Raw genomic sequence first — 57442 nt, 5'->3', positions numbered from 1 at the left:
TTCTTTTAAATAGGAGTGTGAATTATATTAGCCCACTTTACTTTTTATCTTTGTCCTTGAGTTGGTCAGACATAATAATCTGCACGTGAAAGCATAAAGCCATAACATAAGGTGGTTTTGGTTAACTTCCAAGTCCAACTCTTCCTAGATTTTCATATTCACATGTCCAACACTATCAACTAAAACATTTCATATAAAAACACCTTGGGATAGCATGTATGTGCTGCTCTCTTGCCGCTTTAAATAAATATTAAAAGTTTAAATTTTATTTTGTGCATATAAAATTTATTAATTAGCAGCAAATTACTCTTAAATAAAATTCACATCTATAATAAATTAATTCTAAACTTATCGAATTGAAGAATATGTAAAAAAAATGCATCTAGTCCCAATTTTAAATGCCCACTATATTATAAATTTTAAGATAAATTACACTCACTTCTTGATTTTATCAAAAATATATAATAATTTTCTTGAAGATTAATATATAATATTAAAAGTATTCCATAAACTCCAAAAACCATTCACTAAATTAGTCGACATATGTTATTTTACATTTTTTTAACAAAATAATAAATCAGTAAAATCAAATTTAAAACTATATATAATATTTTCTATAAGAAAAATATACAATATTAAAAATACTCCATAAATACTAAAAATTACTATTATGTATTTATTTATATACATGTCATTTTACAGATTTTTAACAAAATAATTAACAAATAAAATTAAATTTATCATAATAGAATAATTACTTTTTTATAATAATACAATCAAGCTTTTTCATGAATACCAAATATATATTTCTATATAATCACCAATTAGTAGCTAATTTTGTCTTTATGTACCATTAAATTGAAATAACCAAAAAATAAGTTGTGAAAATTAAAATTATTTTCAACCCCGTCAATATATAATTCTCTATGCATAGAGAATTAACAGTCAGAGGATAATTACAATCTTCTTTTCTTCTAGTTTTGTTACGAAAAACATTTTTGTTATTTCAATTGAATTAAACAATTTTTTTTTAAAGATATGCAAGAGGTGAGAAGAAATGTATAAAAATTTGTTAATTACATTAACACAAAATAAAGTTCTTTAAGTGTAATATTTGGAAAAGGTAAATCTTGGGAATGTCAAGTGTAATTTACGGTAGATTTTATTTTTAAAATATTAAAGTTTAATTTGGATAAAAAATTTAATTAATTTTTTTTTAAAAAAAGAGTTTAAACAATAAATTTTTATATTAAAAATAATTTATAAAAAAATTAATTTTATATTTGATTTTTTTGTTTTAAAAATATTTATTTTTAAAAAAATATGATAAAATTTTTTTTATTATTAAAAAATATTTTTTATTTTTTTATAAACACTACTTAATCACTTCTTAAAAAATTATAATTTAATTTTAAAAGTTATACCAAATAATACTATTATTTTTTATAAATCAAAATCTCAAAAAAATAACTTTTAAAATTTCTCAAATAAACCGTATATATACCTTCTTCTAGAATCTAGAGGTTACCAAGATCCAAATATACATGTAGAGGTTCACAATCAATCATTTTCTCAGTATGTATCAAGTGGCAATAATTCCTTATGAGGCTTTTATTTTAAGGTATCATTTAAAATTATTTTCCAGAGAGAAAAAAAAAATTATTGTAACGCACACTATTATTGTAAAAATGTTCTCTCTTTTTTTCTCCCCTCTATTTATGATATTATTTAATTAATTTTCAATTAGAATGAACATATAATGAACAACTACAACAATTATATTATATGGTTGTTCGGTTGTCGGATACCGGACAAGTCGGGTGATCAATGATGGGTGCAGCAGCGCGTCGACCTAGGAAGTGTTGGGCTAGGATTCACCGGGTTGCCGAGCTCTCGTCACGGGAGTAGTTGGGAAAACAAGGGGGGTACCACCTGCAAAGACACTCAGACGCTCAAGTCAGTTGGTGTGCAGGTGGGAGATGTGACAGGTGTGAAGGTGACATACCTCGGGGAAGGATAGGTCCTTCCCTATTTATACCGTGTCAGAGGTGGGCCCCGCAAGGACAGGCCCAGCTTCCTCGAAACTTCCTCATAGCTGTAGCGAGGAGTTGGCAGGGACGCGTGTCCGGGTCACGCGGTAAGGCGCACGTGCCCGACCGCTCGGGTCGGTTACTCATCGGGTCGGCCCAACCCGGGGCAGGTTGGGCCAGGCCGTTACAGTGCCCCACGCGCCGCTAATCGACCGTTCAGGTCGTTGGAGGCGAGTTATTTCTCCTCTTGTCGTCGTGAATTCGCTCGTCCGTGTGGGGGACGCGCTACCTGTATCCGTTCGCGATTCGGGGGGTTCTTTTGTCGCCTCGTTTCTCGCGAGGGGCATTAAATGCTCATTAAGGGTTGAAAAAACCCACGCGTGCAAAGACTGTTCTGCCCCCAGCCTTTCGCGCTTCCACTAAAGCGGTTTTAAACAGTTTACGTTTTGTTTTCCTTCTTCTTGCTTTTCTGATCACACTGCCCACTCCTTCTTCCTGCATTTTCACTATCAGAAGTTGTTTCCATCGTTGCGCTTTCGCCCTTATCCGAACTTCCTCGATCACCCAGGTAACCATCCTTTTTGCTTCAATGGTAGCTTGCATGTCTGTTTATGCTTGTTGTGGGCATCTTTTCTGTGCTTGTTTTTTCTTTGTTGTTCATGGATGCATTTTCTTTGCGTTTTATTTTTACCATCTGTGGTGTGTCATGGGGTTTTGCGCCATTGTTCTGGCCTTGGTTTTGTTTAGTCCCCCTTGTGGTCATGGCACGTGGGGTTTCTTTAGGTTTTCCTTGGCTTCCGACCTCACGGACTAACCGCACGGTGCCCCCACTGTAGGTATGCCTCGTGTTGTTAGCCGAGCATCTAGCTCCGCCGCGGGTTACGACCCGTATGGGTGGGTGGTTTCCGACCTCAAGAACTCTCCCAATCAGATGGGTGAGGAGGAGCTCACGGAATTTCGCCAGGCCGAGTACCTCTGTGGGGGTACCGACGAGGAGGCGAACTATGACGTATATGTCCCTGCCCCTCACGAGCGGCTTTATGAGATTAACTTTAATGCCCCCCGGGTTCCCGATTGGATCTGGTTCTACAAGGCCATGTTCACTCAGGTAGGGGTTCGCATTCCCCTTTCCTCCTTCCAGATGGACCTCCTGAACCGAATTTCAGTGGCTCCGTCTCAATTACATCCGAACAGCTGGGCTTCCGTTCGCTGCTTAGAGATGGTGTGCGAGTTCTTGGAGCTGCCGACCTCTGTCGACGTCTTCCTCTTTTTCTTTAGTCTAACAAACCCTTCGAAGGAGGGGAAACACAAGAAAGGTTTCATGTCCTTTCGGTCCGCCCAAGGCCGGAGGATCTTTGGTTTGTTCGAGGACTCCTACCACGGATTCAAGGACAAGTATTTTAAGGTCCGCCCGGTCAAGGGTCGTCACCCCTTTTGGTTGTCTCTAGAAAAGCAGCGCCTCATCCCGACGTATTGGAGTTTCGGGGCGGGGTCTAATCCCTTTATTAAAGTTTCTTACAACAAGATGTCGGCCGTGGACCGGCGGGTGGCCGACATCTTGTGGGCGGTTCTTGGGAGGAACAATGTGAATCCACACCTCCTTATGGGTAATCGGGAGGCCGCTCGAGATTATATTCGTGAGTTTCTTTTGTCGTGTCGACGTTTGCTTAAATGTTCCATTGTTGCTTTTACTAATTTGTTTCTTAATTTGTCTGCAGTGGGACTTTCTACCGAGGTGACCGGCATGGACAACCTGTTCGAAACTTTCCTTAAGGATGACGCGGGTGAGGAGACCGGAGGACAGGAGGCGACGGCTCCTCCAGAAGCTCCTCCAGAAGTGCATCCTCCCGAGGTTGAAGCGTCTGCGAAGGTCGCCACTCCAACTTCCGAACCCCCGATTCCTCCCGAGGTTCCCATTACCGGGCACTCGTCTTCATCACGTCGCGAGGAGGAGGAGGAGTTGTCCATCATCCCTACTCCCAAGAGGCAGAGGTCGCAATCTAGTCCCGAGGGGGTTTTGACTGTCATGGAGAGGAATTTCGACGCTGGGACGTTCATAGATACCCAGCTGCTTCCGGGTACGGAGGATCACTTCCACGGCACCGACCTCTCGGGGCAGGCTCGTTGGATGTATCGTACTCTCCTTCGCGGCGCGGCCATAGCCCGAAAGGCCGAATCTGAGCTTTCTGGTATGGCCTCGCTTCGTCGGAAACTTGAATCTGCTGTTGATGCCAACAACAAGTACAAAACCCAAGTTAAAACACTTCAGGATCGGTTAGTTGAAGCGGGGAGTAAGCTCGACGCCGCCCAGAAAAAGGCTACTTCGGCAGAGGAGAAATTGAAGACTGCCGACGCTTCCGTGTCCCGTTTGATGGAGCAGGAGATGACTTTGAAAAACCAATTAAGTGCCGCGCAAGGTCGGGTGTCCGCTCTGGAGAAAGAGCGGGACGACGCGATGGCGACCGCTAAGGCTGCTCGGGAGGAGGCCGAGTTGTTCAAGCGGAAGCACAAGGAGGTCCGGGAGCAGGGGAAGAACGCGATTTTCACGACTGAAGATGCCCTCAAAGCCCAAGTGAAAGTTATTGCTCCGGACTTCGATGTGTCGGCAATTGGTGTTTTCAAGACCATCAAGGATGGGAAGGTCGTTGATATGTCGAAGAAATAATGTTTGTACCATTGAACTCTTCTTTTGTTGAACCTTGTACTTACGACTTTTAACGCCCGTTATGGGTTTATGGGATCGTTTACCCGTTTGTTTAATTTCTTGTTTTACTTGCCGTCGTTTCGTTTCCGTTTACTCGCGTTCGCCGTTTGTGGCGTTCTTTTTGTTAAGGTCGTTTATCGCGTTTTTGACCTGAGGGGCTCCCGGGGTGATCAGTCCCGGGGCCGTGTACCCTTGTTTTCAAAGTGGTCGCTTGAAAGGTTAGTAATAACATAGGCACGAATTCGCTCAAGAGGTTAGCAATAACATAGGCAAAAATGGCATGTGAAAATCGAGCAAGTTTAATCATTATAATCAAGGACGTCGGAGCACTATTACAGAAATGGCTTAGGAATAAAACCTTCTCAAGTTATCTGCATTCCATGTCCTCGGGACCTCTTTACCGCTGAGTTTTTCTAGCTTGTATGCTCCTCTTCCGATTACCTCCTTCACTCGGTATGGTCCTTCCCAGTTTGCCGCCAGCTTGCCTTCCCCAGGGGTGGGCGGGCCGATGTCGTTACGCCTCAAAACGAGGTCGTTCTCTTCGAACTTCCTTTTGAGCGCTTTGGCATTGTAACGTAAGGCCATTCTCTATTTTAGTGGCGCTTCGGCCAGGTGGGCCATTTCCCTGGTCTCCTCTATCAGGTCCTTTTCGACAGTTTCCTCTACTCCCTTCAGGAGTAGTCGTGGGCTCGGTTCCCCGATCTCTACTGGTATTACTGCATCTGTCCCGTACGTTAGTCGGAAGGGTGTTTCTTTAGTGGAGGACTGCTCTGTTGTTCGGTAGGACCACAGGACTGAGGCGAGCTCGTCGGCCCAAGCGCCCTTTTTGCTATCCAACCGTTTCTTGAGCCCTAACAGGATGATTTTATTTGCGGATTCGACCTGGCCGTTTGTCTGTGGATGTTCCACCGAGGAGAATCTCTGCTTTATGCCCAGGCCGGCGAGGAATTCTGTGAATTTCTTGTCGGTGAACTGTGTCCCATTGTCCGAGATGATGACTTCCGGAATACCAAACCGTGTTATGACTTGCCTCCACACGAATTTCCTGCAATTGGACGAGGATATACTGGCCAGCGGTTCGGCTTCTATCCATTTCGTCTAGTAATCGATGGCGACTATAAGGTATTTGACTTGCCCCGGGCCTACGGGAAAAGGTCCTAAAAGGTCGACTCCCCACTGGGAGAACGGTCGGGAGGATGTTAGAAAGCTGAGTTCGGAGGCCGGCGCACGATGGAAGTTGGCATTTTCTTGACACTTGACGCACTTCCTGACAAATTCCACGGAGTCGGCCATCATTGACGGCCAGTAGTATCCGGCTCGGATTAGCTTCCTTGCTAGTGCTTTGCCTCCTATGTGGTGGCCGCAACACCCCTCATGGACTTCCCTGAGAACGTAATCCGTCTGGTCGGGGTGCAAACACTTCAGCAGGGGATGGTTGAACCCTTTTCTGAACAGGTGACCCTGGATGATGGCATATCTGGCGGCTTCCCTTCTTAGCTTCTTGGCGTCGTTTTCGTTGTCGGGGAGCTTGCCGTTTTCTAAGAAATCGGTGATAGGGTCCAGCCAGGAGGGGTTTAGCTTTGAGAGGTGTAATGTGACCGCCGGCTCTTTCATCTTCCCTTGGATGAGAGATCGGTTGCCCGATCTCCCGGTTTAGTGCTGGCCAATTTCGATAAGAGATCTGCCCGTGTGTTCCTTTCTCTTGGAACGTGTTGGATCGTGACTTCCTCAAACTTTCGGCTCAAGTCCCTGACTTTTTCCAAGTATTTCTGCAGCAGGGGGTCCCTGGCTTGGTAGCTCCCGTTTACTTGGGAGGTGACGATCTGTGAGTCACTGCATATCTCTAGCCTCGTTGCTCCAACTTCAGTTGCTAAGGCCAATCCTCCTATAAGGGCTTCATATTCTACTTGGTTATTTGAGACAGGGAACTCGAACTTAATTGACTGTTCGTACACGACCCCGGCTGGGCTCTCCAAGATGATCCCGGCGCCCCCGAACGCTTGGTTGGAGGCTCCGTCAACATGGAGCTTCCACCGTGTGTTCGTGTCTTCGGCCGGATCCCCCGCTACTTCTACCAAAAAGTCCGCCATCGCCTGCGCCTTGATGGCTTTCCGGGGTTCGTATCGTATGTCGTATTGGGAAAGTTCGATGGACCAAGTCATCATTCTTCCCGCCAGGTCGGGTTTTTGTAGCACTTGTCGGATCCCTTGGTCCGTTCTTACGACGATCTGGTGACTTTGGAAGTATTGCTTTAACCTTCGTGAGGAGGTCAGGAGCGCTAGAGCTAGCTTTTCCAATTTGTTGTACCTTAATTCCGCCCCTTGTAGGGCCCTACTGACAAAGTAGACTGGTTGCTGCCTCCTTCCTTCTTCTAATACCAAAACCGCGGCCAAAGCTTCTCCTGTTATAGCGAGATAAAGGTATAACGGTTCCCCATCTTTTGGTTTCCCGAGGACCGGGGGTGCCGCCAGAATTTCATTAAAGTGCTGAAAGGCTTCTTCGCATGCGGGTGTCCACTCGAACGCTATTCCTTTCCTCATGAGGTTGAAGAACGGCAGGGCCTTTGTTGCCGATGCTCCGAGAAACCGTGACAGCGAGGCCAGCCGTCCTGCTAACCTTTGGACGTCCTTTATATCTCCCGGGCTCTTCATCTGAAGTATCGCCTGACACTTCTCCGGGTTGGCTTCCACCCCTCTCTGAGTTATCATGAATCCGAGGAATTTCCCTGCTTCCATGGCGAAAGCACACTTGAGGGGGTTCAGCCTCATGCCATGTCGTCAGAGGGACGCAAAGACACTTGCCAGATCGTTTAAAAGATCATTAGGCTGTGTCGTCTTCGCAAGGATGTCGTCCACGTAGACTTCGACTGTCTTCCCTATGAGTTCGTGGAATATCCTATTCATCAGCCTTTGGTACGTTGCCCCTGCATTCTTCAGGCCGAATGGCATCACCTTATAGCAGAAAGTTCCTCCCGGCGTTATGAACGCCGTCTTGTCTTCGTGAGGACGGTGCATCGGTATCTGGTTGTAGCCGGAGTAGGCGTCCATGAAGCTTAGATACCGGTATCCCGCCGCGGCATCGACTAGTGCGTCTATGTTAGGGAGGGGGAAGCAATCCTTCGGGCAGGCTTTATTGAGGTCGGAGTAGTCTACGCACATTCTCCACTTGCCGTTGTGCTTTTTTACCAGGACTACATTCGAGAGCCATGTCGAGTACTCTACTTCTCGTATAAAGCCTGCCTCGAGGAGGCTGGTCGTTTGCTTGGCCACCTCCTCTGCCCTCTCCGCTGACATCTTTCTCCTGCGCTGGGCTACTGGTCGTGCTTCCGCCTTAACGGCTAAATGATGCGACATAACTTTCGGGTCTATGCCCGGCATGTCGGCCGGTGTCCAGGCAAACAAGTCTTTGTTGGCTCTTATCATTTCCACCAGGGGCTCCTTTAGCTCGCGCGGGAGGTTCTTGTTGACGAACGTGAACCTTTCCTCTTAGTCGCCGAACATGAACTTCTCCAGATCTCCTTTTGATTCCGGTCTGGGTTTATCGTCTACCCTGGCATCCAGGTCGGCCAGGAACACGCCGGACGCCTCCTTGGACTTCTTTCTTAAGGAGAGGCTGGCATTGTCGCAAGCGACCGCCGTCTCAAGGTCTCCTCTTACGGACCCTATAGATCCGTCATCGGTAACGAACTTCATGACCAGTAGCTTTGTGTTAATTATGGCCTCGAAGTCGTTGATCGTCTTCCTCCCCAAGATGATGTTATAGGCGGTCGAGTCTCGAAGGATCACGAACTCGGCCATTGCCGACCTCCGACCCTGGGGTTGCCCCAATGAGATTGGCAGGGATATCACTCCGTCTGGCTTAATGAAATGATCCCCTAGTCCAATGACCTCGTGTTGGTGAGTCGTCAGATCGGCGTCCTTCAGACCCAGCGCGTCGAATACATTCCGGAACATGATGTTCGAGTCCGCCCCTGTATCCACAAGGATGCGCTTAACGAGGCCGGTTCCCACTCGGGCCGTAATGACCATGGGAGGGTTTTCCGGGGCGTCATCGAACCATTGGTCTTCTGGGCCGAAGGAGACGAGCGGAGGCTTTTTAGAGTTTCGCACCGATGAGGAGGAGATCGACAGTATCTTTACATCCTTCTTGTATGCGGACCTGGATCTAGGTGCAGCGTTTTTGGCCGTCACTACGTTTATCACAGTGAGGCCGTGATCTCCACCTTCTGGCTCCGGTCGCCATTTTGCCGAACGGGTTTTGCCTTCTTCCTCTTCGTCGCGATAACGTCTCCTCGGCTCCCTGATAAGGTGGGAGAACACGGCTAGTTTGCCTTCCCTTATCGCTTGCTCTAGCGCATCCTTTAGGTCAAAACAGTCCTGCGTTAGGTGACCGTATCCTTTGTGGTAGTTGCAATAGAGGTTCTTGTTCCCCCCAGTGCGGTCCTTGAGTGGTCGGGCCTTCGGCAGGATTCCTTTCTCTGCTATTTGTTGGTATACCTCTACTATGGGAAGCGTGAGTGGGGTGTAGTTGGTGAATTTCCCGACCCGGGGAAACGTCCTCGGCGTTTTGCTTGGCGCCTCGTCCCTGGTCCGCTCCTTCGGCCTATCCCCGTTCTCGGACTGCCGTTTGTTGGCAGCCACAACTCGGCTAACTTCCTCATCATTTATGTACTCCTTGGCTACCGTCTGGATCTCGTGCATCGTCCAGACCGGTTTCGTGGTAAGGTGTTTCCGGAAGTTCTCGTTGAGGAGGCCGTTCGTCAGGCAAAGACTGGCCACCGAATCGGTCAAACCGTCAATTTCGAGGCATTCGTCGTTGAACCGATCCAGGTACCTTCTGGTCGGCTCTCCTTGTCTCTGAGTTACCCCCAGAAGGTACCTGGATCGGGTGTTTGGCCTTCGCTATTCGTGTTGTAAACTGGGCCAGGAACGCGCGGCTGATGTCTGAGAAGCTGTAGATGGACCCCTGCGGGAGGCCGTTAAACCACCTGATCGCGGGTCCCGCTAAGGTTACTGGGAAGGCGCGGCATCTTACCTCGTCCCCCACCCCCTCCATATTCATCCTGGCCTCGAAGGCCGTGAGGTGTTCTAGAGGGTCTTGGGTTCCGTCGTACCTCATGTCCGTTGGTTTGTCGAAGTGTTTCGGCAACCGGACTTCGAGGATAGATCGGTGGAATGGGGTAGCGCCCATTATCACGGGTTGTCGCGTTCTCCCGTCCCCGTCTTCGCGATCACGCGCGGTTCGGCGAGCTGATCTTCCCCTGGAATAGATGACCGTGTCATTTCGCCTTCTCGGGATGGGTTATTCCTCGCGCGTGCTCTCTGCTTCCATTCGGGATGCGGGGGTACGCCGCGGGCGGCTTCGGTGAGAGTCTTCCTCTTCTCTTTCGGGGGACGGGGTGTAGCTGGGGTCTGTGGTTCGTCCGTCCTGCTCCCGATCGGCCAACTGTCGTTCTAGGTTCTGGACTCTATGGCGTAGCTCCTGCATTATTATGGCGCTGTCGCCGCCAGTTCCCCCAAAAGGTCGTGTCCTCGTTTGTTGTTCTGTGTGTTGTCGGGGGGACCTCCGCCGCCCCCTTAGCGAGGCGACGGAGGCTGCCCCCTCCGCTCCAGCTCCCCGAGCATGGTCTCCGTGACCCAGCGCGACTTCCATTCGAGCACTGTCCCCACAGACGGTGCCAATGTTCGGTTGTCGGATGCCGGACAAGTCGGGTGATCAATGATGGGTGCAACAGCGCGTCGACCTGGGAAGTGTCGGGCTAGGATTCACCGGGTTGTCGACCTGGGCGGTGGGGGCACTGTAACGGCCTGGCCCAACCTGCCCCGGGTTGGGCCGACCCGATGAGTAACCGACCCGAGCGGTCGGGCACGTGCGCCTTACCGCGTGACCCGGACACGCGTCCCTGCCAACTCCTCGCTACAGCTATGAGGAAGTTTCGAGGAAGCTGGGCCTGTCCTTGCGGGGCCCACCTCTGACACGGTATAAATAGGGAAGGACCTATCCTTCCCCGAGGTATGTCACCTTCACACCTGTCACATCTCCCACCTGCACACCAACTGACTTGAGCGTCTGAGTGTCTTTGCAGGTGGCACCCCCCTTGTTTTCCCAACTACTCCCGTGACGAGAGCTCGGCAACCCGGTGAATCCTAGCCCGACACTTCCCAGGTCGACGCGCTGCTGCACCCATCATTGATCACCCGACTTGTCCGGCATCCGACAACAGAACAATGGTGAATGCTACCCAACCCTCTCTAAAATAATATGTAAGTTACTTTTCATGATGTGTCAAATTTTAATTAGTTATTATCTTAACCATAGTTAGGTTATTTTGTAATTTATTATTTGAGATGGGTAATGGTATAATTTCTTAAAATATCAAAATCTCACTTCCTTTAATTGAAGCATCTTTCCACTCCTCAATTCTTTATTCATCGCATAGCTTCGGTCCTTCCGAGCATCGCCGTCGCTGTCATGACAAGAAGCGCCAAGCGCCGAACGTCGTCCTCATCTACTGCCTTCTCACGCAATCTCTCATTCTTCAGTGCATCATTCCTTAACTACGTCGTTGAATTTCCGTCCTTTCTAGTATAGCCAGCGCCCATGTCATCTCACTAGATCTCTCTTTCTGCTGTGAATCACTCCTTACTAACATAATTAATGGTTAGTTTAGTTATTAAATTTTTTATTAAAAAAATATATCTTTATTTAATTACATAATAGAATATATATTCATATGTAAAATATAATATAATAAAATAAATCTATTTAGAGTACTTAAAATATAATTAAAATTACGAACATATAAATTTAATAGTAAAATTTGTCCTCTAAACAAGTAAATATATTCTTTATCATACATAAATTATTTAAAAAATTTTGAATAAATTTTTAAAATTAATAACAAAAATTTAAAATGATAAAATTTAACTTTCTTACTGTATTTTTTATAATATTTTGTTCTTTTAATTTTTAATTTATTAGTAATTTATTATTTAATTAACGATTAAATAAATGATTTGTATGAGAAATTATTTTTTGTGTTAGCTTAAAAAGAGACCAATATAACAAATTAAAAAATAACGTAAAAATAATATTTTAAATAAAAAATATTTAATATTAAAATTTTTAAATATAAAAATAAATTATATAAATATTTAAGAGATAAATATGAAATACATGTCTAAAATAAATAAAACATATAAATAGAAGTACTCTTGAAAAATATTTTTGTCTGTTTTATTTAATTTAGGCATGTGTTTTATATTTATTTCTTAAATATTTATACAATTTATTTTTGTATTTAAAAATTTTAATATTAACTATTTTTTATTTAAAATATTATTTTTACGTTATTTTTTAAACTGTTATATTGGTCTATTTTTAAAATAATACAAAAAATAATTTCTCATAAAAATAATTTATTTAATCATTAATTAAATAATAAAGTACTACGAAATTAAAAATTAAAAGAACAAAAATACTATAAAAAAATACTTGTAAGAAAGTTGGATTTTATCATTTTAAACTTGCGTTTTATTCATTTTTTAAATAATTTATGTATGATTAAAGATTGGTTTACTTGTTTAAAATATAAATTTATTATTATATTTGTATGTTTCTGATTTTAATTATACTTTTAAGTACTTTAAGTAGATTTATTTTATTATATTATATTTTACATACAAGTATATATTCCATCATGTAATTAAATAAAGATATATTTTTTTAATAAAAAAATTTAATAACCAAACTAATCATTAATTATGTTGATAAGGAGTGATCCACTGCACAAAGAGAAATCGAATGAGAATGCAGGAGATAACGATAAAGTCAGTATTGGCTATATTAGGAAGGACAACAAAGTTACGGACGACGAGAATTTAACGACGTCGTTAAGAAATGATGACGACGACGTTGGCGACGACGATAGCTATGCTTGGAAGGATGGAAGCTACGCCATGAAGAAAGAACGGAGGAGTGAAAAGATAATTCAATTAACTGAAATGGGGTTTTGATATTTTAAGAAATTATATTATTACCCATTTTAAATAATAAATTACAAAATAATCTAACTATAGTTAAGATGATGACCAATTTAAATTTGACACATCATAACTTACATGTTATTTTAGAGAGGATTAAGTAAAATTCACCTATATATTGTATTTCAGAACATTTTATTACATGTTGTTGCAATATCTATTTTTACTATTTTATAAAAGCATTACAATAATTAAGTTGTTGAAACTCAAATATAACTAAAGTACAGGACAAGATAAACAAAAATTCAGAATATTAAATTAAAAAAGCATTAAAACAATTAAAATCAAGCATGTGAATCACTTCTTAAAATGTTCTTCATCTATATGCAACGGAGGATTCTCATAAGCTTCATCTGATATCCCAAAAATAATAATTAAAAAAAAAGAAAATTTTAAAAAGGTAAGTGTAGAACACAACAAATATTTAGTTTAATTACTCTAACTGTTTCTATAATTTTTTTTAATTAGGTAATTATATAAAATATTTAATTAGATATTTATACAATATCAAATTTGTAATTTAATTCCTACCGTGATAAAAATATTAGAATTAATAAAATATTCTGTTAAATTATATAAAATATTTAGTCAAGGTATATTCGTTTTGTTTAATAGAATATTCCATTAATTTAAAATATTTTTATTACGATAGAGATTTAATTACAAAATTTGATAGGATATAAAAATTATAAAAAATATAAAAATATAATTAAAAATTCAGTAAAACGATAAAAACTGACAGAATAATTAAACCTAAATATTCATATGTAATAGTAAAATATTTAAAATAAATTATTAGCACTTACCAATATTAATTTACTCTATAATGATCATAGCATCTAGAAATGCAAAACGTCCTTATGGTGTGTTCTGGAAAATTTTTTCGGCATCGATCGATACACTTTTCTAATTCAGATGCAATATAATAATTAGAAGAAGTGGTATAATATGGTTGAGAAATTATGTGATGAAACTCAACAATGGCAAAACAAATAATCACTCCTATCATCATTAAAATTGGAATTATTGCATGTGATGCACAGTTTCTAGCCATAGATGGTAGATCTCTCTCTTTTGTTCTTTCTTATTTGTTGTATTGAAGTCATAAGTTTGTGATAAATTTTTATTTATAGTGTTAATTAAGACTTTGTTTAATATTATTACATGTAACATTATTCTAGAATTAAGATATATATTATATATTCACTTAGATTGTGTCCCATTCATGTTACTAATAGATATAGATCAATAAATAAAACAAATTCTCATTAACTATTAAATTAGTTATTATATATTTATATATGTTATATATTTTATAACATCAATTATGAGAATAATTAATTTTTTTATAATAGTTTTTTATGAATATCAAATATATATTTTTTTATATGATGACTAATTAGTAACAATTTTGTGTTTATGTACCATTAAATTGAAATAACCTCAAAATAAGTTGTGAAAAAATATTTTTAACTCCGTCAATATTCTATGCATAGAGTATTAAGTATTAACAGTGAGAGACAGACGATAATTATCTATTATATATAAACACCGACACGGATATAGACATGGTGAATACAATACGATACGAGATATATGAACGCATAAATTTAAAATTTTTATAAAATATGAGAACACGGTATTTATAAAAAATATAAAGTATTTTTTAGATAAATTATAATGATATTTTGAAATTTTATTAATATTAAAATATAAATTAATTTTTTAATTATTTTTAGTATTTTTTTAATTATATTTAAAATATTTTTTGTTTTAATAATTAATAATATATACTTTTTCTAAACTCATTTTAAGAATATATATTAAAAATAAAGATAGACACGCTGATACGTGATGATATTTAGGTGTGTTCAAACGTATTTGAAGAAGAAATTTTTATTTTTTATTAAGTGCAGTTGGCCACAAATAAAAAAATCCGCGTGTTGAACGAATATCAATAAATGTCATATCCAAAATATGTTCCATACATAAATACTACAAATAAAAAAGTATCGATATTTCATAGACAATTACAATGTTACTTCTAGTTTTGTTACTAAAAACATTTTTGTTAATTAAGCAATTTTCTTTAAAGATAAGCAGGAGGTGACAAGAAATGTATAAAAATTTGTTAATTACATTAACACAAAAGTTTTTTTAAGTATATTATTTAAATTATACTGTTACCTAGTGTAATATATGGGAAAGGTAAATTTTAGGAATGTCAAGTGTAATTTAAGGTAGTTTTTTATTTTTGAGGAAGAATAGGGAGTCAATATATATGCCGTATAATGTATATAATGGGGTTAATTTTAAATTAAAATTAAAGTATTGAATATTTATTTAAAGTTGTTCATCACATATACTTATTTTAGAATAATAAAAGTGTATTTGTATGATCAGTTTTAAGTATTTTAAATTGGATATTCAATTTAATAGGATATCAAATATTTATTATCTTTAGTATTCGAATGGTTATTTTGGATAATATGAATGTATTGTATTTAATAAATTAGTAGTATTTTACTTGGATGTTCGAACCTATACAATAACAAATAATTACTTCTTCTTATTGGACCAAAAAATCAGTTTATTGTACACATTATATACTTTCCTAACGAGATTCTTTATTTTTAGAATACTATATACCTTCTTCTAGAATCTAGAGGTTACCAAGATCCAAATATACATTTAGATATACGGTATGTATTATTGTTCACAATCAATCATTTTCTCAGTATCAAGTGGCAATAATTCTATGCTTTCATTTTAAGGTATTATTTAAAATTATTTTTCAGAGAGAAAAAATAATTATTGTAAAAATGTTCTCTCTTTTTTCCTCCCCGGTCCTCTATTTATTGCATTATTTAATTAAATTTCAATTAGGATGAACATATAATAAGCAACTACAACAATTATATATTATATATATTGTATTTCAGAACATTTTATTACATTATGTTGCTATAGCTATTATTGCTATTTTATAAAAATTACAATACTTAAAGTTGTTGAAACTCAAATATAACTAAAGTACATGATAAGGAAAAAAAAAGTAATAATATTAAATAAAAAAGCATTAAAACCATTAAACTCAAGCACATGAATCACTTCTTAAAATGTTCTTCATCTATGCATCGGAGGATTTTCAATTTTTCATCATAAGCTTCATCTGGTAACCCAAAAAAAAAAAAAAAATAGAAAATCTTGAAAAGGTAAGTCTTAGAACACAACAAATATTCATGTGTAATAAATAGTATAAACTAAAAAATATTTAAAATAAATTATAAGCACCTACCACTATTAATTTACTCCATAACGATCATAGCATCTACTAATGCAATACCTCCTAGTTATTGTGTGTTCTGGAATAGTTTCTCGGCATCGCTGGATACATTTTTCTAATTCTAATTCAGATGCAATATAATAATTAGAAGAAATAGTATAATATCGTTGAGGAATTATGTAATGAAACTCAATAATGGCAAAACAAATAATCACTCCTATCATTAAAATTGGAATTGCATGTGATGCACAGTTTCTAGCCATAGATCTCTCTCTTTTATTCTTTTCTAGTTGTTGTCTTGAAATCATAAATTTGCGATAAAATTTTATTTATATAGTGTTAATTAAGACTTTGTTTAATATTATTTATTACACGTAACATGGTTCTAGAATTAATATTATATGATCACTTAGATTGTGTTCTATTTTTGTACTAAGAGATGCAGATTAATAAATAAAATAAATTCTCATTATGATAAAGTGTTGTTTTCAGAATATGTAGTTTATTATTTTAATTAACTTTAAATTGGCTTTTGAATCCAATGAACTTTATATATGCTTTATTGGTGGCCGTCAAACGGTGTTTTATATATATATATATATATATATATATATATATATATATATATATATATATATATATATATATATATATAGATAAATGCCTTATATAAATATTAAGGTAAAATATATTTTTTTGTCTTTGAAATTTGACAAAAATTGTAAAAATATTCTTGAGTTTTATTTCGTTTTAATTTTGTTTCAAAAATTTTTAATTTGTATCAAATATACTTTTTATGGCTAAATTTTTAAAAAATTTAAGACCAATCTAATAATAATGCATGAAAATTATATTTGATTTATTTGTGTTAAAGATTATTCTTATGAAATTATTGTTGAATTGGTCTTAAAATTTTTGAAAAATTAGTCATTAAGAGTATATTTAATGTAAATCGAAAATTTTTGAGACAAAATTAAAACAAAATAAAATTTAAAAATATTTTTAAAATTTTTATCCAATTTTAAAGACAAAAATAATACTTTAACCCTAAATATTATTAAGACTAATATTCTAAGGTATATAATCAATAAAAAAATGATAATTAAGTTGCCATCTATACTTGTCATGTCATGCATGCATGAGTTTTTACATATTTGCCCCATATTTACTTTATATTTATCCTAAATTTAGTGCAATTTCTCCCTCAACATTTACCCTTACAATTCCATTAATATTGTATACTTATATAAAAAATAAGAAAAATATTATGTGATCAATATTTTTTTTTTAACAAATGAATCAATACTAATTAATTCTCTACTTTTTTATTTCTTACTAAAAACGTTAGACTCCTATCATTCTCCTAAGATGATGTCATACACTCACATAATTAACTAATTAATTTATGAGGGTAACTATATAATTTGACTATTATTTTAGGATGAAAAATAACATTTGCAACCATGTGTTGAGAATTATGGGTTAAAGTATATTGGGTTTGGTGTGGCAGCAACTTTGGAGTATAGTGTTGGAATATATTATATACTATTATTATAAAGAATTATAGACTTATAGTTATAATGATTAATGGGACCTATCCTTCCTTAGCTCTTTATTGGAGTTGTGAGGTCTCATAACTTTATGTCTCAATTGGTTTTGATTAGTGTTCTTCTCTTCCCCTTCAAGGGCACGCCACCCTCCACCATTGCCGTCCCACTTCATGGCCGCAGCACAAATTTAGATATATTTTTTAATTTCATTCATAAAGTTGAAGACAAAGTAGATATATCATATATTGTGACTCAAATTTTCAACATGTTTATCATTCATCATATCACTTAGACTAGATCTACATATAGACAATTTATTCATTGTTTAGTGAGTGATTAAGGTACATACTAAATAAATCTAAATCTAAATCTAAATCAAATCAACTCTCTTAGAATAAACTAAAAGGTCTTATGTAATAAAAAAAGTACTATATGCAAATCTAATACATTTTAGTTATTAAATTAGTAATACGTAACGAAATATTATGGGTGAATACGAGTAGCAGGAACTCGATTATCCGTTTGAATCCGAACCGAATCAATTAAATTGGTTTTGGAACCAACAGATAATTGGATCCGAATCCAAACCAAACTAATGGCTCTTTCTAATGATTGGTCCGAGTAACGATTTTGAGAGTGCAGAATCCAAACCAACTCATAAACCCGACCATATATTAATTAAATAAAAATTTAAAATATATATATGCCTTTTAATGATTTTGAGTTTCTCTCTATTGCACTTTTGTATTTAGCTTTTAATGTGTTTGGTGTTTAACATGTTTGGATTTTAATGTGTTTAGTTTTTAATATATTTGATGTTTAACATGTTTGAATTATTTCTATTGATTTTACATATTTATTGTACTTACAGAATTTTAAAAATAAAATTTCGTTTTTTTTTTATGAATTTCTGTTTCATCGGGTATCCAATTATCCGAACCGAACCAATCCGTTTTTAATCGGTTTGGTTTAATTCGAATACATATACAAAAAAACGTAAATTCGAACCAAATTGAACCAATTACAATTCAATTAGTTCAGTTCTAATTTCACCATAAACTCGAACCAACCCAACCCGTACTCATCCCTAAGAAAAATGATTGGTGGAAAGGGACAAATTTTTGGTTAGGCATTAAAGCACTCTTTGCTGGCTTTGGGAGTGAAGGTAGTTTTGTTTTTTATTCTTTTTCTATTTTAGGTTAAGCAAGGGTAGAGCTTGCGGGGCTACCATTTTTTCTGGGCTAAAGATGAAGTTGATGCTTTACCTTTTGGTTGAAAACCCAAAATGGATATCTTAGCCATTGATTATATGTTATTTGACACGTATCTTCAATATATTTTATGTGAATGACTACTTTGATGATTCATTTTTTGTGTATATCTAGCATAATTAAAGATTGAAGTAAACATAAGAATTCCTCAAAAGGAAAGAATTTTCTTTCAAGTTATTGGCAGACTGATATGATGCCTAAACATAATGTAATGACTAATGAACATGAACATTCAAGTACACAGCTAAAATGAGACTTCTACAACATTTCCTCATCACTAACCACTCGCTTTTCTAATTTACATAAGTACACTACAGATATTTAACCAAATTAGCCGTTTCTTCTCAAGAAAAACCTTGCCACTCTTTAACCTTTTTTTTTTTTTCAAAAGAGAAAAGCAATGTGAGAAGAACACAAGTCAACACTTACAACTACAAAAGGTCAAAATGCTGTTTTGATGTGTTCCATTCAGATTTATCAAGAAAAAAGCTCTACTAATCATGAGTGACTCAGTGGAAATTTATCAGGCAACGTCGACATCTATTGCCATTGCCTTCTCTTCTGAGGCATAGGAAGTGTCTGGAGCTGCAGTGGACTTTGGTTCTGTGAATGGACTCTGTGTATGAGTTGAGTCAACTTCCATAGCCGAAGGTCTGGGAGGTGATGGCGGCTGCACCTCCACATCAGGATACGCAGCCTTAAACCTTGCCCGCAGTCCCTCATCAACCAACCTCACACCACTTAACTGATTACCAAGTGACATCCACCTAAGGGAACAATGGAGACATGATCAATTACAAGAAAGTAAAGAACTACCACAAACAGAAAAAAAATCTTCTCTATAAAGATGAAGTTTTGAACCTAAATCCACAACTATGACAAGGTTAGACTCTTTGGTCTGACAAATCAAAATCAGATTATAGATAACAAAGTACTTAATCTATACAACAATATCATGGAACTGTAGTAACATTGGATCAAATGATCATTTCAAATCAAGACTAGCCAATGGGTTCAATCTCAGTCAAAGAAATATATTTCAGTCAAGAAAACCAACCCTGCATGAGTATTGTGCATGCGAGCAAATAACTCCAGCTTTCTTGTTCTTGGACTTATCCTCTCCAGCATCGGATACATCTGCAGGAAAAAATTACTATAATTCTCTATCTCATCTTCAAAAGGAAAATGAGATTAATGCAAAATTCAATGACATAATAATTATCTATCAGGAAGTAGTTGAATGCTATAGAAACCTCATCTGGCTTGCGGCTTGTTTCCCTGACTTCAGCAACAATAACATCGGTGTCAATATTTCGGTTCACTTCAGGGTTCCCCTTTATCCCAACAAGACAATGTTCCTTACTATGATTGAGCCAATGGCCTGTACGGCCAGTTCTGATTATTCTCTGAAGTTGATTTGTTTTCACCCAAATTATCTCCTCAACACGTTTATATCCCCAAAGTTCTAAGCTGCAGAAAGTATTATGCAATATAAGCAAGCCAACTTCATTTGTTATCAGGAAAAAAAATAGTATGTGACCAGTAACATGTGCACATACCATTCACGCCCAAGCTCCATCGCACGTCCGGTGACCCACAGAAAAATAAGTCCATCGGTTTGCAGTGCAGGGACATTAAGACTGCGCATCTCATCATCAGCCATTGTTCCATAAGGCAGTTCCATGTGAATATCCCATGGTGGATCTGCCATGATTACTCCAAATTGACCTAATATGTCCATCCTAAAGTTACGTATATCACAGTTGATCCATTGTGGCTCACCAAGTTCCACCTCAGAACAATATTCAGCTCGCTGAGGTTTTAGTGGCTTTGGAGGCGGAGGTGCACCCATCATTGTTGGAGACACATCAGGTGTAGGGTCATACTCATAATGAACATACTTGCATGTCTATCAAAGGAAAGAAGAACGATAGAGATCAGATTATGTGATACATAAGCAAAATAGGACAATTCACAATAAGATATAATCACAGCAAGAAACATGCCTTCATGTGCCGGCAAGTATCAAGAAAAGAACAGTCCCCTAAATTGATGTCAGTATGAGGAGCAATTATTCGTCTAAAATGAACCTGTGAAGAAAAGGATCAGTAATTGTTATCAACAAAAGCAGATTGATTATTGGAAATCACATCCACAAGTGGCACCAGCCTAAAGCAATAGAGAACAAATAAAAAATGAAATCATACAGGTGGGAAAACAGAAACGAAATCACTAACCTTTTCACATGCTATAAAGGAACCAGACTGACGACGACAATCCTCTTTTGTCAGCAAGTCACAGTATTGCCTCACTTGAGAACCACCTTTTGTTTTGAACTGAAAAATATATTGCAAACCAATCTTAGAAATATTAACCTATACATAATGCTGGCGTGCGGTAAACGATGGCAAAAAGCACAATAGAAACTTCAGCATTAAGCCTTTTGAAGTAGGAAATGAGGTCGAACCTTAGCAGCAACAGCAGTCTCCTTTGCAGTTGGTCGGTGAATTAGGTCCAAAAGCTCCTCACCAGTTTTAGATTTTTGCATCTCCCTAAATGATTTCTTATTCAACAAAGCCTCAAGATCCTTCATATCATCCTCTATGGTTCTTGGTTTCTGTGGCATTGAATTAGGACTATTACCTGGTGCATTTGGCCCCAATGGATGTCTATGCATTGGTGGGATACTCATGCCTCTATGTGCCCCCATCATGCCCATTACTCTTGGTGCTCCCCTCGGTCCTCCCGGAAACATTGGTTGTAAACCAGACATGTGAGGGTCCCCATGGGGCATCCACATATCAGACATTGGCCTAAGACCTGGCCTTCCCATCCCAAGCAAACTGCCATTAGCATTAGTGCCACCTGGAGTGATTTGCCCTTGATTTTGATTTGCATTTCCATCTCCAGAACTTGATTCGAGTTGCTGATACTGTGCAGTTTCCGGCAACTCTCTAAGAAGCCGAGTTCGGTCTATATTTAAAACCATAATTCTTGCCTTGCCACTTACCACGAACTCCTCCAGCTCAACACCACCATTATCTTCTGCCATTGACCTCAAAGCTATCTCCACTGAAAGTGTAGATCCCGAATCTCCTCCAAGCTCCTGAAGTGCTGCCTTCTCTGCAGGTGTAAAGGTCTGATCATTCTCCAATTTTCTCAACACAGTGGAAGAATCAATTGGCGTGAATGGTACTCGCCCTAGCAAACAAACAGCAACCATTGATCGGACCACTGCTAACGGATTTACACTCTCGGATTCAACCTGGTTAACTGTCTTTGAATCCACAGATGTTTTCTGCTTTTGATTCTTGGTATTTGTCAGGTAACCCTCATTAGAGCCATCAGTGGTTTCAGTATTAAAACGAGTTGTTTCAAGAGTCTTCTTGGGATTCAATTTTGGGTCAGGTGGAGGCAAAGCAGGGGTAGGAGCAAACGGCCGATGATTGAAAGAAGAAACAACCTTGAGAGAAAGGTCAAGAGAGGACACAAGATTGGGGATTATGGTCTGTATAGAAGAAAGCATCTCCAGGTGAGCCTTGTGTTGGGTCTCTATTCGAGCTTCGAGCTGCTGCCTTATGTCTTTAACGGCAGCTATGGTATCCTCATTACCATCTGATTGTGTCTCCATTGATTCCTTCCTAAAACCCAACAATGATACATACATCAGATTTCATAAACTCTTGCTACCATTTATGATTGAACATCAAGCAACAGATACAAACACAAGATGAATAGCGGCAACTAAAAGAATTGAAATGAAAAATTAAAGAAATGATTAGGTAAACAAAACAATACCTTAGTTTCACTAACACAAAAAGGAATTCAAAATTTTGAAGTACATTGATATTTTCAATTCAATCAAATAGCAAATAACTACAGCACAAATAAACCCTAAACCAAAATATTAGCAAGCTGAAAACTTCATTAAAAAAAAAAAAAATCAAATTTTCAAACATTGCAACAAACAACGGATTGAGATAAACTAATCATCGAAACCTCAATGACATGTAAATAGCTACCACCAAGGAAACTCCAGAACTATGCCTAATTCTCAAAGCTACGTAAATGACACTGAATCACCCTAAAAACCAGTCTAAATCACAAAATCCAAAACAAGAAAACCAACAAGAAGTATATCAGCATCTCAAATAAAGAAAAGTGCTTAAATTTATATGAAAAATTGAATCTTTTTCTTGTTTCTCGCAGCAAAGCTATAAACACCTTGGAATGAAGAGCAAAAATCCTGATTCTTAGGGTGAATAGAGAGGGGAAGCTGAGAATCGAAATCAAGGATAGACGTGTTGAATGCGAAGTTTTTGACTTGCTGGAGCTTCGAAGATTTTCCGGTGGATTCGGCGGAGCGAAGGGTTGAAGAGCACTGGCGGAGAAGAAGAGAAGCAGCAGATTACATATATGTCTTCGGACTCAGTAGACCAAAATCCTCTCCAAAAGTAATTACAAAATATACCCTGTAATTTCTATTATATTCGAAAGCACCCCTCTTTTTGTAATATTTTCGTTTTGGACCCCTACCAACTTTGAAAAAAAAAAAATTCCCACCGAACTATGAAGGCTTGTGAATGTGATTAATCAGGAAATGCATAAGGATTATAAGTAACTTATCCTGGTCTTCATATCCAGATCAACCAAGTGTAATTACTAATTACTACAGTCTTTCATCTTCATGTAATTATTTTTTAGTTAATGTTAAAATAATATATATTAATATCAGAAAATTAATAATAAAATATAAATTGTTAAGAAAAATTTTAGTAAAATCACAATTTAATAATTAAAAAATTATTAAAAGATATTTTAGAAAAAAATTAATTATTAATTTTTTAAAAAAAGTATTTTAATAAAAATATAATTTAATCAATAAAAAATCATTTATTAAAGAGTATTTTTGTAAATAAAATTTTTGCTAAAGATATTTTTGTAAAAAATAAATTTTTTTTTTTTGAAAAATAGATAAAATTAACATTAGTTAACACAAAATTTAAAATAGATTAAAGAGAAGTTTTTTAAAAATTATAGGGAGGAGAATGTATATTTTATAAATGAAGAGAAGGGGAATATCATTTTAGCATCTCTCAGTAGAGATGAGTGAAATTTTCTCTAGCTAATATAACTGATAAATTTAGTATACATCATTCTTCCTGTGCTGCCATACAAAATTGTCCTCTCCTTCCAACCTTCTAGTTGGAGTGTGCAAAAATTTTAATACCGGATTGAGGATATAAAAGGTTGTTTCATCTTTAGAAATTCTGCAATATGCATATCCTGCTAGTGTTGATCAATTTTAATGAACATATTCAATCGTGGTTTGTTTTTAATTCCTCATCAGACATCACCACCAGGACCAAAATCCAAAATTTATCTTCAATTTGAGAATTTATGTTTGCCCATAACTGAAAGGACAAGATCTTGCAAACTTATTATATGCAAGATTGATAGTTGAGATATTCATGTCTAAATTTTGACTCAAAAAGAATGAATTCATGAAGGTACTTTCAATGATGGAATAGTATTTTGACTCAGAACTAAAAGTTCTGAACAAATTATTAAACTAAGCATAAGACATTAGCAGCACACAAATTATGAAGAAGGTAACCTCGAAGATAACTACCATTATTGTTGTTAATAACCTCATAACATATTACAATCATATACATACAAAAATGTGGAGCCAGCATGCTCCTAGTTTTATATAGTTTCCATTCATCACAAAGACTATACTGCCATGAATTTCCTAGGTTGCCTCGGAGATTACTATGTCTTGTTGCTAAGGAATCATTGACACCTCGTCCTTATACTCTCGATTAAGTAAAACTAGTTCACTATTCTCTAGCCACTGTTCTCTTAACTTTCTTGAAATCCATTCACTATCATGGCTGGTGCACTTGTTGGTGGAGCTTTCCTCTCTAGCTTCATTAATGTTGTCTTTGACAAGTTCCTTACAACAGATGCAGTCAACTTGGTCTTGGGCAAGAAGCTTGGCTCTGACTTGGTTGAAAGGCTGAAGATTTCTCTGCATGCTGCTGAAGTTCTGGTTGGTGATGCTGAGTACAAGCAACTTGACAACCAACCTGTGAGGGACTGGCTCCACAGTCTCAGGGATTCTGTTTACAGGGCCGATGGCTTGCTCGATGCTGTCTTTACCAAAGCCGCGACTCAAAAGGAGGTGCATTCTTTCTGGCCTATTAGCCTCCTCAACAGAGATAAGGAGATGATAGATAAGATGGAAAGGGTGGTTAGAAGAATAGAATTTCTTGAAAAACAAAAAGATTTCCTTGGTCTTGAAAAGACTACCAAGAAGAACTTCTTGTCATGGAGAATTCCATCCACATCTCTTGTAGAAGGTAATATATATGGCAGGGAAAAGGACCAACAGGAAATAATCAAGATGTTAAATGATAATAGAGAACATCAGTTGTCTGTGATTCTCATTGTGGGCATAGGTGGGGTTGGCAAAACAACTTTAGCTCAATGGTTGTACAATAATGAAAACTTGATGGAGGGGTTTCAAGTCAAAGAATGGGTTTGCATATCTGAAGACTTTAATATTGTTGAGGCTACAAAGAATCTTATAGGTCAAACTGCTCGGAATATTGAGGATTTCAATTCACTTCAACTTAAGTTGAAGGAGAAATTGTCAGAAAAGAAGTTCTTTATTGTTTTGGATGATGTTTGGAGTGATGATGGTGATGTTTGGAAGAAATTCAAAACCCCTTTTCAATATGGGGCCAAGGGAAGTACAATTCTTGTAACAACTCGTGTCAAAGAGGTTGCTTCTGTACTCCAAACTTGTCCTCCTTACATTCTTAGTGTTAGTGAGTTGACTGAAGAATGTTGTTGGTCGGTGTTCGCAAACAATGCTTGTTTTCCAGAATCAAATGGGAGTTCAACACTAGAAGAAATTGGTAGAAAGATTGTCAACAAGTGTAACGGATTGCCTTTGGCTGCAGAAACACTTGGACGCATGTTGCGAGCTAAACATGATGTTAAGGAATGGGAAGCTGTATTAAAAAGTGATATTTGGGGATTTTCCATCAAGAATAGCAAAATTATTCCAGCATTGTTAATCAGTTATTTCCAGCTTCCTGCACATTTAAAGCATTGCTTTGTTTATTGCTCATTGTATCCAAAAGATCACCGTTTTCATAAAGATGAACTAATCTTGCTCTGGATGGCTGAAGATCTTTTAAGGCCACCGAAGAGAGGAGAGAGTTTAGAAGAGGTTGGTTGCGAGTGTTTTGAAGAATTAGCTTCCAGATTATTTTTCAAACAATGTGAGTACTTTGATAAGTGTTTTGTGATGCATAACCTTTTACATGATTTATCATTGTTCCTTGCTGGAGACTTCTATTGTAGATTTGAAGAACATGGAAAAGTAGAAAGTGTAACTACTTACACTCGCCATTTGTCTTATGATAGTTTGAGTCATCTGATCTCAGAGCATTTTGATTCCATCAATAAAGTTGAATCTTTGAGGACACTTTTGCCTATCAATTTCTTTTCTCATCCGGACAACATTGATAGTATAACATGTACCCTGATATTGAAGCTCAAATATTTGAGAGTTTTGTCATTTCTCTCATTTGAAGGACTAAATGTATTGCCAGAATCAATAGGTGAATTAGCCTACTTGCGTTACTTAGATCTTTCTGAGACAAGTATTAGAGCACTACCAGAATCATTATGTGACTTGTACAATCTACAAACATTGAAACTGAATGAGTGTTCTAGTTTGACCATGTTACCCAATGGCATGCATAAGCTTGTGAATTTGAGACATCTCAGTATTAGAAGAACTTGTTTGAAAGAAATGCCGGAAGAAATGAGCAAATTGAAACACTTGCACTTTTTAAGCTACTTTATGGTGGGCAAGCATGAAGACAATGGAATCCAAGAGTTAGGAGGGCTTTTAAATCTTCATGGATCATTCGAGATTAAGAAATTGGAGAATGTTGTCGATGCCAAACAAGCAAGGAGTGCAAGGATGTTGGATAAGAAGCACATTGACAACTTATTGTTGGAATGGTGTTCAGGTGATGATATGGTTTCAAACACACAAACCGAAAGAGATATCCTCGACAGCTTGCAACCTCACCATGGCTTGAAAGAGTTGAGAATCAAGGGCTACAAAGGTACAATATTTCCAAATTGGGTGGGACATTGTTCTTACCAAAATATGACTAGTGTATCTCTATATTCTTGTAACAATTGTTGCATGCTGCCTTCACTTGGACAACTACCATCTCTTAAGTCCCTTCTCATTCAAGGCTTTAATCAGCTCAAGAGTATTGGCATGGAGTTTTACAAGAATGAAGGTGATTGTCATTGTTTGCCAATTGCACCGTTTCCCTCACTCGAGACATTGGAATTTTGGGATATGCCATGTTGGGAAGTGTGGTACTTATCTGATTCAGAATCTTTTCCTCATCTCATGAAGCTTCAAATAACAGATTGTCCAATGCTAAAGGGAGATATACTTAATCAGGTATTCTTGAGATTCATTTCTTCTTTGTCTTCAGATGTTCCCAAAATTCGCAAGCTAAGTATACAGAAAGATCATAAAGGAAGGTCTCAAGAGATTTTACTCAAGGGGGATAGTTTGTCAATTAAGGGATGTGAATCTGTGATGGGGTCTGCATTTAAGGCAATGAGCATCAACCTTCTAACTTATCTCCAAGAAATACAAATCTCAGGGTGTTCTTATGCTGTATCCTTTCGAGGCGATTGTTTACCAAAATCTTTGCAAAAGCTAACAATCTTGAATTGCAGCAAACTTGAATTCCCTCAGCAGAAATACTATTTCATGGAGCTATACATAAAAGACAGTTGTGAATCACTGTCTTCATTCTCATTGGATGACTTTCCAAATCTCAATAATCTCAGAATAGAAAAGTGTGAGAATCTAAAATCACTTTCATTGTCACAACCACCACATGTAGCTCTTAAACATCTCTTCATTGATGACTGTTGCAAATTCGTGTCATTTCCGGTCGAAGGACTAGCTGCACCCAACTTGATTCATCTCAGGGTCACATATTGCTACAAGTTGGAGTCATTGCCTGCTAACATGAATACTCTTCTCCCAAATTTACAGTCATTGGAGATACAACGTTGCTCGGAAATTTGTAAGTTGCCAAAGGGTGGTTTCCCTCCAAACTTGAAAGAGCTTAGTGTGGGAGGTTGTGAGGAACAATTGAAGGGTCTATCATCAATGTGTCACTTCAATGCCCTTATTGAGCTTACAATTGAGGGCTATTTTGGTGTGACATCATATCCAAAGGTTGGTTCACTGCCTCAGCTTCCCTTGCTTACCACTCTGCGCCTCTGGGGCTTTCTTGATTTGGAAACATTGGAGTGTGACCAGCTTCTTCACCTCACATCCCTCCAACAATTACACATTCAATGGTGTGTGAAGCTAGAGAATATGGCAGGACAAAAGTTGCCTTCCTCTCTCTTACTACTTCAAATTATAGAGTGTCCTTTGCTTGGAGAACACTGTAAGAAGAAGGATGAACAATACTGGTCCAAAATTTTCCACATCCCCACCATTCAAGTGGATGGTGAACAAATTTTCTGACCAGGTAATTCTCTATTTTTCATTTTTCTCATGGTATTTCATAAATGCATAAATTTCCTTTTCCTTAAAAAAATAAGATAAATTTAAAAGTTCTCTCTTTCTTTAGACAACATTAACTAGCCAGTTGAACTGATATGCCAACAAGAAATCTTGCATTATTTTCTTTCATTTATCAGGGAAGGTCTCAGTTTGTACTTTGTAGTTGTAGCTAAAGAAAAATCCTTTCTTACTCTAGAAGAATTCATTGCTATCTGTGATACTTAACATTCACATTTTTCAATATATCTTTTCTCTTGTGAATCCAACATTTGAGAATTTCTTTAAATGTAATAAACAAATGGATGATTCAATGTTACTGTTTTTACCATTTTCTACAGGTAGCATGTACCAAGGTAACAAGTGCCAAGATGGCTGAGATTTCATGATACATGTGTTTAGAATCTTATACAATGGTAGCCATATTTACCTGAAATAGTTGAAAAGGACACTCTAGTAATTGAAATAGTAGACAGAGGCTAATGTTATGGGGACAACATTGAAAAACATTTCTATCAACTTCTCTTTGTGGTGAGCTTTTTTCTCTGTTCCTATTTCTTTTTGCATTTTAATTCTTTTTAACCTGAATAGACATACTAGAAATTCAATTTATGGTTTTTATCCTAAAACATGCAGCTTGTACATATGGGGACTGCATAAATGTATGAAACATCGTTCTATTTGGGCTTCGAGATGATGAGTACAAGTGTGGTGAGGTTGCTGCCAAATCAAATGTATGTACTGAAAATTATTATTGCAGTTAATTCATCAGTTATTATATATGTTGCTGATGACAAACATTGTTTTTGAGAAAGTATTAATATGTGTGTCAATGTTTCAGCCTTTCAGTACATAGATAAATTGGATACAGAAAGGGAAGAGTGGAGCAGCAAGCAAATCAGAGAAAGATAGCAAAATTATTCATCCTAGGCGAATTGTGTATGTAATTTAGTAACTTGAGTGAGCTCTCATATATCAAAAAATAAAAGATAGGCTTGAGGAAATTTGATTGCTTATTAGTTTTGAGAATGAGTCTTGTTTGGTTGTTTCATATTCAGAATAATTCCTTATCTGAACAAATATAAAGAATTCATGATGAACCTAATCAAATATCGTGAGACATGAGTGTCTAATCCTCTTAAAAAAAAAAAATAATACATGCAAGTTAAAAGCTAGCAGCTTAAAGAGAGTGGTATAGGCATTCAAGTTACAGGAAAACAATAATTAAGATTCAAATAATGCTGCAAGATACACTACAATGCTCTCAAATGAGCATTAACAAACACATTTGAGAGCATCCAAAAGAGAGCTTGTTTAATTTAAGAGTTTGCAGAACCACTTCTCCAGAAGCTTTGAATAGAGTACCTAACTATTTCCTCTGATTTTGACTTAAAAAGTTGACTTATAGTACAAGATTGATGATTGAGTTATTAGTATCTAAAAATCTTACACTAAAAATAAATTCAAGTTGATTTTCTTAAATGAAAAAGGAAAATGATATACTTATATATGTAAATAGATAATTTTAGTGATCGTTTTAATTGTATACATATTTAAACGCGCAAATATCTTTACCGTATAACAGATCGTACAAAACTGTAGTAATACCTTGTTGGTTGGGCAACAGTTGAAACCTTCCTAAGTAGCAATTTTGCTGCATCTCTAAGAATTCAAAACACAGAAGTTATCACTTCTAAACAAATTCAGCATAATATTTTTTAAAGAACCTTGAAGACAGCTAGCTACCATGTAAGACAATGTGTGAACACTACTGTTATTAATAATCTTATAATATAAAATATGCAGAGATATGGTGTCCCTACTTTTATTTAGTTAATTAAAGGTCAAACTTTTATTTAATACACCATGTGCAATTTGGTACACCATGTCCCTACTTTTATTTAATACACCATGTGCAATTTGAATAAGCTGTTTTATTCATCCTTCAAAGAAGAATTAAAAAATGAAGGCATACAGAAAAGCCAGCAAGCAACTCTGCTGCTATGAATTATTTAAAGTTAATTACCACGTGATACCCATGTTCTAGCTGCTAAGGAATAGTTGAAATGGATTTTCAGAGCACCCTGCAACCATTGCTCTAAAAATCTATTCACTTTGCTGCTGTTGTTGTTGAGATCATATCATCATGGCTGGTGCACTTGTTGGTGGAGCTTTCCTCTCTGGCTTCATTAATGTTGTTGTTGAAAGGTTCCTTACAACTGATGCTGTCAACTTGGTCTTGGGCAAGAAGCTTGGCCCTGACTTGGTCGAAAGGCTGAAGATTTCTCTGCATGCTGCTGAAGCTCTGGTTGGTGATGCTGAGTACAAGCAACTGTGCAACCAAGCTGTGAAGGATTGGCTCAACAGTCTCAGGGATGCTGTTTACATGGCTGATGACTTGCTGGATGCTGTCCTCACCAAAGCCGCCACTCAAATGGAGGTACGCTCTTTCTGGCCTAGTTTCCTTCTTAACCGAGAGAGGGAGATGGTGGATAAGATGGAAGAGGTGGTTAGAAGAATAGAATTTCTTGAAAAACAAAAAGATTTCCTTAGTCTTGAGAAGACTACTGAGAAGAACTTCTTGTCATGGAGAATTCCATCTACATCTTTGGTAGATGGTAATAAAATCCTTGGCAGGGAAAAGGACGAACAGGAAATAATCAAGATATTAGATGATAACAGAGAACATCAGTTGTCTGTTATTCCAATTGTGGGCATAGGTGGGGTTGGTAAAACAACTTTAGCACAATGGGTGTACAATAATCAAATGTTGATGGATGAGTTTCAAATCAAAAAATGGGTTTGTGTCTCTGAAAGCTTCAATATTTTTGAGGTTACAAAGAATATTATAGGCCAAGATGTTGGCAATATTCATGATCTTGATTCCCTTCAACTTGCATTGAAGGAAAAACTGTCAAATAAGAAGTTCTTTATTGTGTTAGACGATGTTTGGAGTGACGATCCTCATGTCTGGGAACAATTTAGAATTCCTTTTCAATATGGGGCCAAGGGAAGTACAATTCTTGTAACAACTCGTGTCAAACAAGTTGCCTCCATAGTCCAAACTTGTACCCCTTACATTCTCAGTGAGTTGTCTGATGATTGTTGCTGGTCAGTGTTCGCAAACAATGCTTGTTTTCCAAAATCAAATGGGAGTTCAGCACTAGAAGAAATTGGCAGAAAGATTGCCAACAAGTGTAAGGGGTTACCATTAGCTGCAGAAACACTTGGACGCATGTTGCGAATGAAACATGATGTCAAAGAATGGGAAGCTGTGCTAATAAATGATATTTGGGAATTTTCTGTGAAAAATAGTAAAATTATCCCAGCTTTGTTAATTAGTTACTTTCATCTTCCTGCATATTTAAAACGTTGTTTTATTTATTGTTCATTGTATCCCAAAGATTATTGGTTTAGTAAAGATGAACTAGTTTTGTTGTGGATGGCTGAAGATCTTTTAAGGCCACCAAACAAAAGAGAAGGAGAGAGTTTAGAACAAGTTGGCTACAAATGTTTTGAAGAATTAGCTTCTAGATTATTTTTTAAACCACAAAATGATATTTTTCAGAGTTATGTGATGCATGATCTTATGCATGATTTAGCATTGTTCCTTGCTGGAGACTTTTATTGTAGATTTGAAGAGCTTGGTGATGTAGAGCATATGTGTACTCAAACTCGTCATTTGTCCTATGAAAGCTTGAGTCATCTGAACTCCAAAAATCTTGATTCCATCAGTAAAGCTGAATCTTTAAGAACATTCTTGGCAATCAATTTCTCATCTCATTCTGATAACATTGATGGTGTAACATGTACCCTGATATCCAAACTCAAATATCTGAGAGTGTTGTCATTTTTCTCGTTCGAAGGACTTAATGTATTGCCTAATTCAATAGGTGAATTGACCTATTTGCGTTACTTGAATCTCTCTAGGACAAATATTAGGACACTTCCAGAATCATTGTGTGACTTGTACAATCTACAAACACTGAAACTGGATGAGTGTTCAAGATTGACTGTGTTACCCAACAGCATGCATAAGCTTGTGAATTTGCTCCATCTCTGTATTTGGGGAACTTCTTTGGAAGAAATGCCAAGAAAAATGAGCAAACTGAAACAGTTGCATATTTTAAGCTACTTTATTGTGGGCAAGCATGAAGATAATGGAATCCAAGAATTAGGAGGGCTTCTAAATCTTAATGGATTCATTGAGATTAAGAAATTGGAGAATGTTGTTGACGTGAAAGAAGCAAAGAGTGCAAGGATAATAGATAAGAAGCACATTGACAGCCTATGGTTGGAGTGGTCTTCAGGTGATGACATGGTTTCAAACACACAAACAGAAAGAGAGATACTGGACAGCTTGCAACCGCACAATGGCTTGAAAATGTTGAGAATCAATGGATACAAGGGTACAATATTTCCAAATTGGGTTGGCCATTGTTCATACCAAAACATGACTCATGTGTCCCTGGCATCTTGCAATAACTGCTGCATGCTGCCTTCACTTGGACAGCTGCCATCTCTTAAGTCCCTCGGCATTCAAGGTTTCGGTCAGCTCAAGAGTATTGGCATGGAATTTTACAAGAATGAAGGCAATTATCACTCTTCACCTTTTGCAGCATTTCCCTCACTTGAGACATTGGAAATATGGGATATGGCATGCTTGGAGGAGTGGCACTTACCTGACTCAGAAACTTTTCCTCAACTCAGGGAGCTTCGCATATCATCTTGTCCAATGTTAAATGGAGCTATGCTTAGTCAGGTGTTTTCTTCTTTGTCTGATGTTTCGAAAGTTTGCAGCCTAGATATATCCGGATATTATGAAGAAAGTTTCCAACAGATGTTATTTGATGGAGATACTTTATCAATTAAGGGATGTCAGTCAATGGTGGATTCTATGTTTGGGGCAATGATAATCAACCATCTAACTTGCCTTCAAGAAATAAGCATCTCAGGGTGTTCATCTGCTGTATCCTTTCCTGGAGATTGTCTACCAAAATCTTTGCAAAAGCTGACAATAAGTGCTTACAAAGAACTGGAATTCTCCCAGCATAAACACAATATCATGGATCTTAACATAGATTTTTGTGATTCACTGACCTCATTGTCATTGGATGCCTTTCCCAATCTCAAGAATCTTAGTATAGAAGGGTGTTCAAATCTGGAATCAGTTTCAATGTCAGAGCCACCACATGCTGCTGTTGAAACTCTAGTCCTTCGTTGCTGCCCCAAATTTGCGTCATTTCCAAAAGGAGGACTAGCTGCACCTAACTTGACTCATCTTACAATCATAGATTGCAAAAAACTGGAAGCATTGCCAAGTGACATGAACACTCTTCTCCCCAATTTACAGTCTCTCCACATGCAACTTTGCTCGGAAATTTGTGAGGTGCCAGAGGGTGGTTTGCCTCCTAAGTTGAAAGAGCTTAGTGTGGGATGTTCTGAGAAACAATTCAGGGCTCTATCATCCATGGGCAACTTGGACTCTCTCACTCGTCTTAACATTCATGGTTATGACAGTTATAGCTTAAGGTCATACCCAAAGGTGGCTTCGCTGCCTCGGCTTCCCTCCCTTACCACTTTGTGTCTGTATTCCTTTGACTATCTGGAGACTTTGGATTGCAATGAGCTTCTCTGCCTCACCTCCCTTCAACAATTACACATTTCATACTGTGAGAAGCTGGAAAATATGGTAGGAGAAAAGCTGCCTTCCTCTTTGTTACTACTTCAAATTAAAAACTGTGATTTGCTGGGAGAACACTGCAAGAACAAGCATCAACATATTTGGCCCAAACTTTCCCACATCCCCACCATTGAAGTTGATGGTGAACAAATTTTCTGAATAGAGATTTCTGGCAAGGTAATTCTCTAATCTTGATGTTATTCATTGTACTACATTTAATTCATGCATAAACATCCTTTTCCTTAAAATAAAAAAGTTCTCTTCATTGTCCCAAATCTTTGTTTTATGCTTAACCGAATTCACTGGACATAATAAATCAAATAGGACTATTAAACTGGTTTCCAGGATTGAAGAATGTACTTGTTCTAACAAGCAGCATTGCTGCAAATGAATGCCTGGTAGCTTTTTCAGTCAGCAGTGTAATAGGATCAAGTTTTTAGGATTTTTGCCTTCAAATGCTTGCTGGATTTTTAAGACTTTTAAGTTGAACAGATAGAGAGTTATTCATATTATTCTATACTCATCTAATGCCTTGTATAATTTCTTTGGACACATTATTAAACAGTTTTCCCAGGGTGATGAAGATATAAAAAATGTAACTAGAAGGTGAAGTTGTGGTGATGTCATCAGACAAAGAACACAGTGAGTAATTTTTTCATTTTAAAACAAAATAAAAATAGGCATACCATGAATTTAGCCATATAGTTTTTCATCCCGGTACGTGCAGTTTGTACATATATTAGGCTGCAAAGGATCAGAATAAATATACTAATCTTACATGTGAGAGTCAAATTATTCATGAAGAAATATTGTCATAGAATATTTGATTTTTGGGACATAATTAAAGATGATAGCTACAAATATGATAGGGTTATTGCCCTCTAAAGTCAATGTATTCTGTTTTGGAATGTCTTAGATTGAAAAACAAAATCTTTGTAACTTCTAATATTAACTCCTACACCTAGCCAGTCTGAGTTGGCATCAAATTTTGCATGTAATTGCATTACTATTTTTGCTGATCTTGAAATATCTTGAAATAAAAAGAATGACCTACATTGTGTTGATGAGATTTTCATGTAACTGCATTACTATGCATTCTCACAAAAAGGAATAGAAAATTGAAAAAAAAAAACACAGAAAGGATGCAGAATAATAAATGTGTGTTTGTTTTTTATGATGACAAATACTTGGTCCTGAAATGTTTTTAATTTGTGTATTTGTGCATTGATTTCTGAGAGAAAGAGTGAATCCTAGCAACATATACAAATCCTAGCTTTGTTACTAATGACAAGTTGGTGAGCATGTAACTACTTTTGTAAAATATTTGTGTTATTTGACATTATGTCAGCCTCAACTTCCATTGCTGTATTGTTATTTTGATGTCAGTTTTTTCTCAAGCTGAATTTGTACCTTTCAATTATGTTGAATAACTGCTATTTCTCAATTTTTTAAATTGTTCATATCCTTGTATATTTATCATGCAGGTTTTGGTCATTTTATGTGTCACAAGCCAAAACCTTTTGGAGTGTCTCTCTACATTCCCATTAGTGTATGAACCTAATACCTAATCAGATTTGGATTAACAAGATCGGAAATCGGAAATTCTTCACTCATAGTTCTTGAATTTGGAGGTGTGATTGTGATCAAAGCTCTGTAATAGAACTGTCAGAAAGTTCATAAACAGTGACTAGTTTTTTGGTGAAGTTTTGCACTCTTGTTTCATTGATTTCATTTTGTTCATGTGTTTGAGACTCCTTAGTAGATTTGATTCTTATTCTTAGAGTGAAAAAATAGTTTTACATTGTTACTCTAAATATATATTTACTAGCATATCTATATATTTAAAACAATGGATGGTTCATAATCATAGTGTTTTCTCTATCACCTCTATCATGTCACAATCTTTCTCTTTTTTTATTTATAAATAATCATTATAGGACATATTAAAATAATGAATAAAGTAGTACAAATGAACGGAGAGGAATTTCTCATAAAGTACATAGCACATCATAAAGAATGGAATTGTTTTCCAGAGATCATAGGTAGTGCTAATAAATAAACAAGTGGTTTATCCTAATTGGCATTTACATCTTTCCACGTGTGCTTGGATCCATTTGCTCTCTCAATTCTCAGTTCATAATTAACCATCTCTCCCTAATGTTTTGTGTTATTAATAAAATATTTGCATTATTACATGAGAAAACAGACTTTGATTTTGATATATGGTCTGAGAAGAGAGCTTACTTGTGTTTAGAACCGTTAAAATGGTTAAATTTATCGAGCAAGTCCGTTTACTCGTTTAAACGGATAATTTTTGTCTTTAAATTTAAGCTTATTTAAATTTTGGGCTAAATAGGATGAATCTGATTAACTCAAAAAAAAAAAAATAACGGGTTAAACAGGCGGTCCATTTATTTTTTTAAAAAAATAGCACTTTTAGTTGATATATTTTTCGATCCGACTCGAAAATTCGACCAATCAACTAAAAAAATACTGTTTGTTTAAATTTTTTTTTTTATCTAAAAGTGATATTTTTTATCAAAATATTTTTCAAAAAATAAAATAAAAGGGTAAATGGGTCAATTCATTTAATCTATTGGGTTGACCATAAACGATCCGGATTGAAAAATTATGATCTGCGAATGAAGCGGGCTTAAACGGACTACCCCTAACCCACAAGCTTAAACAGGGTAGGCCTAAATAGTCTGGGCTAGCTCGTTTGACATTCCTACTTATGTTGGGCCACTATTAGAAGCTCTTGACAACTAAAAAGATTTTGGAAGAAAATCAAGTGAAAGAACATAAGATACTTAAAATGTCAAATTATAGATCTCTTATCTTATAAATTCCTCACTTCTCTTTATTTTATTTTTTTAATGTATTACACTCTTCACACTTGTTACTTAACCATTTAGAGACTAGTGAAGAGGAGAATATACCGGTAAAATAATAAAAGGTGAAGGACAAAATTGTCAATTGAAATCAAGGAAGGCAATCATGGATAGGAAAATAAATATCAGCCATCAGCAAATACAAACAAAGTACGTATGGGGGTTAAAGAAAATGTTAGAAATTATTGGAATCAGACAGATACCTTTAAATGATTATAAATATATATATACACACACGCTATGAATCTATATTCACACACGACACTACCCGAGAGGTTACTACAAACTTCAAGAGCAAAGGTAATTAAGATAACTAACTTGGTTTAATCTTTAATCATTAAGCATATATGCATTTGCGTTACTCTCTATCACTCTTATTAGTTCAAGATTTTCAATTCACTAATCAACAGATTTTTCCAGGTTAACATACATAACAGTATCTCTAGATATTGCTATTAAAAATGGGAGCCAGAGGAGCCATACTTGTGGCCATTGCAGCTTCCATCGGTAATTTTATTCAAGGATGGGATAATGCTACTATTTCTGGTACTCACTAATCATCCATCACCTTCTCTTCTCTTTCTTTCTTATACTATGATGAGAAAACCATGCTACTTTCTTCTTACAAAATGTTTAAATAATATTTTTCTCCATGATCAATTTACAAAATATAACTTTTTTTTCCGGAAAAGTAAAATAAATTACTTTTTAATTTATTTGACTATAATACTCTTAGTTATATAAATTAGTGATAACTCAAATCATCATATAGAATAATATGAAATATATGTTTGTTATTAACATAATGAATTTTATTTATTTTTAATATTTTAATCACATAATATAAAATATTTTAATTTCTTTTATGTATTTCATGATTAATAATAAGGTTGGTGATTTTAGCAACACACAAATTCAAAGTATATAGTAGCTTAAATTTAGTCATATATACACTCCGATCCTATAGAAAGTAAGAAAGTTGGTAAATAATTATAAAAAGCCTATAGATTTTCCTGAATTTAAAATTTTAAAAGTGAAAAATTAATAAAATAATAAAATAAAAAATTAATTACTATTGATTTTTTAATTTTATTATAAAATATATGTTCTATTAACTTCTTTTTTTTAATTTATAAGATCTTGATCCAATCCTCGTATATATGTATTTATTAGTTATAAAATAATGATTTATCTGAAAAAATATTAGGTACACACTAAAAATTAATTATCAAATAAGTTATCATATATTTATATAAATATATATATAATTTAATTTTTTTTAATGTGTATTTTTTATTTTATAATTTAATATGTATTTTACGTTAATAATTAATTTTAACATACATTTAGCATAATTTTTAATTTATTAAAAATAAATAAAAAATATTATATGTACACAAAAAAATTAGTTATTAAGTCTAAATTATTTTATATTGGATCCCGTTAAGGAGACAATGGATTATTTGTACAATGTGTACAATGGCTTATTGAGTTACAAAATGAATATCTTCCATACTATCTAGAATAATCATCCGAGTACTAGGGATAATAAACATCTTCCCGAAAAATTAAACTAGTGTCTCTAATATCATGTCATGATACCACTTATCCCAAAAACTTCAGCTGATGGAAAAAAGTAACACTAATGATTCTAATACTCCATAAACCTTCATTGTATACATTGGACAAATATTTCATTAGCTCCTCATACTTTTCCATTTATATTTTAAGGTGTATTTTATACTCGAATATAGTTGGAATAAAATCATAAATGACATATGTGATGATATGTTGCTTGTAGGTGCCATTGTTTACATAAAGACAGAGCTAGCATTACAAACAAGTGAGGAAGGACTTGTGGTAGCCATGTCCTTGATCGGAGCAACACTGATAACAACATGCTCCGGCGCAGTTTCAGACTGGCTTGGTCGCCGTCCACTGTTGATAATCTCATCGGTATTTTACTTCCTTAGTGGTTTGGTCATGTTATGGTCCCCTAACGTGTATGTCTTATGCATAGCAAGGCTTCTAGATGGATTCGGAATTGGCCTCGCCGTCACTCTTGCTCCGATCTACATATCAGAGACTGCTCCGCCGGATATAAGGGGTTCCCTGAACACGCTGCCGCAGTTCACAGGCTCTGCAGGAATGTTCTTGTCATACTGTATGATCTTTGGGATGTCATTAGAAGCTTCTCCAAGCTGGAGATTAATGCTTGGGATTCTTTTTGTTCCGTCTTTGTTGTATTTTCTGATTGCAATATTTTTCTTGCCTGAATCTCCTCGGTGGCTTGTCAGTAAAGGAAAGATGCTTCAGGCGAAGAAAGTTCTCCAGAGATTACGGGGCAGAGAGGATGTTTCAGGTGTGTTTTCTTCCATGTTTAATGATACGAGATGTAAGAATATGAGTGTTATATCGTGATCTTAATCAGTCAAAAATTTCATTTTTATATGCACTTTGAACTTTTTTGATTAAATTGTTCTTAACAATTAACATCTTCTGTTTGTAGTTTTTCGGTTTGGACGGGCTTTTAAGAAATTTTTTTAATTTTTTTTAAAAAATAAAAATAATTTTATATTTAAATATTTCATTAATTTTTTTATTTTATTTATTATGTTTTTTTAGAGATTACAGTTCAGGTGTGTTTTTAGGATCATATTTAGTAAGAGTAAATGCCCAAAATAGTCCCTCAAATTTAAATCGGTGTTCAATTCAGTCCTTTAATTTTCTAAATGACCAAATAAATCCCTAAAATTCAGAAACGTGTGTCCCCGTTAGTCCCTCCCAGAATTGCCGTCTTAACGTTGCTGATGTGGAACGTTAACTGCCATGTGGGCGTTCCAGCTGGATGCTGATGTGTGCCAAGGTTGAATTTGTTTCAAATTGGTATCTGGAATTGCCTAATATCACCCAAATGAGTCCATTGCAATTATAAAACCCTAATTTTCTTGTCTTCTTCGATTCTGCTTCTCTTCTCCGACTCTCCTTCTCTTCTGTTCGACATCTCTTCTTCGCCGTAAAACCCAAATTGATTTCTTGTCTGTGTGAGTGATGATGGGTGGTGGCGAGAAAAGCCAAAGTAGCTCAAGTAGGAACAACGCCGCAGGCAGACCTTATGGAAACAAAGGAATGCGAAATAGGGGAGGTAAGAACGGTGTTTTCTGTTATTGCGGGCTTCGAACGGTGATGAAGCACTCAACAACTGCAGAAAATCCTGGTAGACCATTTTATGGTTGTCCGAACTATGAGGTAAGGTTATGGCTGTGAAGAAAATGTTAAGATGGTTTGAGTTTGAGTTTGGATTCACCTGCATTTTTTACTTTGCAGTATGGAATTCACTGTAATTTTTTTCGCTGGGCTGATGGGTGTGAAGATCAAGTTTCTGCAGCACCCATTCCACCAGAAGTTTTGCATGAGTTAAGTTGGAGGATGACAACCTTGGAGAGTGATGTTAGGACCGTGAAGATGATGACAATGATGCTGCTGGCTTTTGTTGTTACTTTTGGTGTGTGTTTAGGTTTTAGTTTGTTGGGGTTTATATTCAACAAATGATGATAATGTTATGAAATTTTAAATTTCTTAAGTGGTATGTAATGTCTTGATGAAGATGGAATGAAATGAATTGAAACACTAATTTGACATGAGTTCAACTCTTGATGCTGCACTTATTCTGTTAAAAATTGTGTTCAACTAAACCAGAAAGAGATAAATCACAACATGAACTAAACCAAAAACTTCATTAATTTAAGATAACTAATACCAAAACAAGTGTTGTTTGTGCTAAAGCACATTGTGCATAACATAGTATCACAATCCAAAACATCATAGGCCATAACAACATTCAAAGGCCATACATACAAGTTTGATAGGTTACATTAAAAAAAGGCAGAATTCTTTAAGCATAACATTCAGCTACAACAACATGAACTCAAAAAGCCACCACACTTTGTGCTGGTTAGACAGTTTTCCTTGGTGGGTTGGATCCTGGATTTGGAACAAATTTCAAGAAGGAGGCAAGTTTTTCAGAGGTTGCTGCACTAGCTCCCTGAATAGTCTCTCTTGAAATCTCAGTTGGATGTGGAGCAGCCGCAGCAGTAGCAGCAGTAGTAGCAGTAGCAGTAGCAACGGGCTGTGTCACACCGGGCTGGGAGGCAGTAGGTTGGGGGGGGAATGGGCTTCGGAGCAACGGGCTGTGTCACAGTGGGATGGGGGGCGGTGGCTTGGGAAGCAGTGGCTTGGGGGGCAGTGGAGATGGGGCAGTGGGTAGTGGACAGTGGACTTGGTGCAGTGGATTTCAGTTCAACTGGGATAAAGGTAACTGGTTCTTCAAGTTGACTTAATATTGTGTTGGTTTTCTTCACAGATTCAACACCTTCTACTATATCTTCTTCCATGCCTTCCATTCCGACCTTCTGGCCTATAGCACCATCCTCCTCAGACAAATTCATTACATCAATTATCTCAGGAATCGAAGTTCCGTGCTCAAAATAGATGTGTATGACGTTGTTATTCTCATGGCAGTGCTTGATCATATCAACAAGGTCCTGGTCCACTTTCAATCTCCTAAGACCAAATTCCAACACATGTTTAGGCTCCAGATACCAACATGCTTCAGCCTTATCATACCCCAACTCTTTATAATAACCTGTTACCGCAAACACGTCAAGATAGTCTTCATCAACTCCAACCCATTCATCATACAAGTCAGAAGTGTAGATAAAATTTCCCCCAGGATCTGTCTCAAACGCTCCACCATGGTGGAAAACAAGTCTCAATCGATCAGGCATCTGAAGTTTACAGCACAATGCACAAAACAGACAGGATTATTCATTTTGTCGCAAAACAGCCATATTGCAAAGAACTAGAAATCAAACTATATTTGTAATAAGGATGCATATATTTACTTCCTACTGACTATAACTTAAACAAGATTATGATTTATGTGGTTACAAGTTTCATATTAGAAACCCTAAACCCTAACATTTGCGCCATCAACAACCACAACATTCTAAACCACTCCCTTACATACACAACAACGCATTCACACATAAGTATCAACAACCCTCAATGAAAACCAAAAAAATGGAAGAGAATGATCAAGTTTCATATTAGAAACCCTAAACCCTAACATTTGCGCCATCAACAACCACAACATTCTGAACCACTCCCTTACATACACAACAACGCATTCACACATAAGTATCAACAACCCTCAATGAAAACCAAAAAAAATGGAAGAGAATGATCAAGTTTCATATTAGAAACCCTAAACCCTAACATTTGCGCATCAACAACCACAACATTCTGAACCACTCCCTTACATACACAACAACGCATTCACACATAAGTATCAACAACCCTCAATGAAAACCAAAAAAATGGAAGAGAATGATCAAGTCGAACTGTTACCTCTTACCGTCGGCACTTAACGAAGGTGATGCTTCGTCGATGACTTCTTCACTGACCGGAGAGAACAGATGCTAAGGATGATCCTCGCCGATGAAATGTTGAGTGGGAAGTATGGGAGAATGAAGGGACGTAGGAGAAGAGAAAGGTTTTCTGAAATTTTGGTGGGAAACGTTGAAGTGGAAGGGGGGACCAACAACAATTGTTTATTCAAAGGGGGAGAATACGTTATTTCAAACGACGTCGTTTTACAGGTTTAGGGCACCCACAACTCAAACGACGTCGTTTAATAGAATGCCCACATGGCAGTTAACGTTCCACATCAGCAACGTTAAGACGGCAATTCTGGGAGGGACTAACGGGGACGCACGTTTCTGAATTTTAGGGATTTATTTGGTCATTTAGAAAATTAAAGGACTGAATTGAACACCGATTTAAATTTGAGGGACTATTTTGGGCATTTATTCTATTTAGTAATAAGTGAAAATTTAAATGCATTTTATTTGAAATTGATAGTTAAGATTGGTTAAAAAATTTGACAGTTATCAACTTCATGAGTACTAGAGATAATAAACATCTTCCAAAAAAATTAAATTAATTTTGGAGTTCATCAAGGATCGAACTCTTGACCTTTAATATCATATCATGATACCACTCATCCCAAAAATTTTAACTGATAAAAAAAGTAACACTAATAATTATATCTCTAATACTCCATAAACTTCTATTGTACACATTGTACATGTCATTGGCTCTTCGTACTTTTCCATAGAAGAATTAGGCCTATGAGTTATGTTGATCTCTTAATCCGTCAAAAGTTCATTTTATATGCACTTTGACCTTTGATCATTAACTTTAATATCTTTGGTTTCTAGCTTTTGGTTTAGATGGTCTTAGAATTTTTGAGATATTTGTTGTTTTCATTGGAAAAATTGAAAAATGCTTTGAGATTTTTTTTTGTCTTATTAGGGAAAAAATGAATAAATCCACTAAATTAAAATTTAAAATTATTTAAAAAATTGTATGCGGTGTTTTGAATTTGATAATAATAATCTTTTAGTAGTAAGGTTGTTTAATTGTATAAAAAATGTAAAATTTAAATTTGCTTTAAAAAAAATAAAACTCTTTTAATTAATTTTAAAAGACTAAACTACTATTTTAAAAAGATTAGAATACTCTTTTAGAAAGAAGTGTGATACGATAATTTAAAAAGACCAACTTAAAGGATAATTTTTCCTTTTATTATTATTTAACCAAAAAAATATTTAGCCTTTTTAGAATAAATCAAATTTAAATATTTTAGTTCTAATATTATTATCCAATATTCCAACCTTAATCTTAAATGAGTATTTTATTTTTATAATATTAATCCTAGAAAGTATTTTAATTTTTTAAAATCAATCAAAAGAGTGTTTTAGTTTTTCTAAAATATAAATAAACAACTTTAATCTTAAAAGATTATTTTACTCTTATGACATTAATTCTAAAAGGTTAATTTAACAGTGGAAACTCATATACAGTCAACTTCACGTGAAGTTAATATCTGAGAGTAGTTAGATGATTTGATTGATCTGACTAAATTTTTATCTACCGATTCTCAGATATCAACTTTACATAAAGTCGACTTCACCTGAGTTTTCACCTAATTTAATCTCAATCTCTCTTATTATATTTTTGCTAGTTACTTAAAACTTTTTTAATTATTTCAATATTACCAACCGAAGTGTTGAAATATTTTGAGACCATCTGAATTGGACCCTCCCTTGTAGTGTATCTTCCATCCCTTTAACTTCTAAATAGTTTGGTAACACTGATTTCAAAGGTTTGTTTGAAACTTCATTATCTCTCACATTTGCAAACTGGAATCTTTTTTCATCATTGAAGATATCTCATGTGACTCTGCAAGAGAGAGTGAGTGACATGTTTGCATATTATATCTTCTCATTTACTTGGTAGTAAATATATGAATAAAATTTGGTGTGATCAATTCTAATGCACAGAGGAGATGGCATTGCTAGTTGAAGGTCTTGGAATTGGTAGTGAAACATCCATAGAAGAGTACTTAATAGGTTCTGCTGCTGATCAAGAACCAAGTGAGAAAGATTACAAAGTCTTATTATATGGATCTGAAGGTGCTGGTCTCTCTTGGGTTGCAAAACCTGTTGTTGCTTCTGGACACAGTTCTATAAAGCCTGCTTCACGGCTTGGAAGCATTATTGGCAATCAAAGCATGCATCTCATGGATCCTCTTGTCACCCTCTTTGATAGTATTCATGAAAAGATTCCTGAGACAGGAAGTATGAGGAGTGTGCTTTTTCCACATTCTGGAAGCATGTTTAGCAGCACAGTTGAGAATCATCATCATGCTAAGAATGAACAATTTGATGAAGAGAATATAGAAAGAGAAGGTGATCAGGACTACTACCCTTCAGATGCTGTTGGTGGAGTTTCAGATGATGATTTGCGTAGTCCTTTGATTTCAGCTCATGGCAGTAGTATGTTCAACAATCTCAGGTCCGGCCGTGATGGCGAGGCTGGGATTGGTGGTGGCTGGCAGTTAGCATGGAAATGGTCTGAAAAAGAAGGAGGATTGAAGAGAGTTTATTTGCATCAGGAGGGATCTAGACGTGGATCTTTTGTCTCGGTTCAAGGCGAAGGCGAAGGTGTCCATGTTGCTGGCTTGGTTAGCCAACCTGCTCTTTATTCCAAGCAAACAATTGGACCTGCAATGGTTCATCCATCTGAGGTTGCTTCAAAGGGATCAATTTGGAAAGATCTTACTGAACCTGGGGTTAAGCATGCATTGATTGTTGGGATTGGAATACAAGTGCTTCAGCAGGTAGTGGATAAATATGTTCATGTTGTTTGAATTCTCTTTCATGACCATCAAATTCTAAATATCTGTGCAGCTTGCAGGGATAAATGGAGTTCTATACTACACTCCTCAAATTCTTCAAGAGGCAGGTGTTGAAATTCTTCTTAAAGATATTGGCATTAGCTCCAAATCTACATCATTCCTACTCAGTGCTATCACAACTTTGTTGATGCTTCCTTGTATAGCTTTAAGCATGAGGCTCATAGATATCTCAGGAAGAAGGTACTCTTTTTTTCTTCTTCTTTTAATATTTATTGTTTTGTTGGTTATACAAGTTTTTCACATGAAAACAAAGTATTTAACCCTTTAAATACTTGCATCACGAAATGGAAGATTCAAATTATGTTTTAGGATCTTTTGAAAACAGTACACTTTCTAAGCAGATTTCTTGATGTGCAGGCAACTACTACTCGCCACGATTCCTGTGTTGATAGTCTCACTTGTGCTTTTGGTTGTTGGAAACGCAATAGAGTTCAACTCCATTGTCCATGCACTAATCTCAACTATATCCGTTGTGGTTTACTTCTGCTGCTTTAAGATGGCCTATGGACCAATTCCAAACATACTCTGCTCTGAGATTTTTCCAACAAGGGTGCGCGGCGTCTGCATAGCTATATGCGCTCTAGTTTTCTGGATTGGAAACATAATTGTCACATACACACTGCCTGTGATGCTCAGCTCAATCGGACTCGCTGGTGTCTTTGGTATATATGCTGTTGGTTGTTTCATCTCCTGGATATTTGTGTTCTTGAAGGTTCCAGAAACCAAAGGAATGCCCCTTGAAGTCATCACTGAATTCTTTGCTGTCGGCGCAAGAGTAAGACGGGCTGCTTCTGCCAAGAATCTGTAACAGAATATTGATCTCATTCTCATGAGTTTGGAGTGTATGCATGCATGTCAGTTAGTTAGTTAGTTAGAAGAAAAATATCTTGCTTGTAGTTCAACTTGAAACATATCCCATGTAAGGTTTTGCAGTGGAAATAATCATGTGGAGGCTGTTGTACTAAAGTTTTTCATACTGTATGTATTGTTCTTACATAAAGGTTTGGAATTTTGATTGGTGCCAAAATTAGATGTACATATTGTGTGTATTGTTCTTACAAAAGAGAACTCCTTTTGAAGAAAAATAATTCATCTTCACAGGAAAAATTTCTGTTTATACTTTTTATTACAAAATTTTTAAACCCAAGAAGGAAAAAAAAGCAGCTATACTTATTTCTTTACTTATTTCTCTTAAGTAAATTCTACCACTATTAATTTTTATTAATTATTGTTTAAAAGCAGCTAATTGAAGTTAACTCAGTTGATATAGTTTCTTACATTATAGCTTCTTCCTTATCCCAATAGACCTTAGCTTGGAGGACATGGACTTTTAAGTCAATGAAGTATTGCTAACACGTTACTAACAAGTAACAACACACATTATTGGAACAACATTTGTTGAAACTTTTTGTTAACATAATTTTTTAATGAAAATCATTATCTTCTTTTTATTTATCTTGGAAAAAAAACTCTCGTAAAATAATACATTAGTTGAAAAAAAGAAAAAAGTAACATCAGTCCCACCAACAAAGTCAACTTTCTGGTTTTGCCAACAGATTATTGAAAACTATTTCTTCATTATAAGCTTTTATACACCAATACTGATTTCGGTTACAAAGTTTTTCACTCTCCTTAATATATGAATTTCTGATCATCACTTGTTTGAGATCATATATATCATGACTGGTGCACTTGTTGGTGGAGCTTTTCTTTCTGGCTTCATCAATGTTGTCTTTGACAGGTTACTTACAGTTGATGCAGTCAACTTGGTGTTGGGCAAGAAGCTTGGCTCTGACTTGGTTGAGAGGCTGAAGATTTCTCTACTTGCTGCTGAAGCTCTGGTTGATGATGCTGAGTACAAGCAACTGGGCGACGAACGTGTGAGGGAGTGGCTCAACTGTCTCAAGGATGCTGTTTACATTGCTGATGACTTGCTAGATGATGTCCTCACCAAAGAAGCTACTCAAAAGAAGGTACTTTCTTTCTTGCCTAGTTTCCTCGACCGGAAAAGGAAGATGTTGATGGTAGATAAGATGGAAGAGGTGGTGACAAGAATAGAATTTCTTCAAAAACAAAAAGATTTGCTTGGTCTTGAAAAGAGTACCAAGAGGAACTTCTTGTCATGGAGAATTCCATCCACATCTCTTGTAGAAGGTAGTATATATGGCAGGGAAAAGGACCAACAGGAAATAATCAAGATATTAAATGAAACCAGAGAACATCAGTTATCTGTGATCTCCATTGTTGGCATAGGTGGGGTTGGTAAAACAACCTTAGCACAATGGCTGTACAATAATGAGGACTTGATGGACAGGTTTCAAGTCAAAAAATGGGTTTGCATCTCAGAGGACTTTAATATTGCTGAGGTTACAAAGAATATTATAGGCCAAGATGGTTGTAATACTGATGATTTTAATTGCCTTCAACATGAATTGAAGAAAACATTGTTTGGAAAGAAATTCTTTATTGTTTTGGATGATGTTTGGAGTAATGATGGTGATGTTTGGAAGAAATTTATAACTCCATTTCAATATGGGGCTAATGGAAGTACAATTCTTGTAACAACTCGTGCCAAAGAAGTTGCTTCCTTAATCCAAACTTGTCCCCCTTACATTCTCAATGAGTTGTCTGAAGACGGTTGCTGGTTAGTGTTTGCAAACAATGCTTGTTTTCCCGAATCAAATGGGAGTTTGCCACTAGAAGAAATCGGCAGAAAGATTGTCAAGAAGTGTAAGGGGTTACCATTAGCTGCAGAAACACTTGGACGTATGTTGCGGATGAACCACAATGTTAAGGAGTGGGAAAGGGTACTAATAAGCAATATCTGGGAATTTTCTGTGGAAAAAAGTAAAATCATTCCAGCATTGTTAATTAGTTACTTTCAACTTCCTGCATATTTAAAGCGTTGCTTTGTTTATTGTTCATTGTATCCCAAAGATTACTGCTTTACCAAAGATGATCTAATTTTGCTGTGGATGGCCGAAGATCTTTTGAGACCACCAAAGAGGGGAGAGAGTTTAGAAGAAGTTGGTCATGAGTGTTTTGATGAACTAGCTTTTAGATTATTCTTTAAACAAGATGGGGATGGGTATGTTTATAAGATGCATGATCTCTTGCATGACTTAGCAATTTTCCTTGCTGGAGACTTTTATTGTAGATTTGAAGAGGTTACTGATGCAGAGTACATGTCTAGTCATATTCGCCATTTGTCCTGTAAAAGCTTGAATCATCTGAATCTTGATTCCTTCAGTAAAGCTAAATCTTTGAGAACACTCTTGCAAATCAATTTCTCTTCCCTTTCAGACAACATTGATGCTGTAACATGCATTCTGATGTTGAAGCTCAAATATTTGAGAGTTTTGTCCTTCAAAATGCTTGATGTATTGCCTGATTCAATAGGTGGATTGATCTATTTGCGTTACTTGGACCTTTCTTGGACAAATATTAGGACACTCCCAGAATCATTATGTGACTTGTGCAATCTACAAACATTGAAGCTGCATAACTGCACCAGTTTGATTATGCTACCCAATGGCATGCATAAGCTTGTGAATTTGCGACATCTTGATATTTGGGGAACTTGTTTGAAAGAAATGCCAAGAAAAATGAGCAAATTGAAACACTTACACATATTCAGCTACTTTACTGTGGGCAAGCATAAAGACAATGGAATCCAAGAGTTAGGAGAGCTTTCAAATCTTCATGGTTCATTTGGGATTAAGAAGTTGGAGAACATTGTTGATGTGAAGGAAGCAAAAAGTGCAAAAATAATGGATAAGATGCACATTGACTGCTTATCATTGGAATGGTTTTCAAGTGATGACATGGTTTCAGACACACAGATTGAAAGAGACATACTCGACAGCTTGCGACCACACAATAGCTTGAAAGAGTTGACAATCGAGGGATACAAAGGTACAATATTTCCAAATTGGGTTGGCCATTGTTCCTACCAAAACATGACCAGTGTATCTCTAAAGTCTTGCAACAATTGCTGCATGTTGCCTTCACTTGGACAGTTGCCATCTCTTAAGTCCCTGCACATTGAAGGTTTTGGTCAGCTCAAGTATATTGCTGATGAGTTTTACAAGAATGAAGACAATCCTTCTTTTCATATTGCTCCTTTTCACTCACTAGAGATATTGGAATTTCGGGACATGTCATGCTGGGAGATGTGGCACTTACCTGACTCAGAAACTTTTCCTCAGCTTAAGAGGCTTCTAATAAGAGATTGTCCAATGTTAAAGGGAGATATGTTTAATCAAGTATTCTTGAAAATCCTTTCTTCTTTGTCTGATGTTTCTAAAGTTCGCAAACTAGATATATCAGAAGGATGCTCTCAAGAGATGTCACTTAGTGGGGATAATTTATCAATTGGAGGATGTGAATCCATTGTGAAGTCTGCATTTGAGGCAATTAGCATCAACCATCTAACTTGTCTCCAAGAAATACAAATCTCAGGGTGTTTTTCTGCTGTATCCTTGCCAGGCAATTGTTTACCTGAATCTTTGCAAAAGCTCGCAATCTGCAGCTCCGGGAAACTGGAATTCCCGGAGCAACATCAGCAGAAGTATGATTTGGTAGAGCTACAAATACATTCCAGCTGCGATTCACTAACCTCGTTGTCATTGGATGCCTTTCCCAATCTCAAGAATCTTGAAATACATTGGTGTGAGAATGTGGAATCAGTTTCATTGTCACAGCCACCACATACTGCTCTCCAATATCTCAGCATCATTGGATGCCCCAAATTTGTGTCATTTCCTGGAGAAGGATTGGCTGCACCCAACTTGACTAGTCTCCATGTTAAAAGGTGCTCAAAGTTGGAGGAATTGCCAAGAGACATGAATACTCTTCTCCCAAATTTGGAGTCCCTTGAAATGCAACATTGCCAGGAAAATTGTAGGTTTCCAGAGGGTGGTTTGCCTCCTAATTTGAAGTCACTTACTATTGGAGGTTGCAAGCAACAGTTGAGGAGTGTATCATCAATGGGAGGAAACTTTGAGGCTCTCACTCATCTTGAAATTTCAGGTGTTGGCTGTGAGAGTGTGAAGTCATTCCATGAGATAGGTTCACTGCCTCATCTTCCCTCCATTACCACTTTAGTGATCAGGGGTTTTTCAAATCTGGAGACATTGGAGTGCAACGAGCTTCTCGGCCTTACCTCCCTCCTACAATTAAGAATTGGAGGGTGTCCAAATCTGGAGAATATGGTAGGAGAAAAGCTTCCCTCCTCTGTGTTAACATTTCAAATTTCTCACTGTGGTTTGCTTGGAGAACACTGCAAGAACAAGCATCAACAAATTTGGCCCAAAATTTCACACATCCCGACCATTCAAGTTAATGGCAGACAAGTTTTGTGAATAGAGATTTCTAAGCAGGTAATTCTCTAATCTTCATGTTTCTCAAGCTTCCACAATTGAATTCATACATGCATAAATTTCCTTTCTCTTGAACTAAATTAGTCCTCTCTTTCTTTAGACAACTTTAACTAGTTAGTTGAACTGATATGCCAACAACAATATTTTAATTCTGTTCTTTTATTTATCTGTCATACTTAGCATTCGTATTTTTCAATAAAATTGTATTTACTTGAAAGAACATGTAGGATAGTTAAAGGATTCTGCATGAGGTGTATTAGCTTTCAACATGAAAAGGATCAAGTTATTGCTGTGTAATCTTTTTTAGCCATAGGTTGAAACATGTAACTATATGGCAACATTAGACAAATTTATTTTTAGATGCCTATATCTATTTCTAATACTAAGAAATAAAGGTTCTTCAATATTAACTATTTCTTCCTTGTCTGAATTTTGGTGACATATTGCATGTATCTATCCATATCATCAGCTAGAACTAGAAGAGTAAGTTGGGACTTTTGCCTTCAACTACTTTCTGGATTTGTAACTCAAAGTTAAGCAGGGGAAGAGTTATTCATGTCATTCCACACTCATCTAATGCCTTGTATATTTTCTTTAGGATACATTATCAAACAGTTTTCCCAAGATGATGAAGAAATAGCTAATGTCACATACCCCCTGCCTGTGATGCTCAGCTCAATTGGACTCGCTGATTTCTTTGGCATATATGCTGTTGCTTGTTTCATCTCCTGGATATTTGTGTTCTTGAAGGTTCCAGAAACAAAGGGCATGCCTCTTGAAGTCATTACTGAATTCTTTGGGAAACAGTAAGACAGGATGCTTCTGCCAAGAGTCTGTGATATAATATTGATTTCATGTGTTCAGCACGTGTATGCATGCATGTCAGTTATTTAGTTAGAGTAAAGATATCTTGCTTGTTTAGTTCAACAGCAAATCAAAATTAAACTAGTGCATGATACAAGAGAACGGTTGTGATTGCACGATACAATGTTAGTGCATCAAAATTAAACTCTTATTTATATATCTTCTTTATCATTCTGAAAAAGCTAGTTAAATATTTGTGAATTGTGATACATATTGAGATGCATGCTAATAATAGGTGGTTGCAATGTGGTGAAGGCAAGAGAAAAGCTCTTGTGGTTTAGAGAACATAGGCATGTGATCAGCATCAGCAATGAATTTCACATCAGTTTCTGGGTTCTTTTCAATCATAGACAACTGAACATCCTTCTTGATCGCTTGGTCTTGTTCGCACACTATGTATACTTTGGCCACACTCCCATACTTTTCCCTTGTAACTCTTGTTTGCTCTCTCACCATTTCTTGGTCACCATACAGCCTTGTTGGCCTAAGCAATGACATTGCTAGGCTAATATCCTGCTTCATAAATTACACAACAGTATTACATGTAAATATTATCAGTTTTATCAGTACTTTGTCATTAATAATTTACACTCATATTTTCAAGAATCTGTATACAAAAACATATAATTTGCATTCACATTTTTCCGAATTTGCACACATGAATTAGGAAAATATATCTATTGAAGATAATTTAGTGTCTGTACTGATCAAATAATGATCAAAATTACTAAAAATTACTGGCTCCAAAATTTTCTCAAAATTATATTATTATTATTATTTTTATTATTATTATTATTATTATTATTATTATTATTGTTATTGTGATGTGTATTACTGAGAACCTGAATTCCAATAATTAGAGAAAGGCATACCTCAGGTGGACACAGTTGGTATAAATTGGATACTAAGTGTTGGGGCCCAAATATCATACACCCATTGGGCTTACTAGTATTTTTGGCATCCTCATCAAACATGATCTTCGAGTCCATGGTAGAATATACTTTTTCCCTGTGCTGAGAATTTCGCCAACCAACTCAATTAATTGGATATCACTTATAAGCACATCAATAAAGCATTTGTAAATTGGGAAATTCATATATTCATAATTTATTCGATGAAATTAAGGTTAATTTCATCGATGATGATGATCAAATGAATGAACGAAGGAATTGTTAAATAATTATTAGAGTAAAGTGACAAATAAACTTTAAAAATTTTTACGCTTTGGACAGATTAGTTTCTAAAAAAAAAAAGAATACTACTAAAGTCAACAACAGACATAAATACACTAACTTGTTCACGTTTATTATGAAAGATTTTATTAGTTTTTTTTTTTTAGAGATTAATGGATCAGAAATATAAATTTTGATGATTTATTTGTTACTCTACTCTAATTATTACCTGTTGGATACGAGTCATAAAGGTTGGATCTTGAGAAGAAGGCATGAAAGAAGCTACAAAGACAGCAGCTGCAATCTTATTTGGGAACATTTCCATGGCCATGGAAATGCAGATACCGCCCAAGCTGTGACCAACCAATATAACTCTGTCCTCTGAAGGCAGAGACTCCAGCAACTCCATCAATGGCTCCACATATTCGGTTATGGAAGCCAGCTCTTGAACCTTCTTTGGATGGATCCCGGAGGCAGCCATGTCCAGAGCTGTCACTCTGTGACCACCTGATTTCAACAAAGCATATACCTTATACCAACACCACGCGCCATGGCAGGCACCATGAACCAGCACAAAATGCTTCTTGTTTTCCATAGCTACTCTCTCTTGCCTAATCATTTGTCTTTGTTACACTATTCTTCCATACCTTTGATCATATCTTTTTAAAAAAATTAGTTGTTAGGAGTAAATTTAATGCAAATAAATTTTTTTAGGACAAATTGAAACAAAATAAAATTTAAAAATATTTTTAAAATTTTTAACAAATTTTAAAAATAAAAAATATACTCCATAATAATATTTTTCATAAATGCACCATACATATTGAGATTGATGTTATTCGTCTCATAGTTTTTGAAAGTACTTGAAACTATGGATCAGACTGGTATCTTCACGAAGACTTATTCTACTGGTTTTTATTTTCGAACTCTACTATCTAAATTCTAAACTCAAGATACTCCCACTTGAGTTTGCAAAAAATATTAGAATATAATTAAAACTAATTAAGAATTAATATCATTTATATTTATATTATATATCTATGTATTTATTATAAGATTTTGTATTTTTATTATTTTAATTTTTCTAACATCTATATATACTTTTTATATATTATACTTTTTGACGCACATTTAATAATACACGATCACTTTTTTTTTTAATTATTCTCTTATTTCTAACCAGAACAATATGTTTTGATTATTATATAGAACTTGCACTTTAACTTGCTATTTGTTTTCTTGCTTGTATATATTAATTCACGCTTTTAGAACAGTATGTTTTGGAGTGGGTATCCGTTACTTTCACATGCATATTAATATATAGATGATTTCATCTCCTGGAATAATAATTTCTTAATTTAACAAGGCATGTTTGCATCGGAAACAACGAGGGGATCAAGGCACCGAACTAACATAAAATTTGGGAAAGAGTCAAAATTTATTTTAATATAAAAAAATTAAAACAAAAATTTACACCTAATTTATAATTAAAGAAAATTGAAATTTAAGAAACCATTATGCCATAGTAAATTTTAAAAGGTTAAATTTAATAGTATTTATAAAATTTTTTGGAGTATTTAAGAATACTTTAGATAATTTTGGAACGTTTTAAAATGTCCTAGAAGGTCCCAAAATATCCTAAAAGGTTCTAAAAGACTCTATCCTAAAACGTTTTGGAACCATCTAGAACATTTTCAAACACTCCAAAAAACTTTATAAACACTATTAAATTTAAGAGTTAAGTTTAATTTTGGTCCATAACGTAGGGGTCAAAAATTTGTTTCGTCCCTAAATTTTATTTTTAAACAAAATCGTCCCCAAAGTTGACAGTTGTATTAAAATGGTCCGACGGACAATTATGCCCCTGGATTCATTACTCTCCTTAACGGTTTGTTAATTAATAATAATAATAATAATAATAATAATAATAATAATAATAATAATATTAATAATAAAAGGGAACGTTGTGGGAGAGGAAATAGGGGAATATGTTGGCTCGAAGGCTGTGAGGAAGAAAGCTGCGCCAGGGTTCGACTCAGTGGAGGACGGGGACAGAAACGTCGATTGGATGGCTTCCCAGGGTTCAAGATCGGGCAGATTTCAAACACCTGTGAAGGAGATGGTATGTGGGCATGTTGAGAGGCCGATTCTGCGTACCTCAACAACGAAGGACAACCCAGGCCGACGATTTTGGGGTTGTGTCTATTATGAGGTATTTTGATGGCCTCTAATTTCTGAGATTGAGTTTTTCCATCTGGGTTTCCTTCATCTTATGAGTTCTGGGTGGTGATAGGTTCAGGATGCCTGTGATTTCTTTAGGTGGGCAGACCCAGAAGCTAGAGGAGCGCTGCGGGATTCTGAGATTGCAAGATGCAGGAAAAAGATTACAACCTTGAAGACAAGGTTGAAGGATGTCGAATGGAAGCTGAGGATTGTAGCTACTTTAGGGGTAGTTGGGTGGATTGGGTTTCTCTATTTGTTGCTGCATAATCCAGACAATTTGAGGCAACCATATGGAATGCATTTAATCAGGAGATGATTAGAATATTATTTGTAGGATTTTTGTGTGTTGTTTTGGTTATTTGATACTGTTATTTGATACTGTTGTTTTGGTTTCTCTATTTGTTACAATGATGTTATGTGATGTATCCCCTGTGAAGATGTTTCAATGTATGAATGAAGATGTTGTGCAAATTTCCAATCATGAAGTAGTGAAAATGTGTTGAAAACATGTAAAGAACATTTATGTGCTAATTTGGATAAAACTTTAAGCAATGAACCTTAAAACACTGACAAAGTCATTCTCAACAGCATCGATAAGCCAAAATGGCCAATTACAGACTTGTAGTTGTCACTTAAACAGCAAAAATACAGACCAACATAGCTCATAAACAAACTTAAAACCAGTTAACCACATGGAACAAAATAACAAAATATTGTTGGCATAATGTTACCCTAGTACACTTGAATCCTAGCTCTATTGGCAGCCCATCTAGTCATTATATAGACCCTAATATCCTCTAACATAGTGACAATTGATTTTTCTCTAGCCTCAACTATGACAGCATTAAAATTCTCACTCATGTTGTTAACAAGGGAGTCACACTTTGAATAAAATGAAAAGTGAGAACGGGACCAGAACCTGGGTGGAATGCTGTTCAAGTGCCGAAATGCATCCTCCTTCTTGAGTTTCATTGTCTTCATCTCCTTCTCCCATTCTTTCCAGTACGTAGACTTTGCACATCTCCACATTTGATTCTTCAGCTCCAATCCAGGAAATTTTTTCCTGAAGTTGTTATACAAATGCCTCACACAGTATCGGTTGTCCACCCCAAGGATGACTTCCTCAAGAGCTGGTAACAAGTCCTGCATCAGAAAGGTAACCAACCTAATTAGTATAGTCTTCACCATAAGTTATAAAATGCACAAACAACTTCAAATTAATGTTTACCTTTTGCTGATCCGACATGAATGTACACTTTCCAATTTTATCAGCACCCAGATCATCAGATAAGTGTCTCAGAAACCAAACCCAAGAATCCTTGATCTCAGCTTCAACCACCCCATAAGCAATAGGAAGGATCTGGTCATTAGGATCTCTTCCTATTGCAGTCAGTAATTGGCCACCCTGAGGAGTCTTTAAGAAACACCCGTCCAAATTGATAAAGGGTCTGACATGTTGGAAGCTCTTCTTGCATGCATTGAAGCATACATACAATCTCTGGAATACACAATAGTTCATCAATTCGGGATTCTGGACCTCCTGGGCAAAATTTGGGCTCCTAATCACTTTCAAGCTAACAGATGAACCTGGGTTGGCCCTTAGAATCTCTGCACAGTAATCATTAATCCTTCTATACTGCTCCCTAAATGCACCCTGAATTTGACTTAGTGCCTCTTGCTTCAACTTGACTGCCATGGACTTGGTCACAGTAACATTCCACTTCTTGTGTGCCTTTGCTTGTAACTTCCTTATTTTAATCCTCAGATTAGACTCTACCTTCTTTTTAAACTGGGCTCCAAGCCACTTAGTGTGCAGTATCCCAACTATGTGCGTTTGCATGCAGGTGTGTTGGAGGTTCAAGCTTCTTAACTGCCAGGTGGATTCATCCCCAACCCTATGTGCATAGAGCCAAAATGGACAGTCCTTCTGACACACAGCTCTAACCCTGACCAAATCACACTTCTTAAATTTGATGCTCCTAGCTGTATGAACTGCATATGCCAGCACAGTCTCCTTAAATTCTTGTCTGGATGCATAAAGTGTTCCTACCTCCCACCTATAGCTGCTCATATCCTTCAAAGGTTTATGAACTGGAAACCTTTGACCCACACGATCTGATATATCATCAGCATCAATCTCAGGATTGTCATCATCCCCCTCATCCCCACCAATCATGTGGTCCATCTCCAACTCATCACTATCTGCTCCATCCTCATCACTAAACTGATTTATACCTTTACCCTTTTCCTTGCCAGAAGTAGCTTCTTCCGGCACAGAATTACCATCATCAAATCCACTATCACCCTCAAAATCCTCATCACTATCAGTGAAGTGCACCTCACCTGCACTGTCCCCCTGCTCATCAGATGGCATGTACTCAGGGTCCT

At 36.3% G+C, this 57442-nt stretch overlaps 8 protein-coding genes across 8 annotated transcripts; 5 read left to right on the top strand and 3 right to left on the bottom strand.

Annotated features, from left to right (window-relative positions):
* Window positions 1-8219: 8219 nt before the first annotated feature.
* LOC130962354 (uncharacterized) lies at window positions 8220-9434 on the bottom strand. The gene has a single exon (XM_057888577.1). It carries the CDS (start codon window positions 9432-9434, stop codon window positions 8220-8222), a length of 1215 nt encoding a protein of 404 aa, XP_057744560.1.
* A 9592-nt stretch (window positions 9435-19026) lies between these two features.
* LOC130961572 (N6-adenosine-methyltransferase MT-A70-like) lies at window positions 19027-23328 on the bottom strand. The gene is made up of 8 exons (XM_057887521.1): window positions 23108-23328; window positions 21351-22524; window positions 21121-21219; window positions 20890-20973; window positions 20443-20792; window positions 20137-20353; window positions 19941-20020; window positions 19027-19650 (listed from the first exon to the last, which is right to left on the bottom strand). The coding sequence occupies exons 2-8, from the start codon at window positions 22512-22514 to the stop codon at window positions 19407-19409; spliced, it is 2238 nt and encodes a 745-aa protein (XP_057743504.1). The 5' UTR covers window positions 22515-22524; window positions 23108-23328; the 3' UTR covers window positions 19027-19406.
* A 1448-nt stretch (window positions 23329-24776) lies between these two features.
* LOC130961232 (putative disease resistance protein At3g14460) lies at window positions 24777-28481 on the top strand. Its single transcript, XM_057886989.1, has 2 exons — window positions 24777-25662; window positions 25735-28481. The coding sequence occupies exons 1-2, from the start codon at window positions 24777-24779 to the stop codon at window positions 28479-28481; spliced, it is 3633 nt and encodes a 1210-aa protein (XP_057742972.1).
* Window positions 28482-30540: 2059 nt separating this feature from the next.
* On the top strand, window positions 30541-36009 carry LOC130960367 (putative disease resistance protein At3g14460). The gene is made up of 3 exons (XM_057885746.1): window positions 30541-34377; window positions 34766-34842; window positions 35685-36009. Exon 1 carries the CDS (start codon window positions 30664-30666, stop codon window positions 34357-34359), a length of 3696 nt encoding a protein of 1231 aa, XP_057741729.1. The 5' UTR covers window positions 30541-30663; the 3' UTR covers window positions 34360-34377; window positions 34766-34842; window positions 35685-36009.
* A 1304-nt stretch (window positions 36010-37313) lies between these two features.
* Window positions 37314-46437, top strand: LOC130960520 (monosaccharide-sensing protein 2-like). The gene is made up of 6 exons (XM_057885935.1): window positions 37314-37391; window positions 37512-37637; window positions 38893-39453; window positions 44498-45336; window positions 45407-45594; window positions 45772-46437. The coding sequence occupies exons 2-6, from the start codon at window positions 37553-37555 to the stop codon at window positions 46220-46222; spliced, it is 2124 nt and encodes a 707-aa protein (XP_057741918.1). The 5' UTR covers window positions 37314-37391; window positions 37512-37552; the 3' UTR covers window positions 46223-46437.
* LOC130960521 (uncharacterized) lies at window positions 39738-40672 on the top strand. Its single transcript, XM_057885936.1, has 2 exons — window positions 39738-40340; window positions 40419-40672. The coding sequence occupies exons 1-2, from the start codon at window positions 40143-40145 to the stop codon at window positions 40641-40643; spliced, it is 423 nt and encodes a 140-aa protein (XP_057741919.1). The 5' UTR covers window positions 39738-40142; the 3' UTR covers window positions 40644-40672.
* A 613-nt stretch (window positions 46438-47050) lies between the features above and the next one.
* LOC130960360 (putative disease resistance RPP13-like protein 1) lies at window positions 47051-51773 on the top strand. Its single transcript, XM_057885742.1, has 2 exons — window positions 47051-50795; window positions 51394-51773. Exon 1 carries the CDS (start codon window positions 47094-47096, stop codon window positions 50775-50777), a length of 3684 nt encoding a protein of 1227 aa, XP_057741725.1. The 5' UTR covers window positions 47051-47093; the 3' UTR covers window positions 50778-50795; window positions 51394-51773.
* Window positions 51774-51783: 10 nt separating this feature from the next.
* LOC130960361 (methyl jasmonate esterase 1-like) lies at window positions 51784-53523 on the bottom strand. Its single transcript, XM_057885743.1, has 3 exons — window positions 53061-53523; window positions 52532-52672; window positions 51784-52172 (listed from the first exon to the last, which is right to left on the bottom strand). Exons 1-3 carry the CDS (start codon window positions 53448-53450, stop codon window positions 51885-51887), a joined length of 819 nt encoding a protein of 272 aa, XP_057741726.1. The 5' UTR covers window positions 53451-53523; the 3' UTR covers window positions 51784-51884.
* Window positions 53524-57442: the final 3919 nt, after the last annotated feature.

The sequence above is a fragment of the Arachis stenosperma genome, chromosome 2 (assembly GCF_014773155.1).
Source record: "Arachis stenosperma cultivar V10309 chromosome 2, arast.V10309.gnm1.PFL2, whole genome shotgun sequence".
Taxonomy (NCBI): Eukaryota; Viridiplantae; Streptophyta; class Magnoliopsida; order Fabales; family Fabaceae; genus Arachis; species Arachis stenosperma.
The sequence above is the reverse complement of the archived record's forward strand: the minus strand, read 5'-3'. Positions and strand labels throughout refer to the sequence as shown.

Excerpts from the sequence above, each read along its gene's own strand:
- LOC130962354 (XM_057888577.1), bottom strand. The coding sequence starts at position 9,434 with ATGCACGAGATCCAGACGGTAGCCAAGGAGTACATAAATGATGAGGAA.
- LOC130961572 (XM_057887521.1), bottom strand. The coding sequence starts at position 22,514 with ATGGAGACACAATCAGATGGTAATGAGGATACCATAGCTGCCGTTAAA. Across the intron at positions 21,220-21,350 it reads AGACTGCTGTTGCTGCTAAG|TTCAAAACAAAAGGTGGTTC; the intron begins GTTCGACCTCAT and ends TATATTTTTCAG. Across the intron at positions 20,974-21,120 it reads CCTTTATAGCATGTGAAAAG|GTTCATTTTAGACGAATAAT; the intron begins GTTAGTGATTTC and ends TTTTCTTCACAG.
- LOC130961232 (XM_057886989.1), top strand. The coding sequence starts at position 24,777 with ATGGCTGGTGCACTTGTTGGTGGAGCTTTCCTCTCTAGCTTCATTAAT. Across the intron at positions 25,663-25,734 it reads TACAATTCTTGTAACAACTC|AATGTTGTTGGTCGGTGTTC; the intron begins GTGTCAAAGAGG and ends AGTTGACTGAAG.
- LOC130960367 (XM_057885746.1), top strand. The coding sequence starts at position 30,664 with ATGGCTGGTGCACTTGTTGGTGGAGCTTTCCTCTCTGGCTTCATTAAT.
- LOC130960520 (XM_057885935.1), top strand. The coding sequence starts at position 37,553 with ATGGGAGCCAGAGGAGCCATACTTGTGGCCATTGCAGCTTCCATCGGT. Across the intron at positions 45,337-45,406 it reads GAATACAAGTGCTTCAGCAG|CTTGCAGGGATAAATGGAGT; the intron begins GTAGTGGATAAA and ends ATATCTGTGCAG. Across the intron at positions 45,595-45,771 it reads ATAGATATCTCAGGAAGAAG|GCAACTACTACTCGCCACGA; the intron begins GTACTCTTTTTT and ends CTTGATGTGCAG.
- LOC130960521 (XM_057885936.1), top strand. The coding sequence starts at position 40,143 with ATGATGGGTGGTGGCGAGAAAAGCCAAAGTAGCTCAAGTAGGAACAAC. Across the intron at positions 40,341-40,418 it reads ATGGTTGTCCGAACTATGAG|TATGGAATTCACTGTAATTT; the intron begins GTAAGGTTATGG and ends TTTACTTTGCAG.
- LOC130960360 (XM_057885742.1), top strand. The coding sequence starts at position 47,094 with ATGACTGGTGCACTTGTTGGTGGAGCTTTTCTTTCTGGCTTCATCAAT.
- LOC130960361 (XM_057885743.1), bottom strand. The coding sequence starts at position 53,450 with ATGATTAGGCAAGAGAGAGTAGCTATGGAAAACAAGAAGCATTTTGTG. Across the intron at positions 52,673-53,060 it reads TTATGACTCGTATCCAACAG|CACAGGGAAAAAGTATATTC; the intron begins GTAATAATTAGA and ends CGAAATTCTCAG. Across the intron at positions 52,173-52,531 it reads ACCAACTGTGTCCACCTGAG|GATATTAGCCTAGCAATGTC; the intron begins GTATGCCTTTCT and ends TTTATGAAGCAG.